A 72089-nucleotide genomic window follows, 5' to 3' on the forward strand; every position below is an offset into this window, starting at 1 on the left:
CAGGCACATCTTAGTCTTCAGGGTGACATCTTTGCTCTTCAACACTTTAAAGAGGTCTTTTGCAGCAGACTTACCAAATGCAATGTGTCTTTTGATTTCTTGACTGTTGCTTCCATGGCTGTTGATTGTGGATCTAAGTAAAATGAAATCCTTGACAACTTCAATCTTTTCTCCATTTATCATGATGTTGCTCATTGGTCCAGTTGTGAGGATTTTTGTTTTCTTTATGTTGAGGTGCAATCCATACTGGAGGCTGTGGTCTTTGATCTTCATGAGTAAGTGCTTCAAGTCCTCTTCACTTTCAGCAAGCAAGGTTGTGTCATCTGCATAACGCAGGTTGTTAATGAGTCTTCCTCCAATCCTGATGCCCTGTTCTTCTTCATAGAGTCCAGCTTCTCGTATTATTTGCTCAGCATACAGATTGAATAGGTATGGTGAAAAAATACAACCCTGACGCACACCTTTCCTGACTTGAAATCAATCAGTATCCCCTTGTTCCATCCGAACAACTGCCTCTTGATCTATGTAAAGGTTCCTCACGAGAACAATTAAGTGTTCTGGAATTCCCATTCTTCACAGTGTTATCCATAGTTTGTTATGATCCACACAGTCGAATGCCTTTGCATAGTCAATAAAACACAGGTAAACATTCTTCTGATATTCTCTGCTTTCAGCCAGGATCCATCTGACATCAGCAATGATAAATCTGGTTCCACATACTCTTCTTAAACCAGCTTGAATTTTTGGCAGTTCCCTGTCGATATACTGCTGCAGCCGTTTTGGAATGATCTTCAGCAAAATTTTGCTTGGGTGTGATATTAATGATATTGTTCTATAATTTCCAAATTCAGTTGGATCACCTTTCTTGGGAATAGGCATAAATATGGATCTCTTCCAGTCAGTTGGCCAGGAAGCTGTCTTCCATAGTTCTTGGCATAGACGAATGAGCACCTCCAGTGCTGCCTCTGTTTGTTGAAACATCTCAAGTGATATTCCAGCAATTCCTGGAGCCTTGTTTTTCACCAATGCATTCAGAGCAGCTTGGACTTCTTCCTTCAGTGCCATCAGTTCCTGATCATATACTGCCTCTTGAAATGGTTGAACATCAACTAATTCTTTTTGGTAAAATGACTCTGTGTATTCCTTCCATCTTCTTTTGATGCTTCCTGCATCGTTTTATATATTCCCCATAGAATCCTTCACTATTGCAAGTCAAGGCATGATTTTTTTTTTCAGTTCTTTCAGCTTGAGAAACACCACGTGTGTTCTTCCCTTTTGATTTTCCATCTCCAGATCTTTGCACATGTCATTGTAATATATTACTTTGTCTTCTCATGATACCCTTTGAAATCTTCTGTTCAGTTCTTTTACTTTATCAATTCTTCCTTTTGCTTTAACTGCTCGATGTTCGAGAGCAAGTTTCAGAGTCTCCTCTGACATCCATCTTGGTCTTTTCTTTCTTTCCTGTCTTTTCAATGACCTCTTACTTTCTTCATGGATGATGTCCTTGATGTCATTCCACACCTTGTCTGGTCTTCGGTCACAAGTGTTCAATGCATCAAATCTATTCTTCAGATGGTCTCTAAATTCAGGTGGGATATACTCAAGGTCATATTTTGGCTCTCATGGGCTTGCTCTGATTTTCTTCAGTTTCACCTTGAATTTGCATATGAGCAATTGATGGTCTGTTCCACAGTTGGCCCCTGGCCTTGTTCTGACTGATGATATTGAGCTTTTCCTTCGTCTCTTTCGACAGATGTAATCAATTTGATTTCTGTGTGTTCCATCCTGTGAGGTCCATGTGTATAAAAAAAAAATGTGTATAGGCACCGTTTATGTTGGTGAAAGAACGTATTTGCAATGAAGAAGTCGTTCATTGGTCTTGCAAAATTCTATCATTCGATCTCTGGCATTGTTTCTATCACCAAGGCCATATTTTCCAACGATTGATCCTTCTTCTCTGTTTCCATCTTTTGCATTCCAATTGCCAGTAATTGTCAATGCATATTGATTGCACGTTCAATCAATTTCAGACTGCAGCAGCTGATAAAAATCTTCTATTTCTTCATCTTTGGCCCTAGGGGTTGGTCCGTAAATTTGAATAATAGTCTTATTAACTGGTCTTCCTTGTAAGCGTGTGGATATTATCCTATCACTGACAGCGTTGTACTTCAAGGTAGATCTTGAAACATTCTTTTTGACGATGAATGCAACACCATTCCTCTTCCAGTTGTCATTCCCAACATAGTAGACTATATGATTGTCCATTTCAAAATGGCCAATACCTGTCCATTTCTGCTCACTAATTCCTAGGATATCAATGTTTATGCGTTCCGTTTCATTTTTGATGATTTCCAATCTTCCTAGATTGATACTTGGTACATTCCAGGTTCTGATTTTTAATGGATGTTTGCAGCTGTTTCTTCTCATTTTGAGTCGTGCCACATCAGCAAATGAAGGTCCTGAAAGCTTTATTCCATCCACGTCATTCATGTTGACTCTACTTTGAGGAGGCAGCCTTTCCCCAGTCATCTCTTGAGTGCCTTGCAACCTGAGGGGCTCATCTTCCAGCACTATATCAGACAATGCTCCGCTACTATTCATAAGGTTTTCACTGGCTGATGCTTTTCAGAAGCAGACTGCAGGGTCCTTCTCCCTAGTCTGTCTTAGTCTGGAAGCTCAGCTGAAACCTGTCCTCCATGGGTGATCCTGCTAGTATCTGAATACCGGTGGCATAGCTTCCAACATCACAGCGACACAAGCCCCCACAGTATGACAATCTGACAGACACATCGGGGTCTATCCCATAGTCCAGTGTAATCCCTGTCTGAAGAGTTGGTTTTATGAATGGTTCCTGTCCTGGGCTAACAGAAGGTTTGGGGGCCATGACCTCCGGGGTCATTCTAGTCTCAGACTATTAAGTCTGGTTCTTTTACGAGAATTTGGGCTCTGCATCCCACTGCTGTCCTGCTCCCTCTTGGGTTCTCTGTTGTGTTCCCTGTCAGGGCAGTCATCGGTTGTAGCCAGGCACCTTTAGTTCCTCTGGTCTCAGGCTAATGTAGTCTCTTATTTATGTGACATTCTCTGTCTCTGGGGCTCATAATTACTTTGTGTCTTTGGTGTTCTTCAGTCTCCTTTGCTGCAGGTGGGTTGAGACCAATTGATGCAACTTAGATGGGTGCTCACTAGCTTTTAAGACTCCAGATACCACTCTCCAAAGTGGGATGCAGAATGTTTTCTTAATAGTTTTTCTTATGCCAATTGGCTTAGATGCCCCCTGAAACCATGGTTCCCAAACCCCTGCCCCTGCTAGGCTGGACTTCGAAGCATTCAGTTCGTTCAGGAAACTTCTTTGCTTTTGGTTTAGTCCAGTTGTGCTGACCTCGACTGTATTGTGTGTTGTCTTTCCATTCACCTGAAATAGTTCTTATCTACTATCTAATTAGTGAAAACCTTCTCCCTCCCTCCCTCCCCCCTCTCATAACGATCAAAGAATATTTTCTCTGTTTAAACTATTTCTCGAGGTCTTGTAATAGTGGTCTTATACAGTATTTGTCCTTTTAGAACTCACTAATTTCACTCAGCATTATGCCTTCCAGATTCCTCCATGTTATGAAATGTTTCATGGATTCATCATTGTTCTTTACCAATGCGTAGTATTCCATTGTGTGGATATACCATAATTTATTTATTCATTCGTCCATTGATGGGCATCTTGGCTGCTTCCATCTTTTTGCTATTGTAAACAGCACTGCAATGAACATGGTTGTGCGTATATCTGTTCATGTAAAGGCTCTTATTTCTCTAGGATATATTCCAAGGAGTGGGGTTGCTGGTTGGTAAAAATAGTAGTTCTATTTCTAGCTTTTTAAGCAAGCGCCAAATCGATTTTCAAAGTGGTTGTACCATTTTACGTTCCCACCAGCAGTGTATAAGTGTTCCAGGGTATCCACAACCTCTCCAACATTTAGTATTTTGTGTTTTTTGGATTAATGCCAGCCTTGTTGGAGTGAGATGGAATCTCATTGTAGTTTTGATTTGCTTTTCTCTAATGGGAAAAGGGAAACCCTGGTGACATAGTGGTTAAGTGTTACGGCTGCTAAACAAAGGGTCAGCAGTTCGAATCGCTAATGATCGTGAGCATTTCCTCATGTAGATGTCAGCTACCTGAATGTCTTCTTTAGTGAAGTGTCTGTTCATATTCTTTGCCCATTTTTAATAGGGTTATTTGTCCTTTTGTGGTTGAGATTTTGCAGTATCATGTACGTATTAGAGATCAGGCGCTGACTGGAAATGTCATAGCTAAAAACTGTTTCCCAGTCTGTAGGTAATCTTTCTACTCTTTTGGTGAAGTCTTTCGGTGAGCATATGTGTTTGATTTTTTGGAGCTCCCAGTTATCTAGTTTCTCTTCTGCATTGTTAGTAATGTTTTGTACACTGTTTGTGCCATGTATTAGGGCTTCTAGAGTTGTCCCTATTTTTTTCTTCCATGATCTTTATCGTTTTAGATTTTATATTTACGTCTTTGATCCATTTTGAGTTCGTTTTTCTGCAAGGTGTGAGGTATGGGTCTTGTTTCATTTTTTTGCAGATGGATAGCCAATTATGACAGCACCATTCATTAAAGATACTGTCTTTTCCCCATTTAACTGACTTTGGGCCTTCGTCAAATATCAGCTGCTCATATGTGGATGGATTTATGCCTGGATTCTCAATTCTGTTCCATTGGCGTATGTATCTGTTGTTGTACCAGTGCCAGGCTGTTTTGACTACTGTGGCAGTTTAATGGGTTCTAAAATCAGGTAGAGTGAGGCCTCCTACTTTGTTCTTGTTTTTCATTAATGCTTTACTTATCCGGGCCTTTTTCCCTTTCATATGAAGTTGGTGATTTTTTTCTTCATCTCATTAAAAATTGTCGTTGCAATTTAGATCAGAAATGCATGGTATCCATAGATCTCTTTTGGTAGAATAGACATTTTTACAATGTTAAGTCTTCCTACCCATGAGTAAGGTATTTTTTCCCTCTTATGTAGGACTCTTGGTTTCTTGCGGTAGAGTCTTGTAGTTTTTACTTACAGGGCTTTTACATATCTGGTAAGATTTATTCCTAAGTATTTTATCTTCTTGTGGGCTATTGTAAATGGTATTGATTTGTTGACCTCCTCTTCGATGTTCTTTTTGTTGGTGTAGAGGAATCCAACTGAGTTTTGTATGTTTATCTTGTATCCTGATGCTCTACTGAACTTTTCTATTAGTTTCAGTAGTTTTCTTGAGGATTCCTTAGGGCTTTCTGTGTATATGATCATGTCATCTGCAAATAGACATACTTTTTCTTCTTCTTTACCAATCTGGATGCCCTTTATTTATTTATTTTTATCTAGCCTAATTGCTCTGACTAGGACTTCCAGCACAATGTTGAATAAGAAAACCAAAACCAAACCCACTGCCGTCGAGTCGATTCCGACTCATGGTGACCCTATAGGACAGAGTAGAACTGCCCCATAGAGTTTCCAACGAGCGCCTGGTGGATTTGAACTGCTGATCTTTTGGTTAGCAGCCGTAGCACTTAACCACTACACCACCAGGGTTTCCTGTTGAATAAGAGTAGTGACAAATAAAGGGCATCCTTGTCTGGTTCCCAATCTCAAGGGGAATGCTTTCAGATTCTCTCTATTTAGGATAATGTTGGCTGTTGACTTTGTATAAATGCCCTTTATTATGTTGAGGAATTTTCCTTCTATTCCTATTTTGCTGAGAGTCTTTATCATGAATGGGTGTTGAACATTGTCAAATGCCTTTTCCACATCAATTAATGAGGTCATGTGATTCTTTTCTTTTATTCATATGATGGGTTCTATTAATTGTTTTTCTGATGTTGAACCATCCCTGCATACCTGGTATGAATCCCACTTGGTCATGGTGAATTATATTTTGATATGTTGTTGCATTCTATTGGCTAGAATTTTGTTGAGGATTTTTGCATCTGAGTTCATGAGGGATATAGGTAGTAATTTTCTTTTTTCGTGGTGTCTTTACCTGGTTTTTGTACCAGGGATATGCTGGCTTCATAGAATAAGTTTGGGAGTATTCTGTCCTTTTCTATGTTCTGAAATATTTTTAGCAGTAGTAGTGTTAACTCTTATCTGAAAGTTTAGTAGAACTCTGCAGTGAAGCCATCTGGGCCAGGGCTTTTTTTTGTTGGGAGTTTTTTGATTACCTTTTCAACCTCTTCTTTTGTTACACGTCTGTTTAGTTGTTCTACCTCTGTTTGTGTTAGTTGATGTAGGTAGAGTGTTTCTAGGAGCTCATCCATTTCTTCCAGATGTTCAAATTTGTTAGAGTACAATTTTACATAGTAATCTGATAAGATTCTTTCAATTTCAATTGGATCTGTTGTAATATCACCCATTTCATTTCTTATTCAGTTTATTTGCTTCCTCTCCTGTTTTTCTTTTGTCAGTTTGGTCAATGGTTTATCAATTTTGTTAATTTTTTCAAAGAACCAGCTTTTGGTCTTTATAACTCAATTGTTTTTCTATTTTGTATTTCATTTAGTTCTGCTCTAATTTTATTATTTCCTTTCTTCTAGTGCCTGAGGGTTTCTTTTTTTCACTCTCTTTCATTTTATTCAAGTTGTAGGGATAATTCTTTGATTTGGGCCCTTTCTTCTTTTTAACGTGTGCACTTATTGATATAAATTGATCTCGGAGCACTGCTTCCGCTGTGTCTCAAATGTTCTGACAGGAAGTGTTTTCATTCTCATTGGAGTTTATGAATTTCTTTATTACAACCCAGTCCTTTTGAGCAGGGTATTGTTCAGTTTCCAAGTGTTTGATTTCTTTTCCTGCTTTTTCTGTTATTGATTTCTACTTTTATAGCCTTATGGTCAGATAAGATACTTTGTTATTTTTCAGTGTTTTGGATTCTCCTAAGGCTTGCTTTATGACCTGATATGTGGTCTGCTCTAGAGAATGTTCCGTGAGCACTAGAAAAGAAAGTAGGCTTGGTTGCTGTTGGGTGGAGTGTTCTGTAAGGTCAAGTTGGTTGATTGTGGCATTGAGATCTTCTGTGTCTTTTTTGAGCTTATTTCTGGATGTCCTGTCCTTCACTGAAAGTCGTGTATTGAAGTCTCCTACTATTATTGTGGCGCTATCTCACTTTATAATGCTGTTGGCATTTGTTTTATGTATCTTGCAGCACTGTCATTGTGTGCATAAATATTCAATATGGTTATATCCTCCTGGTATATTGTCCTTTTAATCATTACATAGTGTCCTTCCTTTTCCTTTGTGGTGGATTTAACTTTAAGTCTATTTTGTCAGAAATTAATATTGCCACTCCTGCTGTTTTTTGATTGGTGTTTGCTTGATATATATTTTTTTCCGTCCTTTGAGTCTCAGTTCGTGTCGCCAAGTCTAAGGAGTGTCTCTTGTAGGCAGCATATAGATAGATCGTGTTTTTTTAATCCATTCGGCCACTCTCTGTCTCTTTATCTATGTATTTAGTCCATTTACCTTCAGCGTAATTATGGATAGGTATGAGTTTAGTGCTGTCATTTTGATGTCTTTTTTTGTGTGTTGTTGACAGTTTCTTTTTCCACTTAATTTTTTTGTTCTGAGTAGTTTAACTCTTTATATTGTCTTTTCCTCTTATTCATTGTTGTTGATTTCGTTTCTACTGAGTCTGTATTTTATTTTGAGGAGTAGGATAGTTAGTCTTCTTTGTGGTTACTTTAATATTTGCCCCTAATTTTCTAAGTTTAAACCAAACCTTTATTTCTTTATATCGCCTTGTCTTCCTCTCCATATGAAAGATCTATGACTACATTTCTTAGTCTCTCTTTAGTATTTTAATGTTTTCTTCTTTTACATAATGAAGTCTCTGTTTCCCTGTTTTGAGCATTTTTTAATCTTGATTTATTTTTGTGGTTTCCCTATCTGGGTTAACATCTGATTGCTCTGTCCAGTATCCTAGTCTTGGGTTGGTACCTCATATTATTGATTTTCTAACCAAAGAACTCCCTTTAGTATTTCTTGTAGTTTTGGTTTGGTTTTTATGAATTCCCTAAACTTCTGTTTATCTGGAAATGTCCTAAATTCATCTTCATATTTGAGAGACAGTTTTGCTGGATATATGATTCTTGGCTGGCCATTTTTTTCCTTCGATGCTTTATATAATTCATCCCATTGCCTTCGTGCGTGCATGGTTTCTGCCGAGGAGTCCGAGCTTATTCTTATTCACTCTCCTTTGTAGGTGACTTTTTTTTTTTTTAATCCCTAGCTGTTCTTAAAATTCTCTATCTTTGGTTCTGGCAAGTTTGATTATAATATGTCTTGGTGACTTTCTTTTAAAATTTACTTAATGTAGAGTTCGATGAGCATCTTGGACAGATATCTTCTGATATTTCATGACGTCAGGGAAGTTTTCTGCCAACAAATCTTCAACAATTCTCTCTGTATTTTCTGTTATCCCTCCCTGCTCTGGTACTCCGATCACTCATAGGGTATTTCTCTTGATAGAATCCCACATGATTCTTAAGATTTCTTCCTTTTTTAAATTCTTTTATCCGATTTCTCTTCAAATATATTGGTGCCAAGAGCTTTATCTTCAAGGTCACTAATTCTGCCTTCCACTTGCTCAATTCTGCTCCTCTGACTTTCTATTGAGCTGCCTCATTCTGTAATTTTATTGTTAATCTCCTGAATTCTGATTTCTGCCTCTCAATGGATTCTTGCAGCTTATTAAATTTTTCATTATGTTATTGAATATCCTTTTTAATTTCTTCACCTGTTTTATCTGTGTGTTCCTTGGCTTGTTCTGCGTATTGCCTGATGTCTTGAAGAGTTATGTATATTAATTTTTTGTGTTCAGCATACGGTAATTCCAGGAAGGCACCTTCATCCAGAAGATTTTTTTGATTCTCTGTTTTGATAGCTTGTTGAAGTGATCATGGTCTGTTTCTTTAAGTGGTTTGATATCGACTGTTGTCTCCAAGCCATCTATAAGTTATTGTATTAGTTTATTTTATATTTGCTTACTGTATCCTAGTTTCTTGCTTTGTTTTGTTTTGATTTACCCAAATGGGTTGCTTGAGTGAGCTAGCTTGATTTTTTTTCACCTTTGGAGCTCTGACGTCCTGTCACCAGATGGCTAGAGCTGTTCAGGTATATAAGCTTATAAGTCCATTCACTTTTCTTGTGTGGATTCAGCTCAGGTGCCTGGGTTGCTGGTCATCAAGTGTGTGGTACAGTCTCTGTCCTACAGTCTTAGAGGGACGGGGTATTCGGTGTAGGCACCTGTACCTGGTTGCAGCAGGGATCATGCTCTGAACATGGCAGGGGGCTGAGAGCCATCCCCCGAGTGTCTCTGAGAAAAACATGTCCCTGTTCCCTAGAACATACAGGTGGGTGGTTTCTGCAAATGGACCATGGGCACCCAAAGTTTTTCATTGTAAGGACTGGGAGGTACCAGTTATCCTTAGACTCCTGTTGTGGGTGGCTGGATGACCTGAATGCAGCCACCAGTCCTTAGTCCCTTGATGTGGGTAGGTGAGGACCCTATTTAATTGGCGAAGTGGTGTCAAATATCAAACACCAACCTCTCCACCGCACAGTTGAAACAGTTGTAGTCTGCCAGCAAGGGCCTATTCTTCTGAAATAGACCCACACAGGTCCATGTGGGGGGGGGAAGTTATTCAAAGTCCATGGACTGTTTATGTCTGGACAGGAGCCACTTCTGTCCTGAGCTCCCTTCGTTAGTGGAGCTGGCAAATTATCTTTTCCCCGTGATGTGAATTTATTCCTTCTCCAAGGCCAGGAGCATGGCTCAAGGTGCTCAGATGGTCCTATCTCAAGCCCAGGGAAATCAACAGCCACTGAAGCTGCCTTGGGGGCTGGGGGTGCAGTAAAGTATACGCAAGTACTTAGCTTTTCCCGAGAGCGCCATTCTTCTCTGGTTCTGGAGGTGTGAGTAGGCTGTGCAGCTGGCTGCTTCTCCCTGAGGAAACTGTGGCTGAACACTACTACCAACTCTCTGCAGCCGCTCCCAGGAATGGTGCCTGAGGTATCCTAGCAATTCAGATCAGGCAAGTCCTCTCAGCTTCTGAACTGTCTCTCTCCCCCTACCTCTCAGTCCATTTTCTAACTTTGCTTTTGTTGTCCAGGGCTCCTAGCTTGTCATAAATATAATTGTTACATTTGATTTTTCTGGTCATTGTTGTAAGAGAGATTGCCAGAAGCATCCGGCTGTTCAGCCCTCTTGGTCCCTCCCTCACAATATTCAATAGATCTATGATTTCTTAATTTTTCATAAGAAAAAGAGCAGTGTCATTCACATTTTAATTTCACTGAAGTCCTCTGTTCTTTGTCCTCAAGAAATTTCTTCTTGATTTGTTTTGGGGTATTTTTTTAGCTTGTATCTCTGAGGTAACAATGTAATGAATCAACACAGTATACCTAAATAAACTAACCAAACACAGAAGAAACATGGAATTTGCAGTTCATTTCAACAGTTCAATATTTTGCAGCTCATTTTAACCATTCAATAATTTTTGCCCAATACTTATGCAATAAATTCATTTTACAGGTCAATAATTTCTAGGTTCATTAAAATAGGCCTCATCTGAATGTATTGGATGAAATATGGGTGCACTGTAAAAATATACAGTATCAGCTTATATAAATATTAACCAATTTCATGAGAACAATATTTATATATTTGTTACTTGTTAGTTTGAGAAATCAAAGCTGGATATTCTAATTGTAAAACTCACCTATAGTAACTTACAATTGAATGTATTTTATTAGTGTGAAAATTGCTATTGCTTCATTTCTTTTGGGTTTTATAATTTTAGAATTTAAGAAACAAATTTTTTTTCTTCTTGGAAAATATATCTATCATGTAGGTAGGTATGTTACTTTCAGACAGAGACCATAAAGCCAAAACAGTGATGCATAAAAAGCCCTAAATGTGTTGGACTGGTAAATATCAGCTGGTCTTTGCCTTATTTTCATAAATAAAAGAATGTCTGTATTTAAACAACTGCCATATGTAAGTATTACATTAAAAAACAGATGCTTCAGTGCATGTTGCAAAGATCAACAGAATCTGTCTTTCATCTCTCATCAACCATAGTGGAATCTAATCCTGACATTATTCATAGCACCTTATGATAACATCCCTTTAGAACTCACACTGATTTTTAGCATGGCCCCAAAGTTGAGGTTAGTTGTAGGAACTATGGTTAAGGCACAGATCAACAGTGCAGTCCAGTAGAAATGTAATGCTAGCCATGTATGTAATTTTAATTTTTTCTAGTAGTCACATTTAAAGGTTTTTTTTTAAAAAGAGAAATTATTTATAGTAGCTTATTTTATTTAACCCAATATATCCAAAATGTTATCATTTCAATATGTAATCAATATAAAAATATTAATGGAATATTTTATTTGCATTTTTGCACTGTCTTTTGAAATCTGATGTGTATTTTACACTTAAAGCATGTTTATTTTGATTAGGTACATAATGCCGGTATAGAACATTATGGTAATTTCTCATTCCTGATCTCATATGATCCTTACAGACCTGTTTAAACAAATATAGCAAATATTATCATTCACGATTTACCAATACCAAAGCTTGAGATCAGAAAGTTTAATGGTTTTCCAAGGTCACATAGTAAGTGCTAGTAGAGTTAGAAAGTTAAATGATAAGCCATTGCTTAAAGCATCCGTCAACTATGAAATATCACACACTATTAAGGTGTGGCAGCCATGAAAATGCATCAGTCAAATCTCTTGCTACAAGGAACATAATTGACTGATGGCCCCAGATTCACCACTGCATTTGTGCCAAGATGATGCTTTCTGTGAGCTGCTCCCAGCCAATGACTGAGCATGGCAGTGGTACTCAAGCAAGTGAATTCTTGAAAGACGAAAGACTCCTTCAATGGGAGGCTTTGGCTTTTGGACTCCTCATTGGCCTGACTGAACCATTCTTAGAACTGTGCTGCAGTCCAAGACTCTTCTTATCCAATCTTCTTTCCTTCTCTCTCTTCTTCCTCTAGTGTCATACCTGCATTGTGTTCTGAAGGCTCTCCACTCCTTCTCCTGCTCCCTCCCCCAATAAGTCTCTTGTACATCTAATCCTATTTTGGGACTAACTTTTTGACATGTGTGAGCAACACATAAGGCAAATAATGGTACTAGCATACTTGATCACTCCTTGAAGGAACTACCAAGTGGACTGTGTTTTGGAAGTAAGAGACTTTTCAGATAATTACTAGTATGCTTAAAAAATATATTCATACAGCCGAATAGCGAAACTACAAACACATACACTGTCTGAGTTATCTAGTGCTGTTATAACAGAAATGCCACATGTGGATGGCTTTAACAAAGAGAAATTTATTTTCTCACAGTCTAGTAGTTTTTTTAGTAGGCTAGAAGTCCAAATTCAGGGCATTGGCTCCAGGCGAAGTCTTTCCCTTCTCTGTCTGCTCTGGAGGAAGGCTCTTGTCATCAATCTTCCCCTGGTCAAGGAGCTTCTCAGGCACAAGGACCCTGGGTCCAAAGGACGCATGCTCCTGCTCTTCGTTCTTGGTGGTATGAGGTCCCCAACTCTTTGCTTGCGTCCCTTTACTTTTATTTCTTGTAAGATAAAAGGTGGTGCAGACCACACCCCAGGGAAACTCCCTTTACATCGGGTCAGGGATGTAACCTTAGTAAGGATATTACATCCCACCCAAATTCTCTTTAAAATAAAATTACATTCACAAAATGGAGGACAAGAACACAATACTGGGAATCATGGCCTAACCAAGTTGACACATATTTTTGGAGCACATAATTCAATCCATGACATACATATAATAAACATACTTGCACCCTGACTTGATTTTTGGGGAAAAATGATAATTATATCAGATTTGAAGCGATCTACTTTGGAATATTTAATCAAAGAAAACTTTTTTTTTCTGCATCATATGATATTGTTTTAATACAATTGTTTAACTGAAGAGTATGAACATTTACGCAGTTGAATGGTATTTGAGACTCAGTCTAACTAACCACTCTCTATGGTATGCAAGTACTGTCCTGGCCCTTTTTCTTTTTTCTGCATGCTTAGTGACCTATCTCATTGTCTCTCATGGCTTAAGTGACCATCTTTTATGCACAGGTCTAGCTAAAACCTTTCTCCTGAACTTTCTCTCTCTATGCATACACACACACATATATACACATACATACACGCACACACATATATATACTCAACAGTCTCCAACATTTAGCTGTCCCTTAGTGCCTCAAACACATCCAAAACTGACTTCACCATTTTCCTCAAAGTTGTCTGCCCTCTATTGTTCTTTGTTTCATAACACAGCATCACCAACTACCCAAAGCCAGAAACTAGATGTCTTGATTGACAATTCCATCCCTATATGCAATACATCATGGGTTTTGCTTCCTAATGTTTCTTAAAATCACCCCTCTTTCTTTATCCCGTACCCCCCAGTACTAGTTAACATTTCTCATTGTACTGTTTCAGCAGTGTTCTGAATGGTCTTCCTGCTTTTTTTTTCTCAGAACTTTATCTGATTACCTCTTTCTCATTCATCATTCAGGGATCAGCTTAAATTTCACCTCTTTAGTGAGTGTTTAATTGACTTAATATAGCCTTCCAATCACTATTTTATTTCATCATAACACTTATCACCACTTGATATTTTGTTGTTTATTTATTTGCCTATGTGTTTATTTCAGTGTAAGTCCCACAAAAGTAGGGACCTTGTCTATTTTTTTGAACACTTTTCCTCAACACCTAGAAGTGTCTGGTATATACTTAATAGATTTTTTGTTGATAAAAGAACTAGTGAGTGAATGTATGAATGAATATTTCATACAGCAAAAATCGTGATGACAGAATAACCCTATCCCTACCACTGACAGATATCCTCAGCCACATACTTCTGAATATATTTCCAGATTCTGGAAAATATTCCTTTAGACATACTAGAGTTTTGTGTTGGAGTATGTTAGGGTCTTGAGGAAAATAGCAATAAAAATAGTACTTGTCTTTCCCACTGATGTTCTGAACCAACCGACATAAGACAAGAATCAGAAGATGGGAGTCTAAAAATATTGCCTGTTTTACTGGTAAAGCTGATAGTGGAGCATGTGACTGTTATCTGTGGGCAAATGAGTTTCCTAATACCCAGAAATAAGATTAGCAACTCAGTCACCCACAGTAATGGATTGAGGCAGACTTCTTCCAGCAAGGGTAGAGCCTGCACCTGTAAAATTTAGAGCGTGAAGTTGCAGGGCAAAACACTCTTAGGAGTTGGCTCTTAGGGCAGTGGTTCTCAAACTATGCTCCACACCTCTCCACACTAGCATGAGCAAAAGCAATATCACCAGGGAATTTGTTTAAAAAAAAACCCACTGCCATTGAGTTGAATCCAACTCACAGTGATACTATAGGACGGAGTAGAACTGCCCCACAATGTTTCCAAGGCTATGATCTTTACAGAAGCAGACTGTCACATCTTTCTCCCCGGAGCGGCTGGTGGGTTCAAACTGCTGAATTTTTTAGAAATGCTAATTCTCAGGCTTCACCTCAGAAGTGCTTAATCAGAAACTCTGGGGATGGGTCCCAGTAATCTACATTTTAACATGCCCTCCAGGTGATTTTGATGCAAACACAAATTGAGAATCGCTGGCCTAGGAGTTAAGAGAGAGGAAAGTCCTCTTCCAACCCTTCCTTCATGGCCAAGACTAGGACTGGGACTAGGATAAGGCAAGCCAAGTACCTAGGGTGGAAAATTTAAGGAAACACTCACTCTTTGTGTTATGTAAGTGCTCCAATACTTCTGCTGAATGATCCAATACCATTGTCTCATTTAGCAAAGAGATAGTTAATTTCAATTTAAGTAATAATTAATACACCAAGAATATAGAACTTCTATATCTTTTAAAGCAGATTTCATTGAAATATGTTTTAAATGGGCATAGAATTGGAAAAAATCCAATAACTGGGATTGTGATTGCTTGAATCTTTTACGTTATAATCTTATTTCACAAATATAGTTTCTCCATAATGGGGTTAGGAATCAAAGAAAGTTTTTTAGTTTCTCCATAATGGGGTTAGGAATCAAAGAAAGTTAGAACTGGATGGTACTTTAGAGATCATCTAATCAAGAGCCAAACTTTGAAGGCCAAGGGTTACCAATAAATTATAAAATTTAGAGCATGAAGTTGCAGGGCAGAACACTCTTAGGAGTTGACTCTTAGGACATTTGGCTCCTAGAAGCTTTTCTAATGACACTTAAAACATGCTGAGAAGGTGACCCTCAGGATACTTGATTTTATCCCACATTTCCTGATTTATTCACATTAATTTGCCATTTAAATCCTTGGAGGTTCATCTCTTTTGATTTTTTAAAATCTTTTTTTACAAGGTAGCTTGATTTGGTTTAATCAGATTGCTTTTTCTTCTGGCGCATAGCAACTGATACTAGCCAGTCTGAGGAAATGAATTCAATATATATGGAGCACTTCATGACAGATGCTGTGCTATGAATGGTAATTGCAAAATCAAGAGAGGAAAGATGCTCTCATTGAAGATAGGCCAATTTGGGAGAAGGAACACAGAATTTTGAGCACTCAGGAAGCAGCAAGAAGACACTAAATACCCTTGGGCACAAAAAGAGGGAGGCAGAAAAACAAGGTCACAGTGGAAAATATGACCGCTGGAATGAAGCTTAAATATCCATCATCAGAGGAACTGGTTAAATGAATTGTGATATATCCATACATTGGAATACCAGGCAGTCATCAAAAAAATTGAGGTAGGAAGGCGGGGCCAAGATGGCGGACTAGGTGGATGCTACCGCGGATCCCTCTTGCAACAAAGACTCGGAAAAACAAGTGAATCGATCACATATATAACAATCTACGAACTCTGAACAACAAACACAGACTTAGAGATGGAGAACAAACAAATACGGGCAGACAGCAATCGTTTTCAGAACTAAGAGCCAGCGTACCAGGCAAGTGACCTTCGGAGCCCGGGCTGGGGCAGAGCCCGGGGGACAGACGGCACAGACAAGGGGCCCAGCCCTACCCTCCCTGAACCCCTCCCGGGAGGAAGTCTAGCTGGTTGGCGTGGGCGGCGTAGTGGCACAGCCGGTGGGAGAAACACCCGGGAGGCAGTGACAGATCTTGGAGCGGGGAGAGCAGCGTCTCAGCCGGGAGCCATCCTGCCGGGAGTTTGGCGGGGGGCGGGTGAGGTGCGAGCGTGGGGATCATCTATATTTCCCTAAAACGACCCCGGGGGGGCGCCAAGACATTCGTGAGGGCCACGTCCACCCAGTTCGCGCGAGCGGTGCGGCACACCGGAGGGAGAAATCCCCGGGAGGAAGTGGCGGGTCTCGGAGCGGGGAGAGCAGCGTCCCAGCCGGGGAGCCGTCCCGCTGGGATCTTGGCGAGAGCGGGCGGGGTGCGAGCGCATTCCCCTGAATAGACCCCGGGGGCTGGCCCAGCTGTTCGTGAGGGCCACGCCCACTCAGTTCATGCTAGCGGTGCGGCGCACCAGAGGGAGAAATCCCCGGGAGGAAGTGACTGATCTTGGAGCAGGGAGAGTAGCGTCCCAGCCGGGGAGCCGTCCTGCCGGGATTCTGGCGGAAGGGGGCGGAGCGTGAACGCGGGGATCAGCTCTATATTGTGTGGTGCTACACGCCTAGCTCTCTGGTCCCTCCCCCACCCTCCCCAGGCGGCTCCATTAACATCCGAATACCCTGAGCCAGAAGGAGAATTCAGATAGGGATCTGACTGCATTTTTTTTTAGCTGATTACCTGGAAAATCTAGCTTCCCAGTGATGGCTCGGAGACAGCAGTCCATATCAAACCACATAAAGAAACAGACCATGACAGCTTCTCCAACCCCCCAAACAAAAGAATGAAAATCTTTCCCAAATGAAGATACAATCCTGGAATTATCAGATACAGAATATAAAAAACTAATTTACAGAATGCTTAAAGATATCACAAATGAAATTAGGATAAATGCAGAAAAAGCCAAGGAACACACTGATAAAACTGTTGAAGAACTCAAAAAGGTTATTCAAGAACATAGTGGAAATATTAATAAGTTGCAAGAATCCATAGAGAGACAGCATGCAGGAATCCAAAAGATTAACAGTAAAATTACAGAATTAGACAACGCAATAGAAAGTCAGAGGAGCAGACTCGAGCAATTAGAATGTAGACTGGGACTTCTGGAGGACCAGGGAATCAACTCCAACATAGCTGAAAAAAAATCAGATAAGAGAATTTAAAAAAATGAAGAAACCCTAAGAATCATGTGGGACTCTACCAAGAAGGATAACTTGCGAGTGATTGGAGTCCCAGAACAGGGAGGGGGGAAAGAAAACACAGAGAAAATAGTTGAAGAACTCCTGACACAAAACTTCCCTGACATCATGAAAGATGACAGGATATCTATCCAAGATGCTCATCGAACCCCATTTAAGATTGATCCAAAAAGAAAAACACCAAGACATATTATCATCAAACTTGCCAAAACCAAAGACAAACAGAAAATTTTAAAAGCAGCCAGGGAGAAAAGAAAGGTTTCCTTCAAGGGAGAATCAATAAGAATAAGTTCAGACTACTCAGCAGAAACCATGCAAGCAAGAAGGGAATGGGACGACGTATACAGAGCACTGAAGGAGAAAAACTGCCAACCAAGGATCATATATCCAGCAAAACTCTCTCTGAAATATGAAGGAGAAATTAAGATATTTACAGATAAACACAAGTTTAGAGAATTTGCAAAAACTAAACCAAGACTGCAAGAAATGCTTAAGGAGATTGTTTGGCCTGATGACCAATAATATCAGGTACCAGCACAATACAAGGTCACAAAACAGAACGTCCTGATATCAATGCAACTCAAATAGGGAAAGCACAAAAACAAACAAAGTAAGATTAATTCTAAAAAATAAATAAATAAACAAAATAATACACATAACAGGAAATCATGGAAATCAATAGATAAACGATCACAATAATCAAAAAGAGGGACTAAATATAGGAGGCATTGAACTGCCAGATGGAGAGTGATACAAGGCGATATAGAACGATACAAGTTAGGTTTTTACTTAGAAAAATAGGGGTAAATAATAAGGTAACCACAAAAAGGAATATCAATTCCATAACTCAAGAAAAACGTAACGACTCAACAAACATAAAGTGAAACATTATGAAAATGAGGATCTCACAGTCTACTAAGAAAAACATCTCAGCATAAAAAAGTATGTGGAAAAATGAAAAGGCCAACAACACACATGAAAAGGCATCAAAATGACAGCACTAAAAACTTATTTATCGATAATTACGCTGAATGTAAATGGACTAAATGCACCAATAAAGAGACAGAGAGTCACGGACCGGATAAAGAAACACGATCCATCTATCTGCTGCCTACAAGAGACACACCTTAGACTTAGAGACACAAACAAACTAAAACTCAAAGGATGGCAAAAATATATCAAGCAAATAATAAGCAAAACAGAAGAGGAGTAGCAATATTAATTTCTGACAAAATAGACTTTAGACTTAAATCCACCACAAAGGATAAAGAAGGACACTATATAATGATAAAAGGGACAATTGGTCAGGAAGATATAACCATATTAAATATTTACGCACCCAATGACAGGGCTGCAAGATACATAAATCAAATTTTAACAGAATTGAAAAGCGAGATAGACACCTCCACATTAATAGTAGGGGACTTCAACACACCACTTTCGGAGAAGGACAGGACATCCAGTAAGAAGCTCAATAGAGACACGGAAGACCTACTTACAACAATCAACCAACTTGACCTCATAGACTTATACAGAACTCTCCATCCAACTGCTGCAAAATATACTTTTTTTATCTAGTGCACATGCAACATTCTCTAGAATAGACCACATATTAGGTCATTAAACAAATCTTTCCAGAATCCAAAACATCGAAATATTACAAAGCATCTTCTCAGACCACAAGGCAATGAAGCTAGAAATCAATAACAGAAAAACTAGGGAAAAGAAATCAAATACTTGGAAACTGAACAATACCCTCCTGAAAAAAGACTGGGTTATAGAAGACATCAAGGAGGGAATAAGGAAATTCTTAGAAAGCAACGAGAATGAAAATACTTCCTATCAAAACCTCTGGGACACAGCAAAAGCAGTGCTCAGAGGCCAATTTATATCGATAAATGCACACATACAAAAAGAAGAAAGAGCCAAAATCAGAGAACTGTCCCTACAACTTGAACAAATAGAAAGTGAGCAACAAAAGAACCCATCAGGCACCAGAAGAAAACAAATAATAAAAATTAGAGCTGAACTAAATGAATTAGAGAGCAGAAAAACAATTGAAAGAATTAACAAAGCCAAAAGCTGGGTTTTTGAAAAAATTAACAAAATTGATAAACCGTTATTGGCTAGACTGACTAAAGAAAAACAGGAAAGGAAACAAATAACCTAAATAAGAAACGAGAAGGACCACATCACAAAAGAGCCAGATGAAATTAAAAGAATCATTTCAGATTACTACGAAAAATTGTACTCTAACAAATTTGAAAACCTAGAAGAAATGGATACATTCTTAGAAAAATACTACCTACCTAAACTAACACATTCAGAAGTAGAACAACTAAATAGACCCATAACAAAAAAAAGAGATTGAAACGGTAATCAAAAACTTCCAACAAAAAAAAGCCCTGGCCCAGACGGCTTCACTGCAGAGTTCTACCAAACCTTCAGAGAAGACTTAACACCACTACTACTGAAGATATTTCAAAGCATAGAAAAAGACGGAATACTACCCAACTCATTCTATGAAGCTACCATCTCCCTGATACCAGAACCAGGTAAAGACATTACAAAAAAAGAAAATTTTAGACCTATATCCCTCATGAACACAGATGCAAAAATCCTCAACAAAATTCTAGCCAATAGAATCGAACTACACATCAAAAAAATAATTCACCCTGATCAAGTGGGATTTATACCAGGTATGCAAGGCTGGTTTAATATCAGAAAAACCATTAATGTAATCCATCACATAAATAAAACAAAAGATAAAAACCACATGATCTTATCAATTGATGCAGAAAAGGCATTTGACAAAGTTCAACACCCATTTATGATAAAAACTCTTACCAAAATAGGAATTGAAGGAAAATTCCTCAACATAATAAAGGGCATCTATGCAAAGCCAACAGCCAATATCACTCTAAACGGAGAGAACCTGAAAGCATTTCCCTTGAGAACGGGAACCAGACAAGGATGCCCTTTATCACCACTCTTATTCAACATCGTACTGGAAGTCCTAGCCAGGGCAATTAGGCTAGACAAAGAAATAAAGGGTATCCAGATTGGCAAGGAGGAAGTAAAGCTATCACTATTTGCAGATGACATGATCGGATACATGGAAAACCCTAAGGAATCCTCCAGAAAACTACTGAAACTAATAGAAGAGTTTGGAAGAGTTTCAGGTTATAAGATAAACATACAAAAATCACTTGGATTCCTCTACATCAACAAAAAGAACACCGAAGAGGAAATAACCAAATCAATACCATTCACAGTAGCCACCAAGAAGATAAAATACTTAGGAATAAATCTTACCAAGGATGTAAAAGACCTATGCAAAGAAAACTATAAAACTCTGCTACAAGAAATTCAAAAGGACATACTTAAGTGGAAGAACATACCCATACCCTGCTCATGGATAGGAAGACTTAACATAGTAAAAATGTCTATTCTACCAAAAGCCATCTATACATATAACGCACTTCCAATCCAAATACCAATGTCATATTTTAAGGGGATAGAGAAACAAATCACTAATTTCATATGGAAGGGAAAGAAGCCTCGGATAAGCAAAGCATTACTGAAAAAGAAGAAGAAAGTGGGAGGCCTCACTCTACCTGATTTCAGAACCTATTATACAGCCACAGTACTCAAAACAGCCTGGTATTGGTACAACAACAGGCACATAGACCAGTGAAACAGAATTGAGAACCCAGATATAAATCCATCCATGTATGAGCAGCTGATATTTGACAAAGGACCAGTGTCAGTCAATTGGGGAAATGATAGTCTTTTTAACAAATGGTGCTGGCATCACTGGATATCCATTTGCAAAAGAATGAAACAGGACCCATACCTCACACCATGCACAAAAATTAACTCCAAGTGGATCAAAGACCTAAACATAAAGACTAAAACGATAAAGATCATGGAAGAAAAAATTGGGACAACCTTAGGAGCCCTAATACAGGGCATAAACAGAATACAAAACACTACCAAAAATGATGAAGAGAAACCAGATAACTGGGAGCTCCTAAAAATCAAACACCTATGCTCATCTAAAGACTTCACCAAAAGAGTAAAAAGACCACCTACAGACTGGGAAAGAATATTCAGCTATGACATCTCAGACCAGCGCCTGATCTCTAAAATCTACATGATTCTGTCAAAACTCAACCACAAAAAGACAAGCAACCCAATCAAGAAGTGGGCAAAGGATATGAACACACATTTCACTAAAGAAGATATTCAGGCAGCCAACAGATACATGAGAAAATGCTCCCGATCATTAGCCATTAGAGAAATGCAAATTAAAACTACAATGAGATTCCATCTCACACCAACTAGACTGGCATTAATCCAAAAAACACAAAATAATAAATGTTGGAGAGGCTGCGGAGAGATTGGAACTCTCATACACTGCTGGTGGGATTGTAAAATGGTACAACCACTTTGAAAATCCATCTGGCGTTATCTTAAAGAGTTAGAAATAGAACTACCATCCAACCCAGAAATCCCACTCCTCGGAATATACCCTAGAGACACAAGAGCCTTCACACAAACAGACATATGCACACCCATGTTTATTGCAGCTCTGTTTACAATAGCAAAAAGCTGGAAGCAACCAAGATGTCCGTCAACGGATGAATGGGTAAATAAATTGTGGTATATTCACACAATGGAATATTACGCATCAATAAAGAACAGTGACGAATCTCTGAAACATTTCATAACATGGAGGAATCTGGCAGACATTATGCTGAGCGAAATGAGTCAGAGGCAAAAGGACAAATATTGTATAAGACCACTATTATAAGATCTTGAGAAATAGAAAAAAAAGAGAAGCACACATACTTTTGTGGTTACAAAGGGGGAAGGGAGGGAGGGAGGGAGAGGGTTTTTTATTGATCAATCAGTAGATAAGAACTGCTTTGGGTGAAGGAAAAGACAACACACAATACAAGGAAGGTCAGCTTAATTGGACTGGACTAAAAGCAAAGAGGTTTCCAGGATAAAATGAAAGCTTCAAAGGTCAGCGGAGCAGGGGCTGGGGTCTGGGGAACATGGCTTGACGAGACTTCTAAGTCAACGGGCAAAATAATTTTATTATGAAAACATTCTGCATCCCACTTTGAATTGTGGCGCCTGGGGTCCTAAATGCCAACAAGCGGCCATCTAAGATACATCAATTGGTCTCAACCCACCTGGAGCAAAGGCAGAGGAAGAACACCAAGGCCACACGACAACTAAGAACCCAAGAGACAGAAAGGGCCACATGAACCAGAGACCTACATTATCCTGAGACCAGAAGAACTAGTTGGTGCCCGGCACAATCGATGTCTGCCCTTCTAGGGAGCACAACAGACAACTCCTGAGGGAGCAGGAGGCCAATGGGATACAGACCCCAAATTCTCATAAAAAGACCACACCTAATGATATGAATGCGACTAGAGGAATCCCAGAGACAATGCTCCCCAGAACTTCTGATGGCACAGGACAGGAGCCATCCCCGAAGACAACTCATCAGGCATGAAAAGGACTGGTCAGCGGGGGGGAGAGAGATGCTGATGAAGAGTGAGCCAATTAAATTAGGTGGACACTGGAGAGTGTGTTGGCAACGCTTGACTGGAGGGCGGATGGGAAGATAGAGAGAGAGGGAAGATGGCAAAATTGGCACGAAACGAGAGACTGAAAGGGTTGACTCAATAGGGGGAGAGCAAGTGGGAGAAGGGAGTATGATGTATGTAAACCTACATGTGACAGACTGATTGGAATGGTAAATGTTCACTTGAAGCTTAATAAAAATTAATTTAAAAAAAATTGAGGTAGCTGTTTACTGGTGTGCAAAAATCCCCGTGATATTGTTAAATAAAGAAGCAAGACATTATATTATCCTACCACTGGTATGAAAAAAATATATATATATATGCATAGAACATGTCAGGAAATATATTGAAGAAATTGTTAGCATCAGTTGCCTCTGAAAAGGGAAACTGGGTGTCTGGGTAGAGGAGACTTAATTTTCACTCTATATTCATTTGTTTCTTTTGAAATTTTACCATTACCTGCTTCAAAAAATAAATAAAATTTAATTAAAAAAATATGTACTAGGATGGGTCCTGTCATTGAGTAAGAAGAAGATATTGACTCTCCACAAGTGAGGTCTGCATCTAAGCTATTTTTTTGCATTAGCAAAGTTGTACTTAAATAGGAGGGTGAGCGTGTTGTCACATTTGTCATCCCATTGATCACTAAGATCAATTTAGCAAACCCATCCCCCTCTGCCTTCTATGCTCCCAAAGCTGCTTTCAGTCATGGAGGATGATTTCCCAGAGTGGAGAACTATCAAAGGAATCACGATAGCTGTGCCCCTCTGCTAGAAATTTCAAACAAGCCCACACGGTCCATATAAAAAAGTTGGTGTTCATCCGTCTTTACCTCAACAGAGAGGCAGTTAGAGAATGTGCAGTCAATGAAAACTCAAGATCAAAAACAAAAGAAAACTGAAAGTATGGTACAGGGTGAATGACTTATCAGAGTGTCATATAAAACCACCAAAGTGGCCATGTACTGGATGAAAAACAGGAATGCCTCCTGTGATCTCGGGCAATATTGGAGCTCAACATACAACATCTCCCTCTGTTCTTGGTTGTGCTACACACAGCCTTTCAGACTCTATGCAATACTACCTTTCAGGATGCCAGGGTCTTTGGAAAGATTCTACAATTACAGGCCTAACAAGAAAATGTTATTGCAACAGAACCATAGAACAGAAAAAGATAATTCTTGGCTTTTATGTTTCATTATAAACTTGAAACTCAGGGAAGATTCAAATAGTTTGAGATAAAATGGTTTTTTGGGGTTTGGAAGCCTAGAATTCAGGATTTAGAATTGATGTCATACATAATAATTTAGGAAGACTGAATGATCAGTTAAAGCTAGGTCCTTGGATGGTGCAAATGGTTTGCGCTCAACTACTAACCTAAAGGTTGGTAGTTCTAACCCACCCACATGCACCTCAGAAGAAAGGCCTGATGATTTGCTACCATAGAGTCTACAGCCAAGAAAACTCTGTGGAGCAGTTACAGCCAAGAAAATTCTATGAGCAGTTCTACTCTGGAACACATGAGGTTGCCATGAGTCAGAATTGACATAAACGCAATGGGTTGTTTTTTTTGGGGGGGGGAGTGTGGGGGGGTACTAGAGGAACTAAGGAGTCACTGGGCTTGGGGAAGAGAAGAAGATATAGAGAAGGGAAGAAGAGTGTTAGAAACTTGTGGGTATCTGAGAAGAAGCCCTGTGCCTTGATCTGTAGTCCAATTACCAAGGGGTAGAGTCAGAATCAACTCCATGGCAATGAGATTTGTTTTGTTTTGTTTTTCCTTTTTCTGGTTAGAAATAACAAGTCCAGATAGGTTTTGGTGATGTAAGCCCCATGCCATTTTTCCCAGGGAGAATTTCATCGTGGCACAGGATGCATAGAGCAGAAACAACTTCCTGACCCATATAAGCAGAGATGAGATAACAGACTGGCAGTTATCCTGCACCTAGCATGGTTCAGAAGTGGTAGGGTAGAAATGGCTTTCAATGTATTTTGGCAGAGAGGCCTGGAGACAGTCTCACAGCATGTTCTTTACCCAGTGTGACACAGAAGCAGAAAAAAATTCTTGTGCCTCGCAGAGGGGTGAAAAAGTTACCTGAAGGAAAACCTGACCTAAAGAGACCTTGTCATAAAAAGTAAGGGACAAAGCAGCATGACCTGTGAGGATTGAAAACCAAGGATGCTCCAAGACATATTTCCTCCTATCTTGTGCCTTGGCCTGCTTAGATTTAGAAATTATCCTGGGGAAAGTGGTGGGGAATTTGGCCCTCGGGGTGTAGTTTACCGATGCCTGTATTAAGACATAACTTAATGATTTCACTCTGGTCACGGATCCAGCTTTCCAGGGCCAGAAACTCAGTCTTGATACTACCCTAAAAGATGACCAGGATCTTGGGGAATAGCTCATGATTACCAAATTCACAGAAGACTGAGATATAAAACAGTACATTGATTTACTAATTTACTCCAAAAATATAACTATCACACAAGCTGGAATGCTTAGAATTATTTAGTCAATGCATTCTTTTATCTATAGGAAAGTTTACATGAGAAATCAAATTATAATCAGAAGGTGATCAAATAATCCTGGGACTAGAGCAAGGGGGAGTGAGCTGGATGGTTTTCATGGTTATTGCCATTCATTTAGGATAGTAATGCATCCATCTCCACTGAGAGATGGACTTTCTGAGTAAACATTCGTGTTGGCTCATAAGCACCTTCTCTCCTGGACAGGACCTCTGTAACAACCCCCCCCCCATATTTATATTTCAAAATTGACTATGCCTTTTTCTGTTACAAGGGTCTGTAGCCATGTCAATACCATTGACTAGATTGAAGTCTAGTACTCTGCAGTTTTGGATGGGGAAGACATTATTTTCTTGTGGTATTTGCATATATTTGAGCTCATCCATTGGATGTTGCTTTTATTAGTGTAAGTCAGAATGGCAAAGGTGCCTCATTGCTGCTTCTAAGATTACTTGCACTGTACCTTCTATGGTGGCTGATGCCTAGGAATATATGCATTTTAGTATATTAATACATATTTCAACGGGTGCTTACTATTTTTTTTTTTACTATACGCCTGGTTCTTTGCTGAGCACTTTACATGCATTTTCTTACACCAAGCTATGTGGCAGGCAGCTATTTATTCACATTATTTTAGATGAGGAAACTGAAGCACAGAGGCTTAAGCAATTTCTCTCAAGATCACACAGCTGGTATATTTACATAATGGAATTTTAACCTATGTCTCACTGTCTGACTCCAAGCACAACAACGACGCTCTTCTCATTCTTACATATATAAGAATATATGCAAGAATTCGTGTAAAAATACATAAGAATGTATGTAAGAATTTTAGCTGCTGACCAAAAGGTTGGAAGTTTGAGTCCACCCAGAGGAGCCTCAGAAGAAAGGAGGCTTGGCGATCTACTTCTGAAAAATTAGTCATTGAAAATCCTATGAATCGCAGTTCTACTCTGACAGATGTGAGTCAGAATCAATTCAATGGCAACTGGAAAAATATATATAGTTATCTTAACATGCATAGATATATTGCTTTTTAATTCAGAAATATTCCTCTAAATTTTATCTAAAGGAAACGATTTGCTCAGGCTGTTCCCACTATGTGGAATGACCTTCTTCCCAGGTCACTACCTATCATAATAGTGCTCTTCTTTCAGGGCTCTTTAAATGCTGTCTGGTGTGACCACCCAGGCTGGTTTTCCATCCAGGCCCGCCACTGGAATATCACAACCTGGGACAGTGCGGGATTATATGACTTTTCCTGACTGTAGTTAACTGATGGAAATGATACAGGATGAATAGAAAGATTTACTTAGAAGGATTTTCACCCCAGTGAAAATTGGAATCAAACTAAATGTTGAATAAATTATGGTATTTTCATGCAGTGGAGTACTATGTAGTCCTTAAATGTAATGATGCAATCCTATAATTATTGGCGTGAGAAGATGTTCACAATGTTGTATTACACGAAAAATTAAATTTAAATTAGCGTATGGAGCTTGATCTTGTTTTTATTAAAATGTTTATATATGGATTGAAAACAGCTGGAAGGCTATGCATCAAAAAGTAAAAAGTGGTTTTCTCTGGATTTTAAAGTCATGGGTCATCCTTATTTTTTGTCTTTTTGCTTACTTGAAATTTATAATTTTTCAACAGTGAACATGCAGTTATTATGAAATAAGGAAAAAATAATTTTAGATGCATTACATTTTATATTAATAAACAAAACTTTTTAAAATTATTTTGACATATTAAAATATTTAATTGCTTGGAGCCACAAGCCTTTTATTTTCATATTTCTTCTATTAATATATTATAAATTTTCTCCTGAGCATTATTCATTTATTAATTAAGTGAACAGAGCCAGCCCAAATCAAAATGAAGAAGTGGGTTTAGTTTCGTTTCCAGCAACTTCTTTCCTATGCCCTCCTCTTTCTCCTTCAAGATTCCAAGGCCTTCACACTATTGAGTTCCTTCTGTAAAAGGGAAGGATGATGATGATGATAATGATAACATCTATAATAACAACAGCAATCAAAGCAAAGTTACCTTTTCATTTAGTACCGACGATGTATTAAGTGCTTTAACTATATAGTCTCATTGTACCCACACAATTCCTTCAATTGCCATTTTATACTTAAGAAACCTGAGTTTCAAAAGTTTACCCAAGGTAGTAGACAAATGATAAGTAGTAGAGACATGATTCAATACTAGATTTGTTAGAGGCCCGAAGTCCATAATGGTAGCCATTTTTCTATACTGTCTTTATTAGACCATCATACTGTAATCGAAATCAGACATTCCAAGGCCTTAGCAGTGTCTTCTCCATAAAATCACCTCTCTCCCAAATCACCTCACCACTTTGAGCTGCCTACATCCTTCTTTACCTCAGTCACCACAAGAAGTCTAGATTCCCAAGTCATCTCATAACTTAACTCCTAACTCTTGTCCTCTTACTGCTCTTTACATCCTCTAGTCTGTACCAATCTCTTAGCTCTTCCATACCCTTGAGTCCTTTCAGCATACCCTCTGGAACTCAAAGTGTCACCCAATAAAATAAAATCCAGTATGCTTTTAATCTCTTTCCTTAATATTCCCTTCACCTTCTCACTCTAACTGAACATAGCTGTCTAAAATACAACCCTCTTAAGCAGTGGGTGTTTTCCCTTTCACATCTCACGTAACTCAGAGCCTGCTTATAAAGTAGATATCTTCCTTGCTCCACATTGCTACTTCCAAACCATTCCTTTTCTTTATTTTTTCAAAACCTCAAGACCCTACGGAGTTAATGCCAATATCTGTGCCTCCTTCTACACTTCCTTGTTACTATTATCTACTAAAACTCTGCTCATTTCAATCCTTAGTACATGGCTCATTGCCATCTCTCTCTGCTTCGTGAATATTGTCAGTATTATTGGTGACTTCAAAATCCATGTAGATAATTGATCCAAAATCTATGATTTTCAATACCAGTGTATTCTCCCCTTTAAACATTTCTTCCTCTCTTCCACTTCAGCATCTCGTTCCCATGGTTATACTGGATCGCCTCCAAAATCTTGCATTCAAGCATTGTAGTCTAACTCACATTTCTTATTCCAGCTCAATTACTCAAGCACCCCACATCATTAATTCTTCAAATTCATCAAGACTTCTAGTTTATAAACCTTACCATTTTTTACAATATATCACTCGCCATGTTTATCCCTATTGACCAAGCTTAGATTCATTGGTAACTCTACAGTTTCTCCCTTGCAAATATCCTTAACCCTCATGTAGTACCTGGGTAAAGTAGAAATGTTCTCATTCAGCCTACCCATAAGACATATACTGAGATAGTTCATGCTATTGGTATCAAAGCAGCTATTTCTCTTTGAGGCTAATAGTATTGGCGGTTTTATAAATTGGGATCTTTTATGTTTTGTTTTGCTGCCTTGAGGCTTGATGTATGAAGATCACACATGAACTCATCTAAATACAGAGTAAAAAGAACAAATGAACAAAATATGAAAGTCTTAAATTTCTTTTTTAGAGCAAAGAGGAAAATAGAAGGGCAGGAGAGTCAAAGCAACATAGCAAATGATTTAGAAGAATCTCTCTCTGAACCAAATCCACTGATGTAATGAGAGAGCAGATGCACTTTTTTTTTTTTTACTTTGCTCAGTTTTGTCAATGCATAATCTGCAATAAGTGGGGAAGTTTGGACTCTGCTTCCTTTACCTTGATTCCTTCAGTTATTATTGCCTCATTATACAGTCATTTGTACAATATTTTGGCAGACATTTACTGTTGCATAAATTAAAGTCATGGAATCTCATTTTGCCTACAGGTCTTTATGAAAATACTAGCAACATTTTTATTTGAATGTCAAGGTTTGTCAACCATTAAACTGATTGATTTTTCATTATACAATTCAATAGAAGAGGCAATCTTTAGTTTGTATGCAACGTTACTCTAAGAAAAAGACTCATTGTTGAAAAATCCTTCCTGCTTATACTTTAAAAATGGCATTCCTTTCACAAGAGAGCCTCATGTTCTAAAGTTATCTTTGTACATGAATTGCTCCATTAATATCCCCAGTACAGTACAGGTATAGAATGATAATTCACCTCATTGTGAAGAAAGAGCTTTTATATTTTGTAGTAGCAACACTAGCTTTTTTATTTTATTTATTTTATTTTAAACTCTCACAAAGAACCTATTTTTCATGCAATGTAGATTTTGACCCTCATGAAAATGATCAAATTAACTGTCTTGGAAAGAGAAGAGCCTTTACATAGGACTAACAAGTCTCAACAGCTGTGTTGTGTTTCCTACACAAATCCTTTGAAATGGATCATGAACTTCTTTTGTAGGCACACCTGTCATGGAAATAGTCTATGCTAAATTGTAGGTTCATTTACCCTTTGGCTATGCCTCTAAAAATGTCAGCAAGGATGCCAATCCGTGCCAACTAGTGCTCGAGCAGCTGTTGGTTGGTTAGGAATGGGAGCGCAACCTTTATGTTGGCTTATTTATTTGGAGCAAACAAAGAAAGATGTAAATTTCCACAGTCACATCCTTGCTTCATTAAGGCAGATGTGTATCTGTTGTTTGTATGTCATATAATCCCAAAGCAGTACTAGGAATGAAAATTGTCCTTTGTTTAAAAACTTATCAAAAATGTCAAAAAGAGAGAATTGTCCAGCAGTAGAAAACTTCACGAGTTGGAAAAACACAGCAACTTTCCCTCGAAATTCAAGATATACAACTTCTAAGAATATAAAGAAGCCGTCGATGAAAAAAAAATATCTTTATTGAAAAGAGAACCCTGGAAGAAAAGTTAAAAGAGTTCAGCTTGTAGAATCAATATCATAAAGTGAAAAATCACAAAGGGAAGAAACTGAGAAATAGATGCTCATACCTTGCCAGGTTAGTAGCCTTGAATGTCTAAAAATGGTGGTGAAGAGAGCTCAAGGAAACATTGAATTACTTGTAGATCTTGAAAAAATCTATCAACCTAATAGACCTGCTGCACTTTCAAATATTGTGGGTTGAAGTTCAAAACTCTAGAGTTAAGATCAAAACACATGCACCGAAGGGAACTTTCTGAAATGACCATCCTAAAAAATGGAAAGTCTGGGCTGAAGATGTTCTTGCTTGCTCTCAAGAGGGGTCCTGCTTAAAAATGACAGAGACACAAAGACTTCAAACATGAAAACAGCAGTTCATGTTTGGCTCAGTAAAACAAGATCAACAGTTGTACAACTAAGAATATGTAAGGAAGACTAGAGATACAAATTACTATGATTTCAGTTATCTGTCATGTAGCTTAAGCCTTATGACAATTCACAAAACTCTTGGTGGTATTTATTTTTAATTTTGACCACCTCCTTGCTTCTTCAAGCTTGCTCTATGACAAGTTGTTCCCACTGTCTGTAATTAGGTGCTAACTTACTAATAATTATTTATAAAAAGAAAATATCAATTTTTAAATGTATTTTAAGATAAAGAGGCACACATCTTTACAATGAATGTAGTGATTTTCAATTTAATAAAGAAATCAAGCAATGCACTTGTGCAAAATCAGGGAGACAAACAGCTCCCTCCCCCATTAGGAAAAATAATTTGAGGGCAACATAAGTTATACAAAAGGTAGGATGGCATCCAGGTAGTGATGGATCAAACATGGACATAAATTGCTAAAGTGCTGATGATTGGCTTTTTAGGTTCCTTGTTTGAATAATACCCTGATTTTTGTCACTCTGGTTTTTCCTACTACAAAAAGAAGAAACTTCTATTTTTCAGGAAGTAAAAATTATTAAATACTTATCCAAAGATATAAAAGATGTTCTAAGCAAGATTTCTATGAATTATAAAGAAAGTATACACTAAAATTATTATTTATATTGTGTACAAGACTTAAATTGATTTAGGAAATTATAAGGAAATAGACATTTTAGATTTTTTCTAGTACAGAAGTAGTTCAATACAAAATGCAACTCAATAATATTGAGTTCTCTAACCTTGACCTCTGCCTTTCCACTCCTGTCAATAAACAGCTTGCTACATTGGAATTTCCATTACATTTTGGGACTAAATATTATTACATGATAAAATTATTACAAAATTTGCAAGAGGAACAACGAAAAGAGGTGCAACAAAATTTCTGCTTTAAAATATCTCCAATAAAATTCAATCAAATTTCAAGGACCTAAGTGTTAAATCTAAATAATAAAGTTCTTGGAAGAAGATATAGAGCAAAGATCTGGGTTCTAATTTTTTCAATAATAGATCATCAAACTCAGCAACCAATTCACGAGCAGGAGAAGGTAAAACAGATAATTGGGATGTCATAAAAATTAAATACCTGGCTTTATCAAAAGAGTAAAAAGATGACCTACAGACTGGAAAAATCTTCAGGAACAATATTTCTAATAAGGGTCTAATATCTAAAACGAATATAAAACTTCAACTTAAAAACAGAAAGACAAATAACCCCATCAAAAAATGAATAAAGGACATGAACAGACACTTCACCAAAGATGCTATTCAAATGACCAACGAACACATGAAAAGATGCTTGATGTCTTTAGCCATCAGAGAGATGCGAATCAAAACCACAATGAGATGCAATTTCACTCCCACTAGAACGGCACTAGAAAAAAAAAAAGAACGACTAAGATAACAAAAAAATTAAAAAAAAAATGGAAAATAACAAATGTTGGTGAGGATGTGGGAAATTGGAACCCTTACCCATAGCTGGTGGGAATGCAAAATTACACGTAGAAAACAGTGTGGCAGTTTCTTAAAAAAGTAAAAAGGATAATGAAAAAACACTATGAAAAATTATACTCCAGCACATTTGAAAACCTAGAGAACATGGACAAATTTCTAGAAACACATTACTTACCTAAACCAACACAAACTGAGATAAAAAAAATCTGAACAGCTACAGAACAAAAGAAGAGATTGAAGAGGTTAAAACAAAACAAAACAAAAACTCCCAACAAAAAAGAGCCTGACCCAGACAGCTTCACTGGAGAATTCTACCAAACATTCAGAGAAGAGCTCACATCAGTACTACTCAAAATATTTCAGAGCATAGAAAAAGAAGGAATACTCTCAAATTCATTCTATGAAGCTAGTATATTCCTGATACCAATGCCAGGAAAAGACACCAAAAAAAAAAAAAGAAGAAAATTACAGACCAATATCTCTCATGAATATGGATGCAAAAATTTTCAGTGAAATTTTAGCTGATAGAATTTAGCATCATAGCAAAAAAAAATATATATGTCACTACCAAGTGGGATTCATACCAGGTATGGAAGGATGGCTTAACATCAGAAAATCAATTGACGTTATCCACCACATAAATAGAACAAAAGAAAAGAATCACATGATCATCTCAGTCAATGCAGAAAAGGCATTTGATAAAGTCCAACATCCATTCCTGATAAAGCACTCTCAATAAAATAGGAATAGAAGGGAAATGCCTCAACTTAAAGGGCATCTATACAAAAGCAACAGCCAACATCATTCTCAGAGAGAGACTGAAAGCATGTCCCCTGAGAATGAAAACAAGACAAGGATGCACTTTACCACCACTCCTATTTAACATTGTGCTAGAAGTCCTAGTTAGGGCAATAAGGCAAGAAAAAGAAATAAAGGGCATCCAAATTGGAAAGGAAGAAGTAAAACTATCCCTATTTGCAGATGATATGATCCTATACATACAGAATTTCAAAGTTTCCACAAGAAAACTACTGGAACTAATAGATTCAGCAGAGTAGCAGGATATAAGATCAATATATAAAAATCAGTTGGATTCCTATACACCAACAAAGAGATCTTCGAAAAGTAAATCAGGAAAATGATACCATTTATAATAGCCCCTAAAAAGAAAAAATACTTAGGAATACATCTAACCAGAAATGTAAAAGGCCTATTTTTTAGTGGGTATACAAAGAAAACTACAAAAGGCTATTGCAAGAAACGAAAAGAGGCCTACATAAATAGAGAAATATACCATGCTCATAGATAGGAAAACTCAGCATTGTAAAAAATGTCAATGCTACCCAAAGCAATCTACAGATATAACAAAATCCCAATCCAAATTCCAACAGCATTCCTTATCAAGATAGAAAAACTAATCACCAACTTTGTATGGAAAGGGAAGAGGGCCTCATAAGCAAAGCATTACTGAAGAAAAAGAACAAAGTAGGAGGCCTCACACTACCTGATCTCAGAACCTACTATACAGCCATAGTAATCAAAGAAGCCTGGTTTTGGTACAACGACAGACACATAGACCAATGGAACAGAATCTAGAACCCAGATGTAAATCCATCCACATATGGTCAGCTGATCTTTGACAAAGGACCAAAGTCCATTAAATGGGGACAAGACAGTCTTTTTAACAAATGGTGCTGGCAAAATGGGATGTCCACCTATAAAAAAATGAAACAGGACCCATATCTCACACCATACAAAAAAAATTAACTCAAAATGAGTCAAGGACCTGAATATAAAACCTAAAAACTACAAAGATCATGGAAGAAAAATTAGGGACAATGTTAGGGGCCCTAATACACGGCATAAATTCAATATTAACCACAACTTACAATGCACAAACACCAGAAGATAAACTAGATAACTGGTCCTGAAAAATTAAACCCTTATGCTCATCAACAGACTTCACCAAAAGAATAAAAAAGGAACCTACGGGCTGGAAAAAAAATTTTGGCTATGACATATCTGACAAGAGTCTAAACTCTAAAATCTATAGAATACTTCAACACCTCAATAACAAAAAGACAAATAATTCAATTAAAAAATGAGCAAAATATATGAACAGACACTTCACCAAAGAAGACATTCAGGCAGCTAACAGTCACATGTGGAAATGCTCATGATCATTAGCCATTAGAGAAATGCAAATCAAAACTACAATGCTATACCATCTCACCCAGACATTAACTGGCATGAATATAGAATTTTAAACAAGTTAAACAAACAGAAAATAACAAATTTTGGAGAGTTTGCAGGGATATTGGAACTCTTATGCACTTCTGGTGGAAATGTAAAATGGTACAAGCCCTGTGGAAAACAATATAGTACCTCCTTAAAAAGCTAGAAATAGAAATATCATGTGATCCAGCAAACCCACTCCTAAGGAATATATCTTAGAGAAATAAGGGCCATCACACAAATAGACATACACACACCCATGTCCATTGCAGCATTATTCACAATAGCAAAAAGATGGAAACAACCTAAGCGCCTATCGGTAGATGAATGGATAAAAAAAATTATGGTACATACACACAATGAAATACTATGCAAAGATAAAGAAAAATGATGAATCCAAGAAACATCTCACAGCATGGGATGAATCTGGAAAGCATTATGCTGAGTGAAATAAGTCAAAGGACAAATATTGTATGAGATCAGTATTATAAAAATTCAAGAAAAGGTTTACTCACAGAAAAAAAAAACCATCATTGATGGTTATAAGGGAGGGGAGGGGTGGAGAGGGGAAATCACTAACTAGATTGTAGACAAGTTTTAACTTTAGTGAAAGGGAAGACAACACAAACTATAGGTAAAGTCAGCACAACTTGACAAAGTCAAAGCCATAGAAGCTTCCTAAACACATACAAACACCTCAAGAGACTGAGTTACTGGGGCTAAGAGGTGCAGACCATGGTCTGGGGGGACATCTAGGTCAACTGGCATAACATAGTTCATAAAGAAAATGTTCTACAACCTACTTTGGTGAGTATCATCTGAGATCTTAAAAGCTTGCAAGCAGCCATCTAAAATACATCTTTTGGTCCCATCACTTTCGGAGCAAAGGAGAATGAAGAAAACCAAAGATACAAGGAAAATATCAGTCCAAGGGACTAATGGACCACATGAACCACAGCCTCCATCAGTCTGAGTACAGAAAAAATAGATGGTGCCCAGCTACTGCTACTGACTGCTCTGACAGGGATCACAACAGAGGGTTCCAGACAGAGTGGGAGAAAAATGTAGAACAAAATTCAAATTCACCAAAAAAAGACCAGACTTACTGGTCTGACAGAGACTGGAGGAACCTCAGTAACTATGGCCCCAGACATGCTAACTCAGAACTGAAGCCACTCCTGAAATCCACATTGCAGACAAAGATTAGACAGGGCTATAAAACAAACAATAACACATATGAGGAATGTGCGTCTTACTTCAAACAAGTACAGGAGACCTAATGGGCAACACCTGTGCCCAAAAGCAGGACGAGAAGGCAGGAAGGGGCAGGAAACCTGGAGGAATGGACGCTGGAAACCTAGGGTTTAAAGAGAAAGGGAGAGAGTGCTGATATATTGCGGGAGTTGCAATCAATGTCACAAAAAAATTCGTGTATAAATTTTTGAATGAGAAACTAATTTGTGCTGTAAACTTTCACCTAAAACATAATTTTTTTAAATAAAAAAAACTAAAAAATAGAACTACTTTATGACTCAGTAATCCCACTGCCAGTTAGATACCCACAGGACTTGAAAGCAGTGACTAGAACAGACATGTACACCAATGGTCATTGCAGCACTAATTACAAGAGCCAAAAGGCAAAAACAATCTAAATGCCCATCGATGGATGAATGTATAAACAAAATATACATACAATGGAATACTACTCAGCCAGAAAGAGAAATGAAGTCCTGATACATGTGATGATGTGGATGGAACTTGAAGACATGATGTTGAGTGAAATAAATCAATCACAAAAGGACAAAAATTGTTTGAACTCACTTATATAAAAAGACAAGAACAGGGAAATGTATAGAGATCAAAGTTTATTAGTGGTTACTAGGGGTGGGAGGAAGGGGGAAAGGGAGGCTTTCCTTATGGAGCACTGAGTTTCTGCTTACCATGATGGAAAATTTGCATCAATTAAGGGTAATGGTTGCACAGATGATTAATGTCATTGTAGTCAATAAGTTGTACACCTGTAAAACTTGAATTAGCCAACATGTGATATATATATTTTTACAAAAAAATAAAATCAGTTGGTGAAGCTGCTTATATACAACTAAACAGCTCAAGGAATTTGGATCCTTGGTTTAGAGGTTCAGGGTTATGGTTTCATGGGACATCCCAGCTAATTGGCCTAATATCATGTTCAGTACTTCTCCTACCACCTAGTTCATTGCATAGTTCCTGAGGTCTTAAAAGCCTGCAAGTGGCCATCCAAGATTCAACAACTGGTCTCTATTCACCTGGAGCAGCAGAGAAAGAGGGAGAGTCAAGAAAAGGAGGAGAAAATGGAATGTGTGCCTAATTGCTTCCATGAACAACTGCCTCCTTTGCCATGAGACCAGAAGAACTGGATTAGTGTCTGGCTACCATTACTGAACATTTTGATCAAAGATTCTACAGAAAGATAAGAACTGCTTTAGGTGAAGGGAAGGACAATACTCAATACACGGAAAGTCAGCTCAACTGGACTAGACCAAAAGCAAAGAAGTTTCTGGGATAAACTGAATGCTTCAAAGGTCAGCAGAGCAAGGGCGGGGGTTTGGGAACTATGGCTTAAGGGGACTTCTAAGTCAATTGGCAAAATAATTCTATTACGAAAACATTCTGCATCCCACTTTGAAATGTGGCATCTGGGGTCTTAAATGCTAACAAGCGGCCATCTAAGATGCATCAATTGGTCTCAACCCACCTGGATCAAAGGAGAATGAAGAACACCAAGGTCACACTATAACTATGAGCCCCAGAGACAGAAAGGGCCACATGAACCAGAGACTTACATCATCCTGAGACCAGAAGAACTAGATGGTGTCCGGCCACAACCGATAACTGCCCTGACAGGGAGCACAACAGAGAACCCCTGAGGGAGCAGGAGAACAGTGGGATGCAGACCCTAAATTCTCATAAAAAGACCAGACTTAATGGTCTGACTGAGACTAGAGGAATCCTGGTGGTCATGGTCCCCAAATCTTCTGTTGGCCCAGGACAGGAACCATTCCCGAAGACTACTCATCAGACATGGAAGGGACTGGACAATGGGTTGGAGAGAGATGCTGACGAAGAGTGAGCTACTTGTATCAGGTGGACACTTGAGACTGTGTTGGCATCTCCTGTCTGGAGGGGAGATAGGAGGGTAGAGAGAGTTAGAAACTGGCAAAATTGTCACGAAAGGATAGACTGGAAGGAGGGAGCAGCCTGACTCATTAGGGGCAGAGTAAGTGGGAGTAAGGAGTAAGGTGTATATAAGCTTATATGTGACAGACTGACTTGATTTGTAAACGTTCATTTAAAGCTCAATAAAAATTATTTTAAAAAATCTAAAAAAAAAAGATTCTACAGAAGAATCCTGATCAAAATGGGAGAAAGTGTGGAACAGAATTTTAAACTCTAATGAAATTCCGACTTTCTGGAGCCACTGGGGCTGTATGTATCCCTGAAACTGTTGCCCTGAGATAATCTTTAAACCTTAAACCAAAAATATCCCTTGAAGTCTTCTTTAAACCAAACAATAAGTTAGCTTATTTAGTAAAGAATGTTTGCCTTGAACATTGTGCTCTTTTCAAGAACTCTCCAAATGGGATCGAATTGGTAACAACAACTCAAAAAGTCAGAGAGGGAGCTTAGAGGCCAGTGAGTTCACATTAATGGGGGAGGAACAAGTTGAAAAAGGAGCGTGAGAAAGGTTGTACAACTTGAAGAATGTAATCAATGCCACTGATTCTTGGAAGAAAACAGAAATTGTTGAATTGGTATATGTTTTGCTGTGTATACTTTCAACAATAAAAAATTCTTTTGAACTGTTTTAAAAAACTGTATAAAGACACATTGTACTCAGATAAGAAGATTTGATATAAAATTGAAAACAAAAGATATTACTTTTTTAGCTGAGATGGGGATTGATTTCTTTTGTTATCTAGTCAACTGATTTATACTGTCTTAATCTTTAAATTGAAGCTAGTTTTGTTCTGAAATATGTAAGGAGTTGTTGTTTTATAGAAGTGACAAAGTGGAAGACTATAAGCTGCCTCCAAGCCACAGATGTGTTTTGTTTGGCTCGCGCAGCAAGAGCAGTGCTTAGGGAAATTTTAGCTCTATATGATCACATTAGAAAAGATGACAAATTTAAAAGTCACACGAAGTAGGTAAAAGGAAAGAAATAATAAAGATGCTAAGAGTAGAAATCAATGAAATAAGAAAAAAAATAGAAAATCAATAAAATCAAAAGTTGGTTTTCCCAAAAGATTAACAAAACTGAAAAGTCTCCAGCTAGACTGATCAGGAAAAAAAAAAAAGAAAAGGCAAATTTCCAACATCATGAATCAAAGGGGGGACATAACTACAGATCTTACAAAAATTAAAAAGATAATAAGGAAATATCATGAACAGCTTTATGCCAATAAATTTAACAACTTGGAATAATTGAACAAATTTCTTGAAGGACACAAATAACTAAAGCCAAGACAAGAAAAAATAGAAACCTGAATTACCTAAATCTATTCAAAACTGAATTCATGATTAAAATTTTTCCCATTAAGAGAACTCAAGGCTCATATGGCTTTACTGTTTTTTTTTTTTTTTCCCAAATATTTAGGGAAAATATAACAACAATCTCACATAAATTGCTTAGGAAAACACGGCAAGAGGAAAACTCGTCCCAACTCATTTTACGATGCCAGTATTACTCTGATACCAAAACTTGACAAAAAGGCATAACAAAAAAGGAAACCACAGAACAATGGTCTTCTTGATTACAAACACAAAAATCCTTACAAATTCAGAAAATTGAATACAGAAATATATAAAAAGAATAATAGGTCATAACCAGTTGGGGTTCATCCCAGGAATAAAAGATTGTTGTAACATTTTAAAATCTATCAATGTAATTGAACACTTTAAAAACTAAGGAAAGAAGCATCATCTAACAATCTCAATAGATGCAGGAAGGGCATTTGACAATATTCAAAACTCATTTATGTTTAAATAACAAGAACAAAATTCTTATTAACTTAGAATATAAGAAAATTTCCTCAATCTAATAGAAGGCAACTATGATAAACTTATCACTGACATTATACTTAATGGTAAAAAGACTGAATGCTTTCATTCTAGAATTGAATGAATTCTAGAATGAAATCAAGGATATTTGTTCAACCATTTCTACTCAAACTGTCCTGAAGTGACATGAACAGACACATGTACACCAACGTCCACTGCAGCATTATCCATAATAGCCAGAAAGTTGAGACAACCGAAATGTCCATCAACAGATGAATGGATAAACAAAATGTGGTACATACATGCATTGGAATATTACTCAGCCATAAAGAGAAACGAAGTTCTGATATATGCAACAACATAGATGAACCTTGAAAACATTATGCTGAGTGAAATTAATTACAAAGGACAAATATAGTATGATCTCACTTATACGAAATATCTAGAATAGGCAAAGGTTTAGAAACCAAAGTTTTATTATTGGTTACCAAGGGTGGGAGGGAGTGAAAAAGGGGAGTCATTGATTAGGAAGCAGTGAGTTTTTGTTTATGGTGATGGAAAATTTAGCAATGATTATTGGTGAGGTTTGCACATGATTAGTGTAATTGATATCACTAAACTGTACATGTGGAAAATATTGAATTGACAAACGTTGTATTATATATAGTTCTACAATAAATATGCCGGTAATCATTTAAGAAAGAGTAAAGAAAGGAAAAACTGTACAGAAGGTCCTAGCCATTGAAATAAGCAAATAATGAAATAGCAAACAGTTTTGAAAGGAAAAGGAAGAGCTATATTAGCTCTCAAATGACATAACCATGCACGTAGAAAATCCTAAGGCATCTACAAAAAAACTACTGGAAATAATAAGTGAGTTTATCATGGTTGTGAGATAAAAGGTCAGCATACAAAAATTAATTGCAATCCTATATATTAATAACAAGCAATTATAAAATAAAATGTAAAAACAGTAACACGATCACATCAGAAAACAAAAACGCAGGGAGATAAATTCAATAAAATAGCTACTGTGATGGCTAAGGTTGTGTGTCAACTTGGCTGGGTCATGATTTCAGTGATTTGGTAGTTGTGATGTAGTTTGGCAGCTCTGTAATGATGCAATCACCTCTATGATGAGATCTGATAAATGTGATCACCTCCATGGTGGTATATGCTAAGTAGCCAAACACTTGGAAGGGAGTTTCTTTGGGGGTGTGGTCTGCATCCAATATAGGTGGACTTTCTGGCAAGGCTCAAGGGCTTTTGCTCTCTCTGAATCATGCAGCTGGCTCCTGTTCATCTGACCTCCAGTTCTTAGGACTTGAGGTAGTTGCTTGCCTGCCAACCTGAGAAATCATCAGCCTCCACAGCCTGGATCTTGGTTTCGCCAGTCCCTGCAGCTACGTGTGTCTTCCAACTTACCCATGGACTTGGGACTTTTCAGCATCTACAACCACATGAGCCATTTCCTTGATATAAATCTCTCTCTCTCTCTCTATATATATATATGTATATATATACGGACATTTCATTGGTTTTGCTTCTCTGGAGAACCCAGCCTGAGACAGTTGCAAACACTGAAAACTCAAAGCAGGCTGAAAGAAATTCTTAAAGATTTAATGAATGGAGAGATATTTCATGATCATGGGTCAGAAGACTCAATACTGCTAAGCTTTTCATTCTCAAATTTACCTACAGATTCAATGCAACCCCAGTCAGGATTCCAGCGGGTTTTTTATTTTTTTTAATTTTTATTGAGCTTCAAGTGAACTTTTACAAATCAAGTCAGTCTGTCACATATAAGTTTATATACACCTTACTCCATACTCCTACTTGCTCTCCCCCTAATGAGTCAGCCTTTCCAGTCTATCCTTTCGTGACAATTTTGCCAGCTTCCAAATCTCTCTACCCTCCCATCCCCCCTCCAGACAGGAGATGCCAACACAGTCACAAGTGTCCACCTGATACAAATAGCTCACTCTTCATCAGCATCTCTCTCCTACCCACTGTCCAGTCCCTTCCATGTCTGATGAGTTGTCTTCAGGAATGGTTCCTGTCCTGGGCCAACAGAAGGTTTGGGGACCATGACCGCCAGGATTCCTCTAGTCTCAGTCAGACCATTAAGTATGGTCTTTTTGTGAGAATTTGGGGTCTGCATCCCACTGATCTCCTGCTCCCTCAGGGGTTCTCTGCTGTGCTCCCTGTCAGGGCAGTCATCGGTTGTGGCCGGGCACCAACTAGTTCTTCTGGTCTCAGGATGATGTAGGTCTCTGGTTCATGTGGCCCTTTCTGTCTCTTGGGCTCATAGTTATCGTGTGACCTTGGTGTTCTTCATTCTCCTTTGATCCAGGTGGGTTGAGACCAATTGATGCATCTTAGATGGCCGCTTGTTAGCATTTAAGACCCCAGACGCCACATTTCAAAGTGGGATGCAAAATGTTTTCGTAATAGAATTATTTTGCCAATTGACTTAGAAGTCCCCTTAAACCATGGTCCCCAGACCCCCGCCCTTGCTCTGCTGACCTTTGAAGCATTCATTTTATCCCGGAAACTTCTTTGCTTTTGGTCCAGTCCAGTTGCGCTGACCTTCCATGTATTGAGTATTGTCCTTCCCTTCACCTGAAGTAGTTCTTATCTACTAACTAATCAGTAAAAAACCCTCTCCCACCCTCCTTCCCTCCCCTCTTATAACCAAAAAAGTGTGTGTTCTTCTCAGTTTATAATATTTCTCAAGATCTTATAATAGTGGTCTTATACAATATTTGTCCTTTTGCCTCTGACTAATTTCGCTCAGCATAATGCCTTCCAGGTTCCTCCATGTTATGAAATGTTTCACAGATTCGTCACTGTTCTTTATTGATGTGTAATATTCCATTGTGTGAATATACCACAATTTATTTAACCATTCATCTGTTGATGGACACCTTGGTTGCTTCCAGCTTTTTGCTATTGTAAACAGAGCTGCAATAAACATGGGTGTGCATATATCTGTTTGTGTGAAGGCTCTTATTTCTCTAGGGTATATTCCGAGGAGTGGGATTTCTGGGTTGTATGGCAATTCTATTTCTAACTGTTTAAGATAACGCCAGATAGATTTCCAAAGTGGCTGTACCATTTGACATTCCCACCAGCAGTGTATAAGAGTTCCAATCTCTCCGCAGCCTCTCCAATATTTATTATTTTGTGTTTTTTGGATTAATGCCAGCCTTGTTGGAGTGAGATGGAATCTCATCATAGTTTTAATTTGCATTTCTCTAATGGCTAATGATCGAGAGCATTTTCTCATGTATCTGTTAGCTGCCTGAATATCTTCTTTAGTGAAGTGCGTGTTCATATTCTCTGCCCACTTCTTGATTGGGTTGTTTGTCTTATTGTGGTTGAGTTTTGACAGAATCATATAGATTTTAGAGATCAGGCGCTGGTCAGAGATGTCATAGCTGAAAATTCTTTCCCAGTCTGTAGGTGGTCTTTTTACTCTTTTGGTGAAGTCTTTAGATCAGCAGAGGTGTTCGATTTTTAGGAGCTCCCAGTTATCTGGTTTCTCTTCATCATTTTTGGTAATGTTTTTTATTCTGTTTGTGTCTTGTATTAGGGCTCTCAACGTTGTCTCTATTTTTTCTTCCATGATCTTTATCGTTTTAGTCTTTATGTTTAGGTCTTTGATCCACTTGGAGTTAGTTTTTGTGCATGGTGTGAGGTATGGGTCCTGTTTCATTTTTTTGCAAATGGATATCCAGTTATACCAGCACCATTTGTTAAAAAGACTATCTTTTCCCCAATTAACTGACACTGGGCCTTTGTCAAATATTAGCTGCTCATATGTGGATGGATTTATATCTGGGTTCTCAATTCTGTTCCACTGGTCTATGTGCCTGTTGTTGTACCAGTACCAGGCTGTTTTGACTACTGTGGCTGTATAATAGGTTCTGAAATCAGGTAGAGTGAGGCCTCCCACTTTCTTCTTCTTTTTCAGTAATGCTTTACTTCTCCGAGGCTTCTTTCCCTTCCATATGAAGTTGGTGATTTGTTTCTCCATCACATTAAAAAATGTCATTGGAATTTGGATCAGAAGTGCGTTGTATGTATAGATGGCTTTCGGTAGAATAGACATTTTTACTATGTTAAGTCTCCCTATCCATGAGCAAGGTATGTTTTTCCACTTAAGTAGGTCCTTTTTAGTTTCTTGTAGTAGTACTTTGTAGTTTTCTTTGTATAGGTCTTTTACATCCTTGGTAAGATTTATTCCTAAGTATTTTATCTTCCTGGGAGCTACTGTGAATGGTATTGATTTGGTTATTTCCTCTTCGATGTTCTTTTTGTTGATGTAGAGGAATCCAAGTGATTTTTGTATGTTTATCTTATAACCTGAGACTCTGCCAAACTTTTCTGGAGGATTCCTTAGGGTTTTCTGTGTATAAGATCATGTCATCTGCAAATAGAGATAATTTTACTTCCTCCTTGCCAATCCGGATGCCCTTTATTTCTTTGTCTAGCCTAATTGCTCTGGCTAGGACCTGTAGCACAATGTTGAATAAGAGTGGTGATAAAGGGCATCCTTGTCTGGTTCCCATTCTCAAGGGAAATGTTTTCAGGCTCTCTCCATTTAGAGTGATGTTGGCTGTTGGCTTTGTATAGATGCCCTTTATTATGTTGAGGAATTTTCCTTCAATTCGTATTTTGGTAAGAGTTTTTATCATAAATGGGTGTTGGACTTTGTCAAATGCCTTTTCTGCATCAATTGATAAGATCATGTGGTTTTTGTCTTTTGTTTTATTTATATGGTGGATTACATTAATGGTTTTTCTAATATTAAGCCAGCCTTGCATACCTGGTATAAATCCCACTTAGTCATGGTGGATTATTTTTTTGATATGTTGTTGAATTCTATTGGCTAGAATTTTGTTGAGGATTTTTGCATCCAAGTTCATGGGGGATATTGGTCTCTAACTTTCTTTTTTTGTGGTGTCTTTACCTGGTTTTGGTATCAGGGAGATGCTGGCTTCATGGAATGAGTTAGGTAGTAGTCCATCATTTTCTATGCTTTGAAATACCTTTAGTAATAGTGGTGTTAACTCTTCTCTGAAAGTTTGGTAGAACTCTGCAGTAAAGCCATCCGGGCCCGGGCTTTTTTTTGTTGGGAGTTTTTTGATTACCGTTTCAATCTCTTTTTTTGTTATGGGTCTATTTAGTTTTTCTACTTCTGAATGTGTTAGTTTAGGTAGGTAGTGTTTTTCTAGGAATTCATCCATTTCTTCTAAGTTTGCAAATTTGTTAGAGTACAATTTTTCATAATAATCTGATATGATTCTTTTAATTTCAGTTGGGTCTGTTGTGATGTGGCCCTTCTTGTTTCTTATTCGGGTTATTTGTTTCCTTTCCTGTACTTCTTTAGTCAGTCTAGCCAATGGTTTATCAATTTTGTTAATTTTTTCAAAGAACCAGCTTTTGGCTTTGTTAATTCTTTCAATTGTTTTTCTGTTCTCTAATTCATTTAGTTCAGCTCTAATTTTTATTATTTGTTTTCTTCTGGTGCCTGATGGGTTCTTTTGTTGCTCACTTTCTATTTGTTCAAGTTGTAGGGACAGTTCTCTGCTTTTGGCTCTTTCTTTTTTTTGTATGTGTGCATTTATCGATATAAATTGGCCTCTGAGCACTGCTTTTGCTGTGTCCCAGAGGTTTTGATAGGAAGTATTTTCATTCTCGTTGCATTCTATGAGTTTCCTTATTCCCTCCTTGATGTCTTCTATAACCCAGTCTTTTTTCAGGAGGGTATTGTTCAGTTTCCAAGTATTCGATTTCTTTTCCCTAATTTTTCTGTTATTGATTTCTAGTTTTATTGCCTTGTGGTCTGAGAAGATGCTTTGTAATATTTTGATGTTTTGGATTCTGCAAAGGTTTGTTTTATGACGTAATATGTGGTCTATTCTAGAGAATGTTCCATGTGCGCTAGAAAAAAAAAGTATACTTTGCAGCAGTTGGGTGGAGAGTTCTATATAAGTCAATGAGGTCAAGTTGGTTGATAGTAGTAATTAGGTCTTCCATGTCTCTATTGAGCTTCTTACTGGATGTCCTGTCCTTCTCCGAAAGTGGTGTGTTGAAGTCTCCTACTATAATTGTGGAGGTGTCTATCTCACTTTTCAGTTCTGTTAAAATTTGTTTTATGTATCTTGCAGCCCTGCCATTGGGTGCATAAATATTTAATATGGTTATATCTTCCTGATCAATTGTCCCTTTTATCATTATATAGTGTCCTTCTTTATCCTTTGTGGTGGATTTAAGTTTAAAGTCTATTTTGTCAGAAATTAATATTGCTACTCCTGCTCTTTTTTGCTTATTGTTTGCTTGATATATTTTTTTCCATCCTTTGAGTTTTTGTTTGTTTGTGTCTCTAAGTCTAAGGTGTGTCTCTTGTAGGCAGCATATAGGCGAATCATGTTTCTTTATCCAGTCTGAGACTCTCTGTCTCTTTATTGGTGCGTTTAGTCCATTTACTTTCAGCGTAATTATAGATAAGTATGTCATTTTGAAGCCTTTTTATGTGTGTTGTTGACAATTTCATTTTTCCACTTACTTTTTTGTGCTGAGACGTTTTTCTTTGTAAATTATGTGTTCCTCATTTTCATAGTATTTGACTTTATGTTTGCTGAGTTGTTATGTTTTTCTTGGTTTTTATTTTGAGTTATGGAGTTGTTATACCTCTTTGTGGTTACCTTAATATTTACCCCAATTTTCTAAGTAAAAACATAACTTGTATTATCCTATATCGCCTTGTATCCCTCTCCATATGGCAGTTCTATGCCACCTGTATTTAGTCCCTCTTTTTGATTATTGTGATCTTTTACATATTGACTTCAATGATTCCCTGTTTTGAGCTTTTTTTTTAATTAATCTTAATTTGTTTTTGTGATTTCCCTATTTGAGTTGATATCAGGATGCTCTGTTCCATGACCTTGTGTTGTGCTGGTATCTGATATTATTGGTTTTCTGACCAATTTCCTTTAGTATTTCTTGTAGCTTTGGTTTTGTTTTTGCAAATTCTCTAAGCTTGTGTTTATCTGTAAATATCTTAATTTCGCCTTCATATTTCAGAGAGAGTTTTGCTGGGTATATGATCCTTGGCTGGCAGTTTTTCTCCTTCAGTGCTCTGTATATGTCATCCCATTGCCTTCTTGTCTGCATGGTTTCTGCTGAGTAGTCTGAACTTATTGATTCTCCATTGTAGGAGACCTTTCATTTATCCCTGGCTGCTTTTAAAATTTTCTCTTTATCTTTGGTTTTGGCAAGTTTGATGATAATATGTCTTGGTGATTTTCTTTTTGGATCAATCTTAAATGGGGTTCAATGAGCATCTTGGAAAGATATCCTTTCATCTTTCATGATGCCAGGGAAGTTTTCTGCAAGCAGATCTTCAACTATTCTGTCTGTGTTTTCTGTTATCCCTTCCTGTTCTGGGACTCCAATCACACGCAGGTTATCCTTCTTGATAGAGTCCCACATGATTCTTAGGGTTTCTTCATTTTTTTTAATTCTTTTATCTGATTTTTTTTCAGCTATATTGGTGTTAATTCCCTGGTCTTCCAGATTTCCCACTCTGCAATCTAATTGCTCGAATCTGCTCCTCTGACTTCCTATTGCGTTGTCTAATTCTGTAACTTTATTGTCGATCTTTTGGATTTCCGAATGCTGTCTCTCTATGGATTCTTGCAACTTATTAATTTTTCCCCTATATTCTTGAATAATCTTTTTGAGTTCTTCAACTGCTTTATCAGTGTGTTCCTTGGCTTTTTCTGTAGCTTGCCTTATTTAATTTCTGAGGTCATCCCTGATGTCTTGAACGTTCTGTAAATTAGTTTTTTATATTCTGTATCTGGCAATCCCAGGATTGTATCTTCATTTGGGAAAGATTTTGATTCTTTTGTTTGGGGGGTTGTAGAAGCAGTCATGGTCTGCTTCTTTATGTGGTTTGGTATCGACTGCTCTCTCCGAGCCATCACTAAGATATTGTGATGATTTATTCTATATTTGCTCACTGAGTCTTATCTTGTTTTGTTTTCTTTCAATATATGTAGATGGGCTACTAGATTGTGCTGTCTTGATTGTTGTAGCCCTTGACTCACTTAAGACCTATAAGCAGCTGGTTTGGGTTGTTACCAGATATATATGCCTGAGTCCATCCACTATTCTTGAGTAGAATCTGATTTTGGGTCATCAAGTGTGTGATGCCGACTGTCACCTATCCACCTAGAGAAGTAGTGGTGCTAGTTGTGTGCACCAGAATCTAGTAGCAGCTGGGGTTCACACTCTGGGGGTCAGGACGCTGACAGGCTTCCCCCAAGTGTCAGTGAGGTAGGTGTGTCTCTATTCCTAAAGCACCTTGGTGGGTGGGCTCTGCAGCTGTACCTTAGGCCCCCAATGCAAGTACCTCTACAGATTGGTAGGTGTCACCCTCCTTAGACCTCTAAGGCAGGAGGGTAGGTGGTCTGGGGGGAGCTTCAGCCCTCAGTTCCCAGTTGTGGGTCAGTGAGGGCTCTGTTGAATACGCAGAGATATCAGACCTGGGAAACTTGTCTTTCCAGTAAATCTGCTAAAACAATTGCAGTCAGATCCCTATCAGAAATGCCTTTGCATTATAATAGCCACCTTGTTCCCTGTATGGATGAAAGCCCAAGACTGTGGATCACATATGCTTGGCTGGATCTTGTTCTGTGTTTTTAGTCCAATTAGGGAAGGATTTTTGGTCCCTGGGTTTTTTTGTGGTTGCTTCTCTCAGGCCAGAAGAATGGGTTAGGAAAAGACCAAAAAAAAAAAAAAAGGAAAAGAAAAACCGGAGAGCAGTTCTCCCTCTGGCTCAGAAAATTCCAATGTTAATGAAGCCACTTGGGAAAGGGAGGGGAGGTTTCAGATAAACAGGAGAGAGTAGCACCCCGGAATATAGACAAAGTTACTTATCTTGCTTTGGATGACTGTTTTATCTGAGATTCCTGAGGGGCGCATCGCCTGTGTGCACTGGCTGGGTAGAGATTGCCCCCGAGGGTCAGGCCCGCCTCCTCCGCTGCCAGTCCAAAGACCAGCATCAAGGTTCCCCGGCTGGGACGCTGCACTCCCGGCTCCAAAAACAGTTGCTGCCTCCTGGTGACTTCTCCTCCTGTCAGCCGCGTCGCTGCACCGCCTGTGTGCACTGGCTGGGCTTCCCCCAAGGTCAGTTCAGGGGGCTGGGGCTGCGCCCCATGTTTGCACCATCACAGGATGCCATGCTCAGTTCCCCTGCACCCAGTCCAAAGCCCCGTGCCCAGGTTCCCGGGTTGTGATGATGCACTCCGGGCTCCAAAACCAGTCGCTGTCTCCCGGCGACTTCTCCTCCCGCCAGCTGCGTCGCTGCGCCGCCCGCGCGGACCAGCTGGGCCCCCTCCCGAGGTCAGTTCAGGGGAGTAGGGCTGCGCCCCATGTATGCCCCATCACAGGATGCCATGCTCAGCTCCCCTGTGCCCAGTCCAAAGCCAGGCGCCAAGGTTTCCTGACTGGGACGCTGGCTCCAGGCTCCAAAAACAGTCGCTGCTTCCCCGTAGTTGGTCGTTCTCGGTCTCTGTCACTCAGGTCAACTCTTTAAATCTGTGTTTGTTGGTCAGGGTTCGTAGATTGTCATGTATGTGATCGATTCACTTGTTTTTCCTAGTCTTTGTTGCAAGAGGGATCCGAGGTAGCATCGACCTAGTCAGCTATCTTGACCCCAGCTCCAGGTGTTTTTTTTATACTAATCGACAAGCTGATTCGTATATTTGTATGGAAATGCAAAAGATCTACAATACCAAAAACAATTTAGAACAAAATGATTAATGTCAGAGGGGTGTAAAACAACAGTAATAAAGGGAGTGTGTTATTGGCATAAGCACAGATGTATAGATCAATAGGATAAAATAGGAAGTTCATAAATTGACTCACACATATATGGCCCATTTTCAACAAATGTACCAAGGTAATTCAGTGCAGAAAGGATATTCTTTTCAATACAGTGTGCTGAAATAACTATGAATGCAAATAACCCCAACCCTTTACGTCACACCATACACTTTTTTTAAAAATATATTTTATTACATTTTTATTTTTATTTTTGTACCTTAGATGAGGGTTTACAGAACAAACTAGCTTCTCATTAAACAATTAGCACACATACTGTTTTGTGACATTGGTTACCAACTCCACAACATGTCAACGCTCTCCTTTCTTGACCTTGGATTCCCTATTACCTGCTTTCCTGTCGCATCCTGCCTTCTAGTCCTTGCCCCTGGACTGTTGTGCCCCTTTAGCCTCATTTTGTTTTGTGGGCCTGTGTAATCTTTTACTGAAGGGTGAACCTCAGGAGTGACTTCATTACTGAGCTAAAAGGGTGACCATGGGCCATACTCTCAGGATTTCTTCAGTCTCTGTCAGGCCAGTATGTCTAGTCTTCTTTCATGAGTTAGAATTTTGTTCTGCATTTTTCTCCACCTCTGTCCAGGACCCTCTATTGTGGTCCCTGCCAGAGCAGTCAGTGGTGGTAGCAGGGCACCATCTAGTTTTACTGGACTCAGTCTGGTAGAGTATGTTATTACATTTTTGATGAAGGTGTACACAGTAAGTCAGGTTCCCATTCAACAATTTCTTCACACATTGTTCAGTGACATTGATTACATTTTTTTTCTATTATCACACAGAGTTTGTCTTTACAAAATCAGAATGACTATAACACAACAGCACTAATCTACTGTGGCTGACATGGTCAATGCCCCCTCCATATTTCCTGGGATCTCAGTATCATTTTTTGTTTGTTTTGTTTTTTGTTGAGAGTATATACTGCAAAACATACACCAATTCAACCATTTTTACATGTACAATTCAGTGACATTGATTATACTCTTAGAGTTGTGCAATCATTCTCCTCCTCATTTTCTGAGTTGTTCCTCCCCCGTTAACATAAACTTATGGCCTCCTAAGGTTTCTATCAAATCTTTCAAGTTGCTGTTGGCACTTTAATCCCATACACATAGTTCTTAAAAGAACACAATGCTCAAGGCAGACATTTTTTACTTGTTAATCTAAACTATTGTTTAGTTTTAAGAAGACTTCAGGGGATGTTTTTGGTTTAAGTTTTAAAGACAATCTCAGGGCAATAGTTTCAGGGCTTCATCCAGCCCCCACAGCTCCAAAAAGTCTGCAGTCCTTGAGAATTTGAAATTCTGGATTTTTCCCCTTTTAATCAGAATTCTTCTACAGAATCTTTGATCAAAATTTCTGTAATGGCAGCCAGGCACCATCCAGTTCTGGTCTCATGGCAAAGCTGACAGTTGCTCATGGAGGCAATTAGTCACACATTCTATATCTTCCTCCCATTCCTGATTCTCCTTCTTCCTCTGTTGCTCCAAGGAAATAGAGACCAATTGTTGTGCCTTGGATGGTGCTTGCAACATTTTTAAGACTCCAGGCACTTCGCAGAGAGCTAGGAGGTAGAACAGAAGCACTAAGCACCTCATAAGGGCCAATTAACTGGGATGTCCCATGAAACCATGACCCTAAATGTACAAAACTTGGGAACAAAATCGCATGTGGTTTTTGGTTGTACAGAAGCAGCCTCAGCCGCTACTCTATTTTGGCTGTTTTTGTTGTAAATATAGCTATCACACAACTGTCTTTGGCTAGGTTCTCTAGAGAAGCAAAACCACTGAAATGTGTATATACATCTAGATACATAGAGAGAGATTTATATCAAGGAAATGGCTCAGGCAGCTGTAGAAGCTGGAAAGTCCCAAATCAGTGGATCAGGCTGAAGGCTTCTCCTGACTCACGTAGCTGCAGGGGCTGAAGAAACCAAGATTGGCTGGCAAGCTGACAGGCCGCTGGCTCACAGGCTGTGGAGGCTGATGAATCTCAAGATCACCAGGTAAGCTGGCAGGCCACCGGCTCACAAGGTGCAGAGGCTGACGAATGGCAAGAATGGCAGGTAAGCTGCTTGCTCATCTCCCAAGAACCAGAGGTTAGATGAACAGGAGCCAGATGCAGGATCCAGGAGGAGCAAAAACCCACAAGCTTTGTCAGAAAGTCCACTATATTGGGTGCAGGCCACACCCCCCCAGGAAACTCCTTTTCAACTGATTGGCTGCTCACAGAAAATCTCATTATGGAGGTGATTACATCATTACATACCCGCCAAGCTACATCATAACTGCCAAACCACTGAGGAGCATGGCCCAACCAAGTTGACACAAAACCTTAACTATCACAATAACTTTTGCTAGTTCAACTTTTTTACAGGTGTACAACTTTTTGACAGCAATTACAATCATTGGCTCTGCAATCCTACCCTTAATCAATGCTATTTTTCCATCACTGTTGATTCCCCCTTTTCCCCCTCCCACCCAAACCTGGATGTGGGGAAATTGGAGCCTTTATCCATTGCTGGTGTGAGTGCAAAATGATATAGCCATTGTGAAAAACGGTGTGGCTGTTCCACAAAAAAACAAAAAATGAATACCATGTTGTTGGTGTTAGGTGCCATAGAGTCAGTTCCAACTCATAGAGACCCTAGGTACAACAGAATGAAACACTGCCTGGTCCTCTGCCATACTCACAATCTTTGCTGGATTTGAGTCCATTGTTGCAGCCACTATGTCAATCCATCTAATAAACTTTGGTTTCTATACGTTTGCCTTTTCTTGTCTTTTTATATGAATGAGGTCACATAATATTTGTCTTTCTGATTGACTTATTTCACTCAGCATAATGTCTTCAAGCTCCATCCACATTGTAGCATGTATCAAGACTTTGTTTCTTCTAGTGTCTGAGTAGTATTCCATTGTATGTATGTACCACATTTTGTTTATCCATCCATCTGTCAAAGGGCATTTAGATTTTGCTTCCACCTTTTGGCTATTATTGTGAATAGTGTTGCAGTGAACATTGGTGTACAAGTCTCTTTTTGAGTTTCTACTTTCAAGTCTTTTAGGTATATGCCTAGGAGTGGAATTGCTCGGTCATATGGTAGTTCTCTTCACTTTTAGAAGAGGACTTGAAGCACATATTGATGAATAGCAAAGACTACAGCCTTCAGTATGGATTACACCTCAACATAAAGAAAACAAAAATCCTCACAACTGAACCAATAAACAACACCATGATAAACAGAGAAAATATTGAAGTTGTCAAGGATTTCATTTTACTTGGATCTGCAATCAATGCCCATGGAAGCAGCAGTCAAGAAATCAAATGATGTATTCCATTGGGCAAATCTGCTGCAAAAGACTTCTTTAAAGTGTTGAAAAGCAAAGATGTCTCTTTGAGGACTAAGGTGTGTCTGATCCAAGCCATGGAATTTTCAATTGCCTCATGCATGAATAAGCAAACCAATAAATATAATGTCATTGAACAATTCCTAAATATTATGTTAAAAAATATGTGTTATAGACATAGTATGGTATTTTTCCTTTCTTTTCTTCCTTTAAAAGAGAAAAGGAATTATTTAGAAGAATTATCTACCCTTTCTCTCTCTCTCTCTCTCTCTCAAGCAATTTTTGGTCTTAATACTATGTAGTATGAAGATTGATACCTTAAAAGTGCTGATTACTAAGTGAATCTACTTCATTATACCTTGGAATTGATGAATTTATTTCTGTTGCTGAGCTTAAAATGGAAAATGGAAGTGAATTGTAAGAAAACAACCAGATAATAATTCTGAAACTTCTGTACATGTATAATGGGATTGAACAAATAAGTAGGATGGTGGGAGCCAGGCTTCTCAGTGTTGGAGAGGGAGGGCAGATAAGCAAGGGAAGAAGGTTAAATGACCCATGTGGTTATGCATTAGAGACCTCAGTATGAACCTATGTTTAGCTTAGTAGATACAGATATAGACATATAGAAATATTTACAGATATGTGTGTATACATGGGTTGGTATAAAAATATATTTCCTTGCTCTATCAGCTGAGAGGGACTAGAAGCAATAACACCCTTCTAGCAACAAGCACACCTGGCACCCAGAGCTTGCTTTATAATACTATTCTCAAAACGAGCCAGGGCTTCTTGGAGAAATGGCTGATTCTAAGGCTGGAGTCAGGAGTATACAGCTTGTAATGACAAAAAAAGAAGAAAGTATTTAAACACACACACATACACACAATGATGGGAGCAGATCAAAGGGACACAGGAGCCAATTGCAAGAGTTACCAATGGCCAAAGCTGGAACAATTTGCACAGCAAAATTAATTAGATTATAATGCAAAGTATAAAATCAATGATCTATGACTCCATAATGATATAAATGATTGAATAAATAAGTGAGGAAAACAGACAAATTTCTCATGCATAAGAATCACAAATGATGTCGGCAGATACCATGCCCTCAAGGAGATGACATATAACTCCCCACTCCTTAAATGTGGGTTGTGCTCGATGACTTGCTTCCAAAGAGTAGAGTATTGAAAGGAAGGCAGGAAGTAACTTCACAGTGAAGAAACCTGGCAAACACTATCTTGGACAGATAATCAAGGGTAACATCATCCATGATAGGTGGTAAGTCATGTTATAGTTAAGTTGTGTTCCACTGATAGTAAAGCAAAACCAAACCCAGTGCCATTGAGTCGATTCCGACTTACAGCGATCCTATAGGACAGAGTAGAACTGCCCATTAGAGTTTCCAAGGAGCGCCTGGTGGATTTGAACTGCCCACCCTTTAGTTAGCAGCTGTAGCACTTAACCACTATGCCACCAGGGTTTCTTGTACCCTTAATTTCATGTGATGAGAATGGCAGTTCACCTCTGTGGTCATCCTCCCAAAGACCCATAACTCCAGTCTAACCATTATGAAAACATCAGACAAAAATACCATGGTGTGAGGAGACCATGTCACAAGGAGAAATCATCACATGTGTGTATTACAGCTGACAGTCTCAGCATTAACCACCAGATATAAATCTAAACAAGGCTTGTGATAATTCCAGTCCCCAGCCTTTGAGTCCTCCAGCTGAGTTTCAGACATTGTGGAGCAGAAATAAATTATTTTCTATGCCCTGTATGCCCTGATGCAGAGAATTCATGAGCATAATCAATGGCACAATTAAGTTTTGAGGCAATTTGTTATGCAGCAGTTCTGGAACAATCATAAAACGGTATTTCTTGAGGCCTCATTGAGGTGTAATTTAAAAAAAAAATTTTGTGTGTGTGTAATTTACATACCATAAAATTTGTACCAAAGATTTTCTCTTAATGATTTCTTCAAAAGTTTTATAATTTTACCTCTTATGTTTAGGTCTGTGACCCATTTTAAGTTGATTTTTGTGTATTTTGTGAGGTAAAGGTAAAAATTCATTTCTTTTTGCATGTGGATACCAAATATAATTTGTTGAAAAGACTATCCTTCTCCCCATTGGATTGCCTTGGAATCTTTGTAAAAAATCAATTGACCATAAAGTTAAGGGTTTATTTCTAGGCTCGACTCTGTTCCATTGATCTATACGTCTATCTTTAGATGAATGCCACATTGTCTTTATTACTGTTTGTTTCTAATAAATTTTGAAGTTGGGTAGCATAAGTCATTCAGTTTTGTTCTTTTTTCCAAAATAGTTTTGTCTATTCTAGGTCCTTTGCATTTCCCTATACTTTTTTTTGGATCAGCTTGTCAATTTCTTCAATAAAGCCTGCTGGGATCTTGATTGGAATTGTCTTGAATATATAGATCAATTTGCGGAAAAATGCCATCTTAACAATTGTGTTAGTCATTTAGGGCTGGTATAACAGAAATATCACAAGTGGACGGCTTGAACAAAGGGAAATTTATTTCTTCACAGTAAAGTATGCTAAAAGCCCAAATTCAGGGTGTCAGTTCCAGGGGAAGGCTTCCTCTCTCTGTCCGCCTTCTCATCAGTCTTCCCCAGGACTAGGAGCTTCTTTGTGCAGGAACCCAGGGTCCAAAGGATGTGCCCTGCTTCTGGCACTGCATTCTTGGTGGTATGAGGTCCCCTGTCTCTCTGCTCACTTCTTTCCTTTGTATCTCAAGAGATTGCCTCAAGACACAATCTAATCTTGTAGGTTGAGTCTTGCCTCACTAAAACAACTGGCACCCATCCTCTGTCATTAACATCATAGAGGTAGGATTTACAAGATATAGGTAAGTCACTCAATACCAAAAATCATGGTCCAGCCCAACTGATACACACATTTTTGGGGGAATATAATTCAATCCATGACAACAATATTGAGTCTTCCAATCCATGAACATGGGATGTCTCTCCATTTATTTAAATTTTCTCAGCAATATTTTGTAGTTTTCAATGTACAAGTCATGTACTTCTTTTGTTAAAGACATCCCTAAGCATTTTTTAAGGCTATAATGAATGGCATTGTATTCTTAGCTTAATTTTTGGATTGTTTATCACTCTTATATTGAAACACAATTGAATTTTGTATGTTGATCTCATACCTTGTGACCTTTCAGTACATGATTATTATTGGTAATACTTTTAGGGGGGACCACCTACAAGATTAAGTCATCTGCAAATAAAGATGGTTTTACTTCTTCTTTTCCTGCTTGGATACCTTTTACTTTTTTCTTGCCTTATTGCACTGGCTGGAACTTCCAGTATAATGTTGAACAGAAGTCATGAGGACTTATATCCTTATTTTGTTCCTAATCTTGAAAGGGAGACATTCAGTCCTTTCACCATTAATTTTGATATTGTTGTTTTTGTTAACTGCTGTCGGGTTGGCCCCTGAATCATGGCAACCCCATGTGTTACAGAGTAGAACTGCTCCATAGGGTTTTCTTGGCTGTGATCTTTACAGAAGCAGATTGTCAGCCTTTCTTCCATGGAGCCACTGTGTGGGTTTGAACTGCCAACCTTTCAGTTAGTAGTCAATCACAAACTGCTTGTACCACCCAGACTCCCAACTATATTAGCAATAGGGTAATTGTATTCTAGTTCCCATGTATATGATGAGTCATTTTTATTTCTCTCCTTGCAAGATTTTCTTCTAAATTTTGGCTTTTGAAAGTTTAACTATAATGTGTCTAGATGTGGCTCTAATTGTATTTATCCTAATTTGGGTTATTTGGACTTCTTTGATCAGTAGATTAATATTTTCGTTGTTGTTTGTTTTGTTTTGTTTACCAAACTTGGGTTTCCAGCCATTATTCCTTCAAATATTTTTTTCTGCCACTTTCTATTATCTCCTTCTTGGACACTTATTACATGTTCATTGGCATGCTTCATGTTGTCTCACAGGTCTCTGAGGCTCTGTTCATTTTTCTTGACATTTTTCTCTCTGTTCTTTAAAAAAAAAATTAATCTGTCTTCAATTTCACTGACCGTATTCTGCCATTTCAAATACATTGTTGAGTCAATCTAGTGAATTTTTCATTTCAGCTATTATGCATTTTAACTGCAAAGTTTCCATTTGGTTCATTTTTATAGGTAATATTTCTTTATTGAAATTTGCCATTTATTGAAATATTTTAATCATATTCTTCTTTAATTCTTTAAACAGTGCTTCTTTTAATTCTTTGAACATATTGACAACAGCTGCTTAGTCTGTTAAATCCAACATCTAGGTCCAATCAGCGACAGTTTCTATCGACTGCTTTTTTTCCTGAGTTTGGTCACACGTTCTTGTTCCATTTCACTTGTAGTTTTTATTGAAAACTGGACATTTTAGATAATATATTGTGGGAAATCTGGATTCTAACTTTTTTCCCTGAAGGTGGTTGTTCATTTTTTTTTTTTTTTTTTGTAATATTACTGGACTTAATCTGTGGAATCTGTCCACTCCATGGTGTGTGGCCTCTGGTTTCTCTGCTTAGTTTTTTTTTTTCTTCTTCTTCTTATTTTTGTTTTTTAGCCTTCCTTCCTTCAGGTAACTCCTGTGTTTTCATAACTTAATGGTCAGAGAACACTGAGTCAGAGGTTGTGTTCAAATAACCCGAGTCAGTAAAGCAGCAACTCCCTGCTGGTAGATCTGTGTTGTTTTGGGAGTACACATAAATTCAGGTCATTTTCAAGACCTCCCCAGCTTTTGACCTCCACCAGGTCTTTTCAGGCCTCCCCTGTGCATGCATACAGCCTCCCAGTTATCCAAGGATGTATGGAGAGCTTATCTGCCTCATATTGGTTCTTTCAGACCCAGAATTTCCTGGTTCAGTTTCAGCTAGTTCGTTGGTCTGCCACTAACCCAACGAGGACTGAATCTTCAAGCTAGCGTTTGCTAGTGGCTTTTCCTTTTCAATGTCTACTGAGTTTGCTACTTTTACTGACAATGCCACTGGACATGGGTTTTTTTGTGGTCAACTCCAAATCAAGTTAGCACCCTCTGGAAGCAAAACTGCTGATTTTCACCGACAGCTCTGCTGTGGTAGAACTACCTCACCTATTAAACTGGAGGACAAGAATGCCAAAGACTGTCATGGTTCTTACCCGAAGTTCAGCAGTTTTTCAGGAATTTGTTGTCTCTGTTCAATTTCCAGGGTCCTGGAATGGTTGTTTGTTTGTTGTTATTGTTGTTAGGTGTCGTCGAGTCGGTTCCGACTCATAGTGACCCTATGCACAAGAGAACGAATCACTGCCTGGTCCTGCACCATTCTTACAATCGTTGTTATGCTTGAGCTCATTGTTGCAGCCATTGTGGCAATCCACCTCGTTGAGGGTCTTCCTCTTTTCTGCTGACCCTGTACTCTGCCAAGCATGATGTTCTTCTCCAGGGGCCGGTCCCTCCTGACAACATGTCCAAGGTATGTAAGATGCAGCCTTGCCATCCTTGCCTCTAAGGAGCATTCTGGCTGCACCTCTTCCAAGACAGACTTGTTCGTTCTTTTGGCAGTCCATGGTATATTCAATATTCTTAGCCAACACCACAATTCAAAGGTGTCAACTCTTCTTCTGTCTTCCTTATTCATTGTCCAGCTTTCACATGCATATGATGTGATTGAAAATACCATGGCTTGGGTCAGGCGCGCCTTAGTCTTCAGGGTGACATCTTTGCTCTTCAACACTTGAAAGAGGTCCTTTGCAGCAGATTTACCCAATGCAATGCATCTTTTGATTTCTTGACTGCTGCTTCCATGGCTGTTGATTGTGGATCCAAGTAAAATGAAATCCTTGACAACTTCAATCTTTTCTCCATTTATCGTGATGTTGCTCATTGGTCCAGTTGTGAGGATGTTTGTTTTCTTTATGTTGAGGTGTAATCCATACTGGAGGCTGTGCTCTTTGATCTTCATTAGTAAGTGCTTCAGGTCCTCTTCACTTATAGCAAGCAAGGTTGTGTCATCTGCATAACGCAGGTTGTTAATGAGTCTTCCTTCAATCCTGATGCCCCGTTCTTCTTCATATAGTCCAGCTTCTCGGATTATTTGTTCAGCATAGAGATTAAGTAGGTATGGTGAAAGACTACAACCCTGCCACACACCTTTCCTGACTTTAAACCGATCAGTATCCCCTTGTTCTCTCTGAACAACTGCCTCTTGATCTATGTAAAGGTTCCTTATGAGCACAATTAAGTGTTCGGGAATTCCCATTCTTCGCAGTGTTATCCATAGTTTGTTATGATCCACACAGTTGAATGCCTTTTTGTAGTCAATAAAACACAGGTAAACATCCTTCTGGTATTCTCTTCTTGCAGCCAGGACCCATCTGACATCAGCAATGATATCCCTGGTTCCACGTCCTCTTCTGAATCCAGCCTGAATTTCTGGCAGTTCCCTGGCAATATACTGCTGCAGCCATTTTTGAATGATCTTCAGCAAAATTTTGCTTGGGTGTGATATTAATGATATTGTTCTATAATTTCCAAATTCAGTTGGATCACCTTTCTTGGGAATAGGCATAAATATGGATCTCTTCCAGTCAGTTGGCCAGGAAGCTGTCTTCCATATTTCTTGGCATAGACAAGTGAGCACCTCCAGAGCTGCATCTGTTTGTTGAAACATCTCAATTGATATTCCATCAATTCCCGGAGCCTTGTTTTTCGCCAATGCCTTCAGAGCAGCTTGGACTTCTTCCTTCAGTACCATCGGTTCCTGATCATATGCCACCTCTTGAAATGGTTGAATATCGACTAATTCTTTTTGGTATTATGACTCTGTGTATTCCTTCCATCTTCTTTTGATGCTTCCTGCTTTGTTTAGTATTTTCCCCATAGAATCCTTCACTATTGCAATTCGAGGCTTGAATTTTTTCTTTGATTCTTTCAGCTTGAAAAACGCCGAGCGTGTTCTTCCCTTTTGGTTTTCCATCTCCAGCTCTTTGCACATGTCATTATAATACTTTACGTTGTCTTCTCGAGAGGCCCTTTGAAATCTTCTGTTCGGTTGTTTTACTTCAACAATTCTTCCTTTTGTTTTAGCTGCTCGATGTTCGAGAGCAAGTTTCAGAGTCTCCTCTGACATCCATCTTGGTCTTTTCTTTCCTTCCTGTCTTTTCAATGACCTCTTGCTTTCTTCATGGATGATGTCCTTGGTGTCATTCCACAACTCGTCTGGTCTTTGGTCACTAGTGTTCAATGCATCAAATCTATTCTTCAGATATTCTCTAAATTCAGGTGGGATATACTCAAGGTCATATTTTGGCTCTCTTGGACTTGCTCTGATTTTCTTCAGTTTCAGCTTGAACTTGCATATGAGCAATTGATGGTCTGATCTACAGTCGGCTGCTGGCCTTGTTCTGACTGATGATAATGAGCTTTTCCATCATCTCTTTCCACAGATGTAGTCAATTTGATTTCTGTGTGTTCCATGGAGCGAGGTCCATGTGTATATAAAAAAAAATTAGTCACCGTTTATTTTGGTGAAAGAAGGTATTTGCAATGAAGAAGTCGTTGGTCTTGCAAAATTCTATCATTCAATCTCTGGCATTGTTTCTATCACCAAGGCCATATTTTCTAACTACTGATCCTTCTTCGTTTCCAACTTTTGCATTCCAATCACCAGTAATTACCAATGCATCTTGATTGTATGTTCGATCAATTTCAGACTGCAGCAGCTGATAAAAATCTTCTATTTCTTCATCTTTGGCCCTGGGGGTTGGTGCATAAATTTGAATAATAGTCGTATTAACTGGCCTTCCTTGTAGGTGTATGGATATTATCCTATCACTGGCAGCGTTGTACGTCAGGATAGTTCTTGAAATATTCTTCTTGACGATGAATGCAACGCCATTCCTCTTCAAGATGTCATTCCCAACATAGTAGGCTATATGATTGTCCAATTCAAAATGGCCAGTACCAGTCCATTTCAGCTCACTAATCCCTAGGATATCGATGTTTATGCGTTCCATTTCATTTTTAACAGTTTCCAATTTTCCTATATTCATAGTTCGTACATTCCAGGTTCTAATTAATCATGGATGTTTGCAGCTGTTTCTTCTCATTTGAGTCATGCCACATCATCGAATGAAGGTCCCTAAAGCTTTACTCCATCCACGTCATTATGGTCAACTCTACTTTGAGGAGGCAGCTCTTCCCCAGTCTTGTTTTGAGTGTCTTCCAACCTGGGGGGCTCATCTTCCAGCACTATATCAGACAATGTTCTGCTGCTATTCATAAGGTTTTCCCTGGCTAATGCTTTTCAGAAGTAGACTGCCGGGTCCTTCTTCCTAGTCTGTCTTAGTCTGGAAGCTCAGCTGAAACCTGTCCTCCATGGGTGACCCTGCTGGTATCTGAATACCGGTGGCATAGCTTCCAGCATCACAGCAATACACAAGCCCCCACAGTACGACAAAGTGACAGACACATGGGGATTTTTTTGTTAGGTTTTAATAATTTTGCTCATTTTTATAGTTGTTTTGTAGGAAAGGATTTGCAGTTTTCTTCACTCCACTTTAGCCAGAAGTCTCCACATTTTTTTTAATGATTTGTAGCATTGAAAATTCAATCTTTCTCAGGGAGTCTATGTCATTAGTCTGAACTAGCAAAGTATAATTATTCATTACCTCTATCATGGATTGAATTGTGTTCCCTAAAAATATGTGTATCAATTTGGCTAGACCATGTTTCCCAGTATTGTGCGATTGTCCACCATTTTGTCATCTGATATAATTTCCTATATGTCGTAAATCCTACCTCTATGATGTTAATGAGATGGGATAGGCAGCAGTTATGTTAATGAGGCAGGACTCAACCTACAAGATTGGATTCTGTCTTAAGCCAATCTCTTTTGAGATATAAGAAGCGAGCTGAGAGACAGGGGGCCCTCATACCACCCAGAAAGCAGTGCCAGGAGCATGTCCTTTGGACTGGAGGTTCCTGTGCTGAGAAGCTCCCAGACCAAGGGAAAATCAATGAGAATGACCTTCCTCCAGAGCCAACAGAGAGAGAAAGCCTTCCCCTGGAGCTGATGCCCTGAATTTGAACTTCGAGTCCGTCCTATAGGAATGCTATGAGTCGGAATCGACTCGAGGGCACTGGGTTTTTGGGGGTTAGACTGTGAGAAAATTAATTTTTCTTTGTTAAAGCCATCCACTTGTGATATTTTTGTTATAACAGCACTCAATAACTAAGACAACATCCAATATTTTTGAGCCCTGATAATGGGCTTCTCTGGGCTTAGATCCCTAATTACAAACCCAAACACAGTCTCTCAGTAATGGAATTCAATGTGTCTGGATAATATAGAGCCATAGTTCTGATATTTAGTGTGCATTAAGAATCACCTAGGAAATACAGCAACAAAGCTTTGGGAACAAATTTTTTCCAATGATATATTATCAAACACAACAATGAATGCAGGAGAAACAGAAAACAAAACAGATAACTGGGACCTCATAAAAGTTAAATTCTTATTCATCAAAAGGGGAAGAGAGAATATACTGGCTGGGAAAAAAATCTTTGGGAACGATATAACTGATAAGGTTCTAATATCTAAATATATAGAAAACTTCTAATACTTAACAAAAAGATGAATAATCTAATCAAAAACTGGGCACAGGATATGAACAGCCACTTCACTAAAGAGGATACTCAAAAGGCCAACAGACACATGAAAATATGCTCAATGTAATTAGCCATCAGAGAAATGCAAAGCAAAACCACAATGACATACCATCCCACTCCCTCTTCGATGGCCAACATTAAAAAAAAAAAAAACAGAAAATAACAAGTGCTGGAGAGGATGTGGAGAAATTGGAACATTCATCCATTGCTGGTGGGAATGCAAAATGATACAGCCATTTTAGAAAACAGTCTGGTGGTTCCTCAAAAAACTAGAGGTAGGGCTGACATATGGCCCAGCAATTCCACTCCTAGGTATATAGCCTACGTATCTAAAAGAAGTGACATGAACAGACATATGCACACCTATATTCATAGCAGCACTACTCACAATAACAAAAAGATGAAAACAACCTAAGCTCCCATCAATGGATGAATGGATAAGTAAAATGTGGCATGTACATACAATGGAATACTACTCAGCAATAAAAAAATGAGTTCCCAAATCATCTTGGGGTATAGAAGAACCTAGAGAACATTACATTGAGCAAAATGAGTCAATCGCAAAAAATATATATATATTAAATTTGTTACTTTTATGAAATGGCATGATCAAGTAAATATACAGAAACTAATGTTCATTAGTGGTTACCAGGGATGGGGAAAGGGGAAGAGGAAGATTCACTCTCTAGATAGTAAGTACTTATTATTTTTGGTGATGGAAATATAACACTGAATGAAAATGAAGTGTACACAGCTTGATGAAGGTGAATGATGTCACCAAAAAGTATACAAGTAAAAAGGACCTGTTGGTGATTGCCATGGCATATACAATTTTGAAACAACAACAAAAAATATATGTGTGGGTATATATGTATGTATGTAGGCATATATGTGTATAAACCTCAGTAAAACCACAAAAAAACCAAACCCGTTGCCGTCGGGTCGATTTGAACTCATAGTGACCCTATAGGACAGATTAGAACTGCCCCATAGGGTTTCCAAGGGCACCTGGTGGATTCAAACTGCCGACTTTTTGGTTAGCAGCTGTAGCACTTCACCACTGCACCACCAGGGTTTCCATAAACCTCAATAGGTATGTATATATATGTGTATATATGCATATGAATTTATGTGGTCTGTATGCACACATATTCATATATATATATATAATAAAGCACATGGGGGCACGGTTATAAATACTTCTTAGACATGACCAAACACCTCACAGGATTGGATTTCTGAGTTTTGAAGGATTAGAGCCATAGTCTTATGGGACATCTCAGTCAATTGGCACAATACAGCTCATAAAGTTATGTTCTAAATCCTAGTTTGGTGAGTAGTTTCTGGGGTATTAAAAGCTTGTGAGCCTCCATCTAAGATACAACTAACTAGCGGTCTCTACTCACCTGGAGCAAAACAGAAAGAAGAAAACCAAAGGCTCCAAGAAGAAACTAGTCTATAGGACAAATAGTCTACATGAACCACGGCCTCATCTACCCTGAGACCAGAAGAACTAGATGGTGCCTGGCTACCACTACCAACCATTCTAATCAGGGCCTCAATAGATAGAGCCTGATAGAATGGGAGAAAATGTGGAACAGAACATCGAATTCCCTAAAAAAATAAATAAATAGTCTTAAAGGACTGGGTGAGACAGGAAGACTCTGTGAGACTATTGCCTTGAGATATTCTTCAAAACATGAGCTGAAACTAACCCCTGAGATTACCTTGTAGCTAAGTATCAGATTGGCTCACAAAACAATGAATGTTGCCTGTAAGTACTGTACACCTTTAAAAAATCATCTATATGAAACCAAATGATCAACATTATTTTAAAATAAAGATGAGAATGTAAGGGGGCAAGGAAATTAGATTAACAGAAACAGGACAACCGGAAAAGAAATAATAAGAATGAACATACATTGTGAAGAATGTAACCAATGTCACTGAACAACTTGTGCAGAAATTGTTGAATGGGAACCTAAACTGCTGTGTAAACTTTCACCAAAAATACAGTAAAATATTTTTAAAAGGAAAAAAAAAAAAGGATCACCTAGAGTGCCTGCTAAAAATGTAGATTCTCAGCCAACACTCCAGAGATTTTGATTCAACAGGTCTAGGTTAGGGTCCAGGAATCTACATTTTAACAAGGATCCTCCCAAATAATTCTAATGCAATTGGTCCAAGAAGTGCACCAGAGAAACACTAATTTAAAATGAATGCTATTATTTGAAAGAAACATGGGCATGAATTGCTTTTATAGACTATCTGGTTGGTGTTACGCTTATACCAGATGGGCCTTTTTCACATCAGCAGTTTATATATATTGCTAGTAATAGATTGTGTTAGCTACCGTTTTTGTCTGCTCCACGTCTTTCTCACCCACCCCATCCTTTTTCTGATAATGTAACATTGTTTGTGGGATGTCATTTTCTTGTAAGGTTGACTGCTTTGTCTGACCACAAACAACAACAAAAAAACCCAAACCTGTTGCTGTAACTCGATTCTGACTCATAGTGACCCTATAGAACAGAAAAGAGCAGCTCCATGAAGTTTCCGAGGAGCGGCTGGTGAATTCAAACTGCCAACCTTAGGCCTGTCCAAAGTATTCTATCCCCTTGGGCACAACGATTAGTTCAGAAATGGGCAAGTTACCTAAGTCAATGAAAGAAATTTCTAAGGCTTTCGCTGGAACTTGGGTCAGAAACTTACTCTGCAATTGAGAGTATCTAAGGCTAGAATTGCTACTACCATAAGGAGATGTTTTCTAGAAGATAACACAAATACAGAGGAAATAAGAGTCAAGGGAGGAAAAAAAGAAACCCATCCGAGTGTCTGGAACCAGATATATTTGAAGCTTTGGCATTTTCCGGTGACACAGAACAATAGATTTCTTTCTTGTTTAAACTAGTTTGAGTTGGGTTACCCTTTACTTGCAACTGACAGAGTCCTGACATATCTTACCTTTGAATAGTGTTTCCCTCTGCTCTACTCACATTATGTGCCTCAGGTTCCTTCACACACACACACACACACACATGCCTTTCAGCAGCCCTGGATATAGCTTCCATATTAAACAGACTATTGAATCTCCCTTTCTTAGATCTTAATACGGATTTATCAAAATAGAGTTTTAACAAAAAGGATACAATAGGTAATGTCAGTAGATGATATATAAAAGACAAAAATTCTCCATTTTAGCCCAAATCCCAGTCTTCTGAATGCTCATTATCTCACCCTTAATAACTAAAAGATTAAGAAACATACTTGTTTCAGCTTCCTCACGATCCTGTGCTGTTGTTAGTGCTTCAATCTCTGACATTTTCCTTAGGGCTTTAGTTATTTTTGTCTCCCCAATCATTTCAGAACCCAAGGATATCTCTTTGGAGTCTGGCACATTCTCTTCCATATTCGGAGTTCCTTGGATTATTTCATAATACTATGCTTACAGTACCCTAGTCCTGGAAGAGGAGAAGGAACCAAATTGTAATTTCTTTTTTACTACATTACTTCTTTTTTTAAAAGGTGTAACTCCTCCCTAGTCCCAGTAACCTAGGAAGGCTTTCCCTATTCATCCACAAGAGCCCTTCTTGATGATAACTTGGTTGTTACAGTATCAGTGGCCCTTCTCAGGCAATCTTATCTCTTTGGAGTTATACATTTGCATATCCACTTGCTTCCCTCCATTTCCTTTAAGTAATCCCTCCCTTCTTTTAGACATAAAACAACACAAAACAAAAAATACCAAAACTGTGGCCATCAAGTCAATTCTGACTCGTAGTGACCCTGTAAGACAGAGTAGAACTGCCCTATAGGGTTTCCAAGGCGGTAACCTTTACAGGAGCAGATCTCCAGGTCTTTTCTCCTCTGTAGCCTCTCTCTGGTGTGTTCAAACCACCCACATTTTGGTTAGCAGTAGAGCGCTTAACCACTGAGCCACCAGAGCTCTATACATAAGGATATTTATGTCTGCGAGCTTAGATTTTTTTTCTCTTTCATTTTATTTTTATTTTTACTGTGCTTTAAGTGAAAGTTTGCAATATCAAATCAGTCTCTCATACAAAAAATTATATACACCTTGCTATATACTCCTGTTTTCCCTCTAATGAGACAGCACACTCCTTCCCTCCACTCCCTCTTTCCGTGTCCATTCCGCCAGCTTCTGACCCCCTCTGCCCTCTCATCTCCCCACCAGACAGGAGATACAAACACAGTCTCAGGTGTCTACTTGATCCAAGAAGCTCATTCGTCACCAGTGTCATTTTCTATCCCATTGTCCAGTCCAATCCCTGTCTGAAGAGTTGGCTTTGGGAATGATTCCTGTCTTGGGCTAACTGAAGGTCTGGGGACCATGACCTCCAGGGTTCTTCTAGTCTCAGTCAGACCGTTAAGTCTGGTGTTTTATGAGAATTGAAGTCTGCATCCCACTGCTCTCCTGCTCCCTCAGGGGTTCTCTGTTGTGTTCCCTGTCAGGGCAGTCATCGGTTGTAGCCGGGCACCATCTAGTTCTTCTGGTCTCAGGCTGATGTAGTCTCTGGTTTATGTGGCCCTTTCTGTCTCTTGGATTCATAATTACCTGGTGTCTCTGGTGTTCTTTATTCTCCTTTGGGCCAGGTGGGTTGAGACCAATTGATGCAACTTAGATGGCCGCTTGCTAGCGTTTAAGGCCCCAGACACCCCACTCTCCAAAGTGGGATGCAGAATGTTTTCTTAATAGATTTTATTATGCCAATTGACTTAGATGTCCCCCGAAACCATGGTCCCCAAACCCCTGCCTCTGCTACACTGGCCGTCGGAAGCGTTCACTTTATGCAGGAAACTTCTTTGCTTTTGGTTTAGTCCAGTTGTGCTGACCTCTCCTGTACCGTGTGTTGCCTTTCCCTTCACCTAAAGTAGTTCTTATCTACTATCTAATTAGTGAATACCCCTCTCCCTCCCTCCCCTCTCTTGTAACCATCAAAGAATATTTTCTTCTCTATTTAAACTATTTCTCGAGTTCTTATAATCGTGGTCTTATACAACATTTTTCATTTTGCAACTGACTAATTTCACTCAGCATAATGCCTTCCAGATTCCTCCATATTATGAAATGTTTCACAGATTCATCACTATTCTTTATCGATGCATAGTATTCCATTGTGTGAATATACCATAATTTATCCATTCACCTGTTGATGAGCACCTTGGTTGCTTCCATCTTTTTGCTACTGTAAACAGTGCCACGATGAACATGGGTATTCATATATCTGTTCGTGTAAAGACTCTTATTTCTCTAGAATATATTCCATGGAGTGGGATTGCTGGATTCTATGGTAGTTCTGTTTCTAGCTTTTTAAGAAAGCGCCAAATCGATTTCCCAGGTGGTTGTAACATTTTACATTCCCACCAGCAGTGTATAAGTTTTCCAGTCTCCCCAAAACCTCTCCAACATTCACTATTTTGTGTTTTTTGGATTAACGCCAGCCTTGTTGGAGTGAGATGGGATCTTATTTTAGTTTTGATTTGCATTTCTCTAATGGCTAATGATCGTGAGCATTTCCTCAATTATCTGTTAGCTACGTGAATGTCTTCTTTAGTGAAGCGCCTGTTCATGTGTTTTGCCTATTTTTTAATTGGGTTATTTGTCTTTTTGTAGTTGAGTTTTTGCAGTAACATGTAGATTTCAGAGACCAGGTGCTGATAGGAAATGTCATAGCTAAAAACTTTTTCCCAGTCTCTAGATAATCTTTTCATTCTTTTGGTGAAATCTTTGGATGAGCATAGGTGTTTGATTTTTAGGAGCTCCCAGTTATTTATTTTCTCTTCTGCATTTTTAGCCATGTTTTCTATACTGTTTATGCATGTATTAGGACTCCCTATTTTTTTCTTGCATGATCTTTATTGTTTTAGATTTTATATTTAGGTCTTTGATCCATTTTGAGTTAGTTTTTGTGCATGGTGTAAGGTATGGGTCTTGTTTCAATTTTCTGCAGATGGATATCCAGTTATGCCAGCACCATTTGTTAAAGAGACTGTCTTTTCCAAGTTTAACTGGCTTTAGGCCTTTGTCAAACATCAACTACGCATATGTGGATGGATTTATGTCTGGATTCTCAATTCTCTTCCACTGGTCTATGTATCTGTTGTACCAGTACCAGGTTGTTTTGACTACTGTGGTGATATAATAGGTTCTTTTTTTTTTTTAAGAACAGATAGAGAGAACCTCCCACTTTGTTCTTCTTTTTCAGTATCTTTACTTATCCAGGGCTTCTTTCCCTTCCAAATGAAGTTGGTGATTTGTTTCTCCATCTCCTTAAAAAACGCTTTTGGAATTTGAATAGGAATTGTATTGTTTATCGTTTCTGGTAGAATAGACATTTTTACAATGTTAAGACTTCCTACCCAGGAGCAAAGTATATTTTTCCACTTATGTAGGTCTCTTTTGGTTTCTTGCAGTAGTGTTTTGTAGTTTCCTTTGTATAAGTTTTTTACATCTCTGGTAAGATTTATTCCTAAGTATTTTATCTTCTTGGGGGCTACTGTAAATGGTATTGTTTTGATGATTTCCTCTTCGATGTTCTTTTTGTTGGTGTAGAGGAATTCAACTGATTTTTATATGTTTATCTTGTATCCTGATATCCTGATGAAGTCTTCTATTAGTTTCAGTAGTTTTCATTTGGATTCTTTAGGGTTTTCTGTGTATAAGATCATGTCATCTGCAAATAGAGATACTTTTACTTCTTCCTTGCCAATCTGGATGCCTTTTATTTCTTTATCTAGCCTAATAGCTCTGGCTAGGACCTCCAGCACAATGTTGAGTAAGAGTGGTGATAAAGGGCATCCTTGTGTGATTCCTGTTCTCAAGGGGAATGCTTTCAGCCTCTCTCCATTTAGGATGATGTTGGCTGTAGGCTTTGTAAAATGCCCTTTATTATGTTGAGGAATTTTCCTTCTATTCCTATTTTGCCGAGAGTTTTTATCACGAACGGGTTTTGAACTTTGTTAAATGCCTCTTCTGCATCAATTGAAAAAATCATGTGGTTCTTGTCGTTCGTTTTATTTATGTGGTTGATTACGTTAGTTGTTTTTCAAATGTTGAACCATCCCTGCATACCTGGTATGAATCCCACTTGGTCATGGTGAATTATTTTATTTTTTTGGTATGTTGTTAAATTCTATTGGCTAGAATTTTGTTGAGGATTTTTGCATCTAAGTTTATGAGGGATATAGGTCTGTAATTTTCTTTTTTTTGTGGCGTTTTTACCTGGTTTTGGTATCAGGGATATGCTGGCTTCATAGAATGAGTTTGAGAGTATTCTGTCCTTTTCTATGCTCTAACATACTTTTGGAAACCCTGGTGGCGTAGTGGTTAAGTGTTACAGCTGCAAACCAAAGGGTCGGCAGTTCAAATCCACCATGCCCTCCTTGGAAACTCTACGGGGCAGTTCTACTCTGTCTTATAGTGTCGCTATGAGTCGGAATCGACTCGACGGCACTGGGTTTGGTTTTTGGTTTTGAACATACTTTTAGTAGTAGTGGTGTTAACTCTTCTCTAAAGTTTGGTAGAATTCTGCAGTGAAGCTGTCCGGACCAGGGCTTTTTTTTTGGATGGGATTTTTTTGATTACCTTTTCAATCTCTTCTTTTCTTATGGGTCTATTTAGTTGTTCTACATCTGTTTGTGTTAGTTTAGGTAGGTAGTGTGTTTCTAGGAATTCATCCATTTCTTCTAGGTTTTCAAGTTTGTTAGAGTGCAATTTTTCATGGTAATCTGATATGATTCTTTTAATTTCAGTTGGATCTGTTGTAATATTGCCCATTTCATTTCTTATTCAGGTTATTTGCTTCCTCTCCTGGTTTTCTTTTGTCAGTGTGGCCTATGGTTTATCAATTTTGCTATCTTTTTCAAAGAACCAGCTTTTGATCTTGTTAATTTTTTCACCAATTGTTTTTCTCTTTTCTATTTCATTTAGCTCAGCTCTAATTTTTATTATTTGCTTTCTTCTGGTGCATGAGGGTTTCTTATGTTGTTCTCTATTTGTTCAATTGTAGGGGCAATTCTTTGATTTTGGCCCTTTCTTCTTTTTGTATGTGTGCATTTATTGATATAAATTGACCTCTGAGTACTGCTTTTGCTGTGTCCCAAAGGTTCTGATAGGAAGCGTTTTCATTCTGTTTGGATTCTCTGAATTTCTTTATTCCATCCTTAATGTCTCCTATAACCCAGTCTTTTTTGAGCATGGTATTGTTCAGTTTCCAAATGTTTGATTTCTTTTCCCTGCTTTTTCTGTTATTGATTTCCACTTTTATGGCCTTATGGTCAGAGATGACGCTTTGTAATATTTCAATGTTTTGGTTTCTGCTGAGGCTGGCTTTGTGATCTAATATGTGGTCTATTCTAGAGAATGTTCCAAGTGCACTAGAAAAGAAAGTATACATGGCTGCTGCTGGGTGGTGTGTTCTGTGTATGTCTACAAGGTCAAGTTGGTTGATTGCGGCATTTAGATCTTCTGTGTCTTTAATGAGCTTCTTTCTGAATGTCCTGTCCTTCATTGAAAGTGGTATGTTGAAGTCTCCTACTATAATTGTGGAGCTGTCTTTCTCACTTTTCAATGCTGTTAGAGTTTGTTTTATGTATCTTGCCGCCCTGTCATTGGGTGCATACATATTTAATACAGTTGTATCCTCCTGGTATATTGTCCCTTTAATCATTATATCGTCTCCTTCCTTATTCTTTGTGGTGGATTTAACTTTAAAGTCTATTTTGTCAGAAATTAATATTGTCACTCCTGCTCTTGTTTGATTGTTGTTTGCTTGATATGTTTTTTCCATCCTTTGAGTTTTAGTTTGTTTTTGTCTCTAAGTCTAAGGTGTGTCTCTTGTAAGCAACATATAGACAGATCATGTTTTTTAATCCATTCTGTCACTCTCTGTCTCTTTATTGGTGCATTTAGTCCATTTACAGTCAGCATAATTATAGATAGGTATGAATTTAGTGTTGTCATTTTGATGTCTTTTTTTAATGTGTTTCTGGCACTTTCTTTTTCCTACTTAATTTTTTGTGCTGAGTAGTTTATCTTTAAATATTGTCTTTTCCTCTTATTCGTTGTTGTTGATTTTGTTTCTACTCTCTATTTTTCTCTGTTATTTAATTTTGATGTGTAGGATAGTTTGTGTCTTTTGTGGTTACATTAATATTTACCCCTATTTTTCTAAATTTAAACCTAATTTTTATTTCTTTTTATCAACTTGACTTCCTCTCCATATGAAAGATCTATGACTACATTTCTTTCTTTTTTTTTTTTCTAAGTACCTCTTTATTGTTTTAATGTTGTCTTCTTTGGCACGATAACATCGCTGTTTACCTGTTTTGAGCTTTTTTAAAATCTTGATTTATTTTTGTGATTTCCCTGTCTGGGTTGAGACCTGATTGTCCTGTCCTATGTTCTAGTCTTGGGTTGATACCTGATATTATTGTTTTTCTAGCCAAAGAACTCCCTTTAGTATTTCTTGTAGTTTTGTTTTGGTTTTTACGAATTCCCTAAACTCCTGTTTATCTGGAAATGTCCTAAATTCATCTTCATATTTGAGAGACAGTTTTGCTGGATATGTAATTCTTAGCTGGCAATTTTTTTCCTTCAATGCTTTATATAAGTCATCCCATTGCCTTCTTGCCTGTG

This window comes from Loxodonta africana, chromosome X (assembly GCF_030014295.1).
Source record: "Loxodonta africana isolate mLoxAfr1 chromosome X, mLoxAfr1.hap2, whole genome shotgun sequence".
In the NCBI taxonomy this organism is placed as follows: domain Eukaryota; kingdom Metazoa; phylum Chordata; class Mammalia; order Proboscidea; family Elephantidae; genus Loxodonta; species Loxodonta africana.